The sequence below is a fragment of the Sprattus sprattus genome, assembly GCF_963457725.1.
Source record: "Sprattus sprattus genome assembly, chromosome: 19".
Taxonomy (NCBI): Eukaryota; Metazoa; Chordata; class Actinopteri; order Clupeiformes; family Clupeidae; genus Sprattus; species Sprattus sprattus.
This window is the reverse complement of record NC_137917.1, coordinates 746170-818258: the sequence shown is the minus strand read 5'-3', so window position 1 is coordinate 818258 and position 72089 is coordinate 746170. Positions and strand designations below refer to the sequence as shown.

Sequence of the window (72089 nt, the reverse complement as noted above, 5' to 3'; positions counted from 1 at the left end):
GGTCATTTCAGGAAATGTCTTAGACAAAATGTAGGATGGTTTCTACGCAACGTTTTATAAATGAGACCCCAGATCAGGTGCCAGTGTTCGGAAAATAATTGCGTTACTTTGCCTCATACGGAGCATATACTTGCATAAGTCACAGTTTTGACACTGAGGGCCTGATTTACTAACATTGCGACCGCAGCTTAATCGCACATTAACGCACGGTGTTTCCCCTCATTTTCCGTGATATTTATCAAACCAGATCCGCGCTGGCCAATCATTATTTAGCGCACCGTTAAAAGACGGGAGAATTCGCCTGCAAGTTGCTGCCACCATGGAGATTCGAGGAAGAAAAAACTAAGGTTCAGCGAAGAGGAGATAGATATATTGGTTCACGTTCGCTCAATCACTGAACCTGATTCAATGGGTGGTATTGTTTTTCTGCCCGCCATCACCTACAGCGAGATGTTTAAAAGAACACAATTATAAAAAATATGCTATTGGTGGCATTAATGCATAAACTGTCTATTATAACAATATAGATGTGAGATTAATACGTTCTACAAGGGACATGGGTTCACTACAATATATCCCCACTGAAACAAATACATTTACCAAGTAGCCAGGCCTCTCCAAAATCACCGTTGCTCAATCATGGATAGATGGCACTATTCCGGAAGATAAAACTGTCATGGACAGACCACTACCACGTAAGTAATGGTCATGTTGGCATCACATATGACCTGGACATTCATTGAATATGTGTGCTTTCTGTTTCGGTAAATGTGTTCGTGGATTGAAGGTGGGACTGTTTGCATGTGGTGCGATCAATGGCTCCAATTACGTTCGGAAAGTTTAATTTCAGCTATCGTAATGGAAAATGTATATTGACCAGTGCGCCGTAGCAATGCGTCGAGTACCTGGGTGAATATTTGGCTGAGTGGAGGCTGAGATATACCAACTGCAGATGCTATAACTGTTTGAAATTATCCGGAGGCCAATATTTGCAAATGTTGTCAGGAGTTTAACAACTGATGGAATGGAATGTGATCGCCGGGCGGAGGGTTCGATGTCGTCTCTGATCTGGTCCAGTAATTGAAGTATTGCTTACCCTAACCTGTACCGTCTAATGATTTGTGGTTCGCTTAATTGAAAAAGTTTTATACGAGTTGAAAAAATCTTTCTGTGCTCTGTCTCTGTCTTCTTTCTTCGCCTTGCTCTTATAACTGCTGCCATATCAACGTTTTCAGACTCAATGGAAATGCGCTTCCTGGTTAAGATGTGCTTTTATGAGGCGGAGAATTAGCCCGCAAATCAGAGACGTGCGCTCGCCAGGCAGTTTAAGTAAATACCACGCAATACATCATTGGGCGCACTTCCCTGTAAGCAAAATGACGTCCCCTAGACGTCCTGTAATGGTCTCTCTGAACGTTCTAAAAACGTAAATGTGTATGGTTCCCGTGACAACTTTAGGACGTTTTGCACGACGTTCCAAGACCGTCCCGAGGACGTTGCGGTGACAACTGGGAAACGTTTTCTATAGGTCATGGGGACGTTATGCAGGACGTTGCAAGCACCTCCCGAAGGCATTGTGGTTACGTCTGGGGAACGTGTTTCTATAGGTCCTGGGGACGTTCTGCAGGAAGTTGCAAGAACGTCCTGAGGGCATTGTGGTGACATCTGGGAAACGTGTTTAAGACGTCCTGGGTACGTTATTCAAGGATGCACCGCGGACGTAGCAGGCACGACCGTTTTTGCTGAGCTAAATGAAGAAAATAAAATAATAATAGATCGCGGAGCCGTCATTTTGCTTACAGGGCGCACACACACACAAGTTCATTTATTTTACACGTTTCATATGATATGCATAGACACATACACAGACACACACGATTACGGGCATGGGAATTGAACCGTAAACCTTCCTATTACTAAACGAGATCGCTACCTACTGTTCTAACACTGTCTGATTACGATTGTGTCACTTTAACAGGTTTATCACAGTGTGAGACAGCCAACAAACTTAGTCTTTTTTTCCGAGGGTTTGAGGAAAAGCATATTGTAGCAATCTCAGTCACTACGCATTGAGGGTTTTCCGTAATGATTACTTTTTAAATTAACATCCATGGCACATCACGGACGTGCGGGCAGGGAGGCAGAATAACTAGCCAAACTAAGAATGATGAAAAAAAATAAATATGAATGCTTCTTTACTGATCTGTGCTATAAATGTAATGTCTGCATGATTCCAATACAATGCATACATAGGAAGGTGACCAAGTGTCTAGCTTTAACATATTGAGCTTTCCATAGGCCTTCAAAGATGCTGCAACAGAACGAAGAGCTCACCGGTCAAATTGTCTGATTGGAATTTCTTTAAAAATCCCGTCTCGCAAGCAGAATCTGGATTTGACAACAATTCTAATATTTAGGCCTATAAAGCAAACGTGCACTGCCCTTATTATGTTTTAAAGGAACAGCCTAATCTGCCGTTAGAAAGTTATTTAACAACACGCATATGCTGCATTTTAAATAAAGCGCAAACCCTCGGTTTCAAACGAGGAGCGAACTGAGTGAGAAGGATCCAACATGGCCAAGCAGACTAGCCTTAAAAGCTTTTTTTCAGAGGCCAACTGAACTGAACAACAGTGATGAGGGTAAACCTTCTGACGAGGATGAACTTGTCCTGTAATACCTGCAGTGTTGCGCGTTTCCTTTTATTATAGGCCTACTGCGCGCCGAAGAGCCGCGAGCGGTATTGCAGACAGAGATTTTGAAAAATTATAGCACTCGCAGCATATTGAAAATTGGAGCTTTGAACTTAGTTCAAAATTTTGAATTATGAACAATGAACTGAGCAAGTTCATGTAGAAAGTGAACTTTCCAAACACTGAATACCTGACTCATTGAACAGAGCAATGACCATGTTGCGGCGCTCATTTTAACGCCACAGCAGGTTGCGCTTAAAGGCCACTTATTGACGCGCATCAGACATAAATGTTTTTGTTTCCCATTGTAAACTTAGGAAAATAAACATGTTGCATTCTAAACTACCTGATTATGTTATTATTTAAGCTATGCAGGCGGTCAGTTTTCTTCAATAGGCTAATTTAGAAGCAGAAATAGGTTAGATATTTGGCCGGCTTTTCATTAAAATGTCGGTCAAATGAAAAACATTTTTCTGGTTCAGAGAGGACCATCAGAGGACGTCAAGGGGACGTTTTGGAAGGACCAAATGCGAATGTCCCGCAGAGGACCACAGGTAAAGGTTACGGGGACGTTTTTAAAGGACTTCCTTGGGACTTATGCTGAGTGACCAAATTATAACGTTCCTTAATAGTCCGTTTTAAGGCTGATGCGAACGTCATGCAGAGGACCTGCAGGTAAAGGTTATGGGACGTTTTTAAAGGACTTCCTGGGGACATGTGCTGAGTGACCAAATTATAACGTTCCTTAATAGTCAGTTTTAAGGCTCATGCGAACGTCACGCAGAGGACCTGCAGGTAAAGGTTATGAGGACGTTTTTAAATGACGTCCTGGGTGCGTGTGCTGAGTGACCAAATTATAACGTTCCTTAATAGTCCGTTTTAAGGCTCATGCGAACGTCACGCAGAGGACCTGCAGGTAAAGGTTACGGGGACGTTTTTAAAGGACGTCCTGGGGACATGTGCTGATCAAATTATAACGTTCCTTAATAGTCCGTTTTAAGGCTCATGCGAACGTCGCGCAGAGGACCTGCAGGTAAAGGTTACGGGGACGTTTTTAAATGACGTCCTGGGGACGTGTGCTGAGTGACCAAATTATAACGTTCCTTAATAGTCAGTTTTAAGGCTCATGCGAACGTCACGCAGAGGACCTGCAGGTAAAGGTTACGGGGACGTTTTTAAATGACGTCCTGGGGAGGTGTGCTGACAGACCAAATTATAAGGTTCTCTAAAAGTCCGATTTAAGACTCATGCGAACGTCACAGAAGGACCAAACGTTGACTTGCTACGAACGTCAAAAACGTTCTGGTAACGTCCTCTAGCGAACGTTGTGGCGGGGACCAATTGGGGACGATTGGGGACCTTGCGAATGTCCTGTTAACGTCCTGGGGACGTTCCCTGTTTGCGGGGTTACCTTCTCTCCTCCCATTAAAATGCGCTTCACGCCCACGTTACCACCCACGTTTCCGTGCCATCCCACCTGTTTGCAAGTTCACACCCGCAAAGCGTTAATATGCGCCTCTACTCAAATGCGCCCCCTTAGTAAATACCGTTTTATGTTTACGACCGCTATTTTACGCCTGAAATGGGCGCAATCCTGTTAGTAAATCAGGCCCTGAATGACTAGCTTTGCTTATAACTCTGCTGATTCTCTGAAAACTAGGGGCATTGGAGTTATCTTAACACTTACAAAGCACTATTCTAGCATATTCTTGACTAAGAGTTCCATTGCACAGTTCCTTTTAAATCTGTGTATATCATCTCCATATGTCCCCAGCAGCTGGGTGAATCATGGAGTTTCAAAAAGAGGGCACAGTGCTGTGACTGTTAATAATTACTACAACTAAACGATTTTAATGATGCCTTGTGGTCTTGTTAGGCTTGTATTGTGAAAATAATAATACTAATGCACACCACTTTAGTCACAACAAACAAAGCACAGTATATGCACACATACATGTCTGCTTGTGTAGAATGAAAGAGCACAGACTCTGAGTGAGGGAAAGGAGAATGTTTGAGAGATTGGAAGGGTCGTATCCTTTTGTTTCATTGTCTGTTTCTGACACATAAATGTAACCTAAACACAGTTGTTATGCAATGCTAATCTGTTCCAAAACCCTCCTCATTGTTTAAGTAGGTCTTTGTTTCAAGTCAGATAAATGGCACTGTTGCTAGGATTCCACTGGCCCAGAAGTGGATTTACTGGTGAGTGCATTCCTGTCGAGATACACATTAGCGCCATCAGAAACGAGCGCTCCACAGTACAATGTTCTCTCTGTGGGAACCTGGACACAGTGGGTAAACAACAGTAGCAGCCCTCAGAAGATAATGCTAACACTTGGTGTCGCACTATTCTGGCAAAAGGAACAGGCATTATCTCTCTTAGAACACGCACCGGAATGGATATCTCTCTGACAGGCCGGGGTGGAGATAAAATTATCATATTTCATACTTGTGTCTTCCTCAATCTGGGAAGCAGGGAGCAGGTGGTACAACACCTAGGGGGATTGGAGCTTGACACACTACACTAAATCACTGTGCCTCATTTGTCAAAGTTTTTTGTCTGCTTGGAGTTCTGACTGTAACACATGCTAACGTGTACTCAAGTAAAATGGAGCAACTCTGGATAAACTTGTCCCAGGGCGTAGACATCTCTGTACAGAGGCAAATGAAAAATGGTTCATTCCAGCCATCATAAAAGAATGCCATTATAGTCACATTCAGCGTTTAGTTTCGTATTACAGATTAATTACACACATACACTTATGCACACATGACTTTAATTTCCTTGCAAAGACTGGCATGTCATTTCAGTTCACAGGAGATCTTATACAGCACTGCTTGTATTTTATGTGGAGGTGCTCCCTTTCCACGGGGCATTTTTCAAAATGTTTTGACAAATGGACACATAGGACTGCTTCATCGAGTCAGACTCATTTGTCTGCAGTTTTTAAAGCTGTGACAGTCTAAACATACTACCAGTTAAATGGCGATAGGCAACACAAAGGAATTGCTATGCCATGAAATATGAGCGTTCTCAGCGTACGCCCACTAGATTTCCATATAAACTCCAGCACAGTTTGACAACTGACATCCATCAGCTGTGCAAGAGTGCAGCACAGACCCAAAGCTGCAATTATTGTTCAGGCCAGTGCACAAAATAATTAGGGAGAAATATGTTATCCTCTGACATCATTTTACCTTATTCTCTTATTAACCACCATCCATCACCACCAGACAAGTTTGGCCTCTTTATATTTGATGAGCAGGAGCCCTGCGATCCGCCCTTCACAGCCAGCACAAGACTGGCAGGGCGGTCCGGAGCTGCCACACTCTGCCGCGGGCTGATGGCCGCATCCTCAGTGTTTCACTAGGAAATTACCTTGAGTGGATTAATTAGCTGGATTTGTCTGTGAAAGGGCCTGTGACATCTGGTCTTGTCTCGGTGCAAAGTGTTAATGAGGTCGGATCCAAGAGGTTCTGAGTGCCCAAGAGCGCTGGTGACAGGGGAGACAAAGACAAACCCGAGCAGCCGCCCACCCGCTCTGGGCTCAGAATAAGTCACGCGGACACATGGTTCAGCCCGTATGAAATATATGTGTTAGACAGCGGCCAAATGGAAAATAAAGATGAATGAAAGAGAGCCAGCTGGAATACAGAGAATACAATTCCTATGAAATGGGTGCAGAAGTCCCTGCTTAGTTTGTATCGATGCCATTATCTGCCATGTCATGAAAGATGCTCCAAATTTTGAAAGCTATGAGTTTTAATGAGCTGTACAGTTTAAATTGGATATGTAATGCTGTCAGTATCTTATCCAATGCCGAATAGACACTGGAAAATAAGAAATCTTCACTGTCATGTTCAATGGCATAGACGTAGGCTAAGCTTGTGCTACTGTACATTATACCCAGCTTACTCATTTCTACATTCTATTCCTCCAAAGTGTCAACCTTTCCTCTGTGCAAAACTTTGGAGGTTTGTGTCCACTTCTACGGTGGCAGTGTGTGGCTTGGCGGAGAGGGGGAGATGGAGACACACATGCACACTCACAACCAGAGACAAGCACAGGCCTGAGAGGAACGGCTGTAGGGCCTAGAGAGGAACTATACCGTAATCACCACGTCAGTTTAGAGATAAATAAATGCACATGGCAATGAGAGACTTCAGGGTGGATTTACTAAGAATAGACATCAAATGCAGATTATCAGATTTTTATGAGCTACACTGGGAGGGTTTTCAGCTAAATGATACACAATGCAGTAATACATTCATTCATTCGGTGCCCATATTTGCTGATAAAAGTATCGGCCTGTCTTCAATGAACTAGGTTACCCTGAGAAATTGCGACTTTTTTGGCAAACAGTCTGTCTGGTCGTGGTGACAATGTACACCATTTATCAGTGATGGATCAGAATGAAGACACACTATAGTTTTAGAGCAGAGCCACTAGTCAGTCTAATTAGCACTACATACAGTGCATCCTGATGCGCCACATGGACAGAACTGTAAATGCATGAGTGTGTAAATGAGCCTGAGCTTTGCTGACGGTAATGTACACTTTTGCACTGCTCAGGAAATTCACCATTCAGCTCATCAGTACGCACACTGTACACCACAAACAAACGGACAAGAAGGAAATCTACAGACTTCAAAAGACCTATTTGAATATCTGGAGCCCTCAGACTCATCGGCCCTCTGTTTCCATGCCGCACCTTCTGTATCGTATGCATAATGGATCTGAATGTACAGCAACATGTTTTCCTTCCTCTTTAATGTTAGCACGGGTTTGCACGCTCCCCATCTCTGTCACACTGCTCAGATGTCTCCCGCTGCTTCCTGTCGTCCTCTTCCAGGGTAATTATCATTAGGGATATTGTATTTACATATGGCTGGGCATTTCAGCGCATTTCTGAGGCACAGTGGAGTGCTTATGATCTTTTTATGCTAACTCCCCACAGGCTGCTACTCAATGAGAATGTGTCATTTCATTGTCCTGCAACAACAGGCTTACCAAATTAAGAGGAAGCCATGAAGAGGCAGGCGACCATGTGCAATGCTAAACTTAAATGGCGGCTCTTCCCACATTATCATGCCCCCAATTACACCCTGTGGAGAGCTGTGAGATCAGAGTTCCACCCAAACAATGCTGATCGAGTAAACCTACAGGACCACAAACAGACGGCAGGTTTCAAACAAGAGTGGAGAGCCTTTTTAACTGCTGCAGAAACATGTCACACATATCTTTGTGCGAGAGCGTTATTATTTGTGAGGGTATGGGAATGTGTGATGACAATATATCACATAGTGTGCTGAAAGTGTGTGTGTGTGTGTGTGTGTGTGTGTGTGTGTGTGTGTGTGTGTGTGTGTGTGTGTGTGTGTGTGTGTGTGTGTGTGTGTGTGTGTGTTTGCGCAGCGTGTGTATCTAGCAGTGTTAACGATATGCAATGGCACAGGGAGTGCACAGTCAAACGTTGGAGACAGCTTTGACAGCAGGCAGATGCACCATGGTATCTTAGGGGCACCGTGCCCAACGCCAGGCTCCTCACAGAGCTGTGCCCTCTGGGCTGCACTGGCCATCCTCTCCCTCCCCTCCGTGGGGCAGGGAGAAGAGAGAAGGGAGAAGGGAGAATGGAGAAGAGAGAAGGGAGAAGGGAGAAGGGAGAATAGAGAAGGAAGAAGAGAGAAGGGAAAAGAGAGAAGGGAGAGGGGAAAATGAAGAAAGGAGAAGGGACAAGAGAGAAGAGAGAAGGAAGAGGAGAGAAGGGAGAAAGGAGAAGAGAGATAGAGATGGGAGAAGAGAGAAGGGAGAGGGGAGAAGAGAGAAGGGAGAAGAGAGAAGGGAGAAATGAGAAGGGACAAGGGAGAAGAGAGAAGGAGAAGGGAGAAGAGAGAAGAGAGAAGGGAGAAAGGGAGAAGGGAGAAGAGAGAAGGGAGAAGGGAGAAGGGAGAAAGGAGAAAGGAGAAGGGAGAAGGCAGAAGGGAGAAGAGACTGGGTCCAGATGCCCTGTCAGGCTGCAGCCACTGGTTCTCAGGCTGTGGGTGCAGGAGAAGAGCACTGAGCACATTTCAGCATCATGCGGAGTGATATTTTTCTGTCATGTGCACGGAGCCCTTTAGTTATTAATGATAGACTATGAACCTGTTAATGGAGTAGGCTCACGTGAGGGCTTTGGCATTACCTGAATGACTAAAGGAGCTTAAAGCAGCATATTGGAGTTTTGGTCTGAAACCTGAACAAAATGCAAAAACCTTCCAAACCCACCAACGGCCCAGCTGGCACTGATAAAAGCTTGCTAACATGCTAACATGCTACATGGCATCTTTTCATATGCTGTGCCATGCTGTGAAAGCTTTTCTTACATATTCACAGGGCGTTTCACCCTGAACCTCTGTAATGTAGTTTCACTGCTTCTGAACAGGTATGCTACTAAAATATGTTAGGTTGATTGATTAAAGATTTTTTTATCTATAAATGTTTATAACCGTTTATTTTTTTCTGTCCTTTTTTGAAACTATGGAACACTATGATATATGACTTATCAAATACTCCCACCCTTTCTTTAGCCATGTCTTAGTTTTTGTAATGCTGTACTTTGTGGATTTACATTTTGTGCACACATATTTCATTATGCAAATGTACACTTGTCTCCATGTGAAGTTGTAGAGCATACATGGGCACTCAAGGTGTACCCATGCATACTCTTGTGTCTGTGTGTAGGTGTTTGTTGATTTGTGTGTCTGTGTGTAGGTGTTTGTTGACTTGTGTGTGTGTCTGTGTGGAGGTGTTAGTTGATTTGTGTGTGTGTCTGTGTGTAGGTGTTTGTTGATTTGTGTGTGTGTCTGTGTGTAGGTGTTTGTTGATTTGTGTGTGTGTCTGTGCGTCTGCCCCATGCACCTTGAGACGCCACCTTGTGACACACAGTCTTTCAGGAGAGCCTGGGCAGGCAGCTGAAGGCCTCTGGATCTGGAGTGCTGCCAGCTGAGATCCTCCGCTCCATCTGTTCTAGCTGCCACTGTGCTCTGTGCGCTGTGCTGCTTTGTGCTCTGTGCTCTGTGCTCTGTGCTCTGTGCTCTGTGCTCTCTGCTCTCTGCTCTGTGCACTGAGGGGCTGGTGCAGCGGGTAGAGAGAGGCCTGTGTCCTGCAGATTACAGGAGACTCGTAGGAGCACCCTCTCTCTATATATTTGTCCTCTCCCTCTCTCTCTCTCTCTTATTTACTCTTTCTCTCACTGATGTCTGGGCCTGCCTTGCCTCCCTCCATCTAAAGAAAAAATATCATGCCTAGGCCTCTAATTAGCTTTGCTGTGAAAACCTCAATCTCCCCCACACACCCCACCTCAAATGAGTGACCTTAATAAACAGATGAGTCTTGGTGCCTGCACACAGAGAGAGAGAGAGAGAGAGAGAGAGAGACACACACACACACACACACACACACACATGCATACACAAACACACACCCACAAGCCCGCTTTGAAAAAAAAGTTGCCTCAGCATTTTACGGGTAAATGTACTGATTAGTTTAGCCTAGTTACACATGAGCAGAAAACAAAAATGTTGCCAAGCTGCTGGAACCATTATTTTTCCCCGTCCTGGCAACAGCAACTTGGCAGAGAGCAAAGGTCTCCGTAAAGAGTTTTGGAGTCATCGTTTTGGAATGGTCAAAGGCCACAGTGGTTCCCCTCCAGAGCCTGCTTAGATGTGATCTTTGAAGGGTCACCATATTCAGTCTTATGTCAAGACACCACAATGCCTAATGATCCTGTGAGGAAAAAAATGGTTGTTGACAAGACTTGCACAATATCTTTATCAGACCATCCTGTTTGTGTATATTTATTTCTCTCTCTCTTCATTTCTTTCTCTCTCTCTGTGTGTGTGTTAGTGAAGGTTATGTGCATGTGTGTGTGTGTGTGTGTGTGTTGAAGCGTATGAATATTCAGGTATGCTAATGAACCAGTGTGATGGGATCTTAATTGAAACGGCACATTTACATTTCAGTGACTCCGTTCTACTAGCAGGCCGTCTCTCCTCCTCCTGGCTGCTACCTTTGTTCCACAAACCTGAGGAAAGAGTTCTAAGCCATGGACTAGGTGTCACTGTATCACATTAGCTCTGTCGAGGCAGGTAATTATTGCTTCGATGGTACTCCTGCCAATCATCTCCGGCTTTTGTGAGTCACTGATCATGGTGCATAACGTGTAATAATAATTTTATCACTATGGCTTTCATGCCCCCTCAGCTACGATGGATTTTATTGAAATATTATTGTGTAAACAACTCTCCCAATCAATTGTAAATAAACGCAAGCAAGCAGAGCTGGAACATGCCCTCCAGATAAGAGCTCCTGACTGGATGAGCACTGAGATGGAATTGGTCCATGTCCTCCTTACTGGGGACGTTTGGAAGGAGTGTGTGTGTATATATGTGTGTGCGTGTGTGTGTGTGTGTGTGTGTGTGTGTGTGTGTGTGTGTGTGTGTGTGTGTGTGTGTGTGTGTGTGTGTGTGTGTGTGTGTGTGTGTGTGTGTGTGTGTGTGTGAGAGAGAGAGTGTATCCAATATTCTGCAGCCCTTTGTGCCTGAGGTTTACTCTGTCAGTGTTCAGTGACATATACTGTTTGTGAGTGGGTGTGTGTGTGTGTGTGTGTGTGTGTGTGCGTGGGTGTGTGTCAGTGTTTGTGTTTTAGGGTGGGGGTGGAGGAGCCTTCAGATCATTATGCAGACGTGCCCACTTTCTGCTACCCAGAACTACGCAGCTGCTCCTCTCTTCTGTCTCCTTCCAAAGCTCTTCTCTCTTGCATCTCTCCATTTCCTGTCTTCCCTCCTCACTCCATCTCTCCTCTCCTCCCTGCGTCATCTCCTCCCTCCCTGCCTCCTCTGTGCCTTTGCTGTTGTCTTACATGAGGCCTCAGGCTCCAGCATATGCTCGTCCCTTTGTAAGAAATTAACGCAGTTGTCACCAATGATTATACAGCCCAGGAGCAATTTGTCACTGCAGTTTTCAGACACACTGTAAAATACCATAGAATGCTTTCAAAAAGACAGGAGAGGAAAGAATTCTCTGACTTGGAACACAGAAAATAAATTGAAATACAACAGTAGGGCTCCGCCTGTGTAAACAAATGTGGCATCTTAGTTGGATGGTTTTGAATTAAATGTGTAATATGTTGCTGTTCCCCTCTGCAACTCTGTGATACCTGTTTATGCAACATTACTTACACAGAGGAAGAGAGTTGGACACAGAGACACAGAGTTGGTAGTCTCTCCTGCTGCCTCTACAAACTTTACTATAAGTTCTGCTCCTCTTCTCTGCTTCTCCTCTACTCTTAAACATGTAGCGGTGATGGCGTAATTGGTGCTCAAGGAGTGTGTGTGTGTGTGTGTGTGATCAAGACCAATCAGTATTAGCCAAAGCTCTTTCACTACTGTATGAACACAGATAAAAATTGTTCCAGACATATCACAGCACTCAATGCCATTCATCCTTAAAAGGAACATGGGTCCCAAAATCAGTGTGCACTCCAAGCCTTAGAAAAAAACGAAATGGCTTAATCCCGCAGATATTGAAAGGATCAGAGGCATATTAATATTACATTCATATCACTCCCTCTACCACTGAGACTGGCAGAGCACCTCCTGGGTTTGCTTTCATTGTGACATAATTACTGGGTTTGATCTGGGCTTAGGTGCTATTTGAAGGACTTATTCATGTGGGTTTAGTTAAGGACTGTCTGCAGCTCCTATCCAGCTGTTTCCTCACTGCTCGGTTAGAACAAAGATTGCGCCAAGCTTTTCATATGCAGAGGGCTCTCACTTGATACACGTATTGTTTTGTAATTATATCCATTTTGCTTGATTGAATATTATTGTTTATAAAATAACCTGGTTGAAATTATGACACATGAGAAGTGTAATTTCGTTTTTTAAATCCAGCTAGAAAAGATGATTCCTGAGAAGGCACATCAGATACAGAAGTAGAGAGCACCGAGTAGACCAGTTTCTGTCATTTTCTTTCATGCACAATTTGTCAGACAAACAGAGAGAATGGAGGAGATAATTGGCTGCACTGATACATCTACCATCAGAAAGACTCTCTGTCAAATGTCCCTTTCCCTCTGCCCTGCATCCTTGACAATGAACACATAAATCAAGATCAAGGCCTGGGTTTAATCCTACTTAGGTATACATACTGTAGGTTAGGTTGAGAAGAGCGTGTTGTGTGGCAGCATCTGCTGAGTAAGTCAGCATCCACTAAACGGTCAGATAGAGCACGTATATCTGGCACAAAGTCCTCTCAGTGCAGTGGCTCAGTCCTTCAGTGACTTTGCAGACGCGCTGTGGACATGTGACGGAGTGGACACAGGGAGACCCACCTCTCTGTCGCTTTTGGCTGACTACAGACTCGGCGGAGTGGACGTCTGTGTTGGTCTTGGCGGTGTGCTGTTGTGCTCTGTTTGCTCCGAGTGCCTCTGGGCTTTTACAGCGTGCTGTTATTGTCACTTTGGTGCCTAAAAGTCAGCTCAAAGGCCACAGACTTTGCCTCTGCTCAGCACTGCATAATCTTCAATGACTTTGGTTTAAATATCCTTTTGAAAACCTTGACCATTATCACATGATTCAATTTCACAGTGCTGCAGACTGCTGACATCTATAATTGCCATGCTGGGGATAAGCCATGCATTTGCACTTGAACAGTGTGTTGACCCACGCACACAAACACACAAAAGAGTGGGGAAGAGAATGAGGGGGAAGAAAAAATGAAAAGAGGAAGAGAGAGAGAGCAGGGGAGCACTTCCAAAGTCACTTATGACTCAGAGCACTGCTCATTGGAGCTTATTATGTATAATGCTTATTGTGCCTGTTTCCATGTGTATATGTGCGTGTGTGTGTGTGTGTGTGTGTGTGTGTGTGTGTGTGTGTGTGAGTGTGAAGAGTGAGAGAGTTCTAAAACTGCAAATGCAGATAATGCAGCTCTCAGATAACGCAGCTCTCACCTTCTACCACTTCGCTCTGGTTCTGGTTTTTGCTGCACTGAGATCTAGGAATGGGCAACATCGCCATTCCAGGACGGAATCTTACTGGAGTGGTGACGGACGCCTGCACCAAAGAAAAAGAAAAACAGAATATGTCATTTGCGTGATCTGTTTTCTATCGGCCATTTGCATGTCACGTAAATTAACTTTGACGGAGTGGGCACCCTGATCCTAGTTTGTGTATTTTTCACAAACATATTGAGCCAACTGTTCAAATTTCTGCAAAATCATTAAGAATAATATAAAACCAGTCTGCACACCACCGTTAGTGTAGATTTGTCTTTTTTGGTGGTCAATGCTCCTACCTAATCCTAAAAACAACAGTAGTAGATGTGTAAAGATATGCAGTTACTGGTATGGGTTAAGATTCAGTGGGTTCATGGCTGAACAAATCATGCTGCAGACTGCACTGATACACAAGGCTTTTAGAAAATTCAAATCTCTTATGTTTTGCAAAAACAAAAGAAGATCCTTCATGCATTCGCTGGTCAACTCCTTCTAGAGTTTCTTCTGGAAATGCTGTGAAATGTTTTCATTCATATTCCAATTTCTGAGGAAGCATGATAATCACAAGGAAGATCTACTCCCACATGTGGAATTTCAATGCAATAATGCAGGTCAATTGTGTACGCAACTACTAAGTGCAGTTTTAGCTGGCCCCAAAACATCAAAAGGCAGAGGGAAAATGTTCTGTTAAGTTATTTTTTTATGGTGAGCTGCAGACAGATGAAGGCCTCCAGAATCCAGCCGCCATTCCTCTGAAACAGCAAGTGAACAACAATGAAACATCAAGATGAAAGAGTCTCAGCCCTCTCTCTGCTGCTGTCAAGGAATATATATATATTTTAAATTTCCTCCTGAAAAACTCTCGAGTTGCTGTGTGAAGAAGCTGGAAAGGGGCTGGCTAGCAGCAGGATGGCACTTAAAACTGCTTTAAAAGGAGCGTCTTTGATAACACCACCCATTTCAAGGGCAGCGTCTCCACTAATGATGTTCTTCAGACAGACGCAGATAGACGGGGACCTCCACAGCGTTAAATATGCATCAGGCGTCATTTACACACAAAAGATGATCTAGCCCCTGCTGCAGCGGGTCTGTTTGAGTCTGGGGTTGATGCCTGTCATGGAAGACGAAGAGCTCAAACACACACACACACACACACACACACACACTCACACACACACACACACACACACACACACACACACACAAACACACACACACACGCACACACACACACACACACACACATACACACACACACACACATGCTCACAGTACAAGCACTCACACATGCAGACACAATAATATGTGTGAGATGTGATGAGAGATATGATGTCTGGGACTCACTCCAGATCTCACTGTATGTAAGGCAATAAGATCAGCATGAGATTCTTCATTTCTTTATCAATGCAGAGAACTTTACACCCTTATAGGCGAGGAGGACATGGGACAGTGTCATTGGCTGCATTTGCCTCGGCCATGGGTGTATTGTAAACATTCATTTGCGAAGAAACTTAGGAGTACATGTTATGATGAGTTTTTCATGTGTCTCTGAAACATAGGAGTTCATGTGATGACGAGGTTTTCATGTGTCTCTGAAACGTAGGAGTTCATGTGATGACGAGGTTTTCATGTCTCTCTGAAACATAGGAGTTCATGTGATGACGAGGTTTTCATGTCTCTCTGAAACATAGGAGTTCATGTGATGACGAGGTTTTCATGTCTCTCTGAAACATAGGAGTTCATGTCATGATGAGGTTTTCATGTCTCTCTGAAACATAGGAGTACATGTTATGATGAGTTTTTCATGTGTCTCTGAAACATAGGAGTTCATGTGATGACGAGGTTTTCATGTGTCTCTGAAACATAGGAGTTCATGTGATGACGAGGTTTTCATGTCTCTCTGAAACATAGGAGTTCATGTCATGATGAGGTTTTCATGTCTCTCTGAAACATAGGAGGACATGTCATGTCATGATGAGGTTTTCATGTCTCTCTGAAACATAGGAGGACATGTCATGATGAGGTTTTCATGTCTCTCTGAAACATATGAGTTCATGTCATGATGAGGTTTTCATGTCTCTCTGAAACATAGGAGGACATGTCATGATGAGGTTTTCATGTCTCTCTGAAACATAGGAGGACATGTTATGATGAGTTTTTCATGTCTCTCTGAAACATAGGAGTTCATGTCATGATGAGGTTTTCATGTCTCTCTGAAACATAGGAGGACATGTCATGATGAGGTTTTCATGTCTCTCTGAAACATAGGAGGACATGTTATGATGAGGTTTTCATGTCTCTCTGAAACATAGGAGGACATGTTATGATGAGGTTTTCATGTCTCTCTGAAACATAGGAGTTCATGTCATGATGAGGTTTTCATGTCTCTCTGAAACATAGGAGGACATGTCATGATGAGGTTTTCATGTCTCTTTGAAACCTGTTTCAGTCCTCAGCCTGGGAGAGAGCTGCCCCAGTCCCCCTCAGCAGCAGTGAGGCCTGTGTGTGTCCTGACACAGGGCTCTGTCCACACTAGTGGAAGACAGCTGGACCTTGCTGACGCCTGTGCTTGTCCAGTCCAGTGGGTAGGACTGAGGACACACACACACACACACACACACACACTCATCAAACCAACTTCACTCTTTGAGACCAGGTTTTAAGGAAGAATGTTAAAGGTTCTGCCTTGAACCCTCAGAGTTTTTTTGCTTAAAAAGTAAGATAACACCTGAAACCAAAACACGAGTTAAGGAATGAAATGAAGACTATGGGAGGGTCAATCTTAGGGTGTCGGTGTATGTGAGTACATTTGGGAGTGTTCTAAAAGAGAAGGGGAAGGCGGAGAGCAGCAAGGCGGGTCAAGGCAATGAAAGAGAGAGAGAGAGAGAAGAGGAGGAGGAGGAGGAGGAGGAGGAGGAGGAGGGGCGAGAGCACAGAAGAGGGTCTGCTTTGTGTCTGACAGAGACTGACAAAGGTGTGAGAGTCAGACAGATCATTAGTGGGAGACATGGGAGGTAAGCTGAGGTTGAACCAGAGTGGGGAAAGCTTCCAGTGGAACAGAACGGGGCTGTTCAGAGTCACTATTCCATATTTACCCCTCCTTTCTTTCCCTCACTTCACTCCTCTGTTTTATCTGTCTTTCTTTGTGTTCTCTGCTGTATATACGCTCCCTGTCCTCCTCCCCTAAACTCCCAGTAGCCCTGGGTCTTGGCCAGCTGCCCCCCTCCCCCCCTCCCCTCTGCTTGCTCTGTGCTGGTGGGGGTTTGGGAAGAATAATACCCACTTGCGGCTCAACTGGCACTGTGGGGTTTCCTGGCACCCCAGCAAAGGCAGGCCATACTGTGGGCTTAACCAGGAGCCTGCAGTGTGATAGATATCCGTCCTGCTTCAGAATAATGCCGTTCGAATGGAGCCATTTGTTCAAGTGTTCAAATTCATGTGAAATGTCTGCTGTGTCTCTGGAATGATCTGGTTACAGTGGCATGCAAAGGTTTGGGCACCCCGGATAACATTTCTGTGACTGTAAATAGTGAAGAGAGTAGAGGATGAACTGATCTCCCAACGGCATAGAATTAAAGAGGAAATATTTGTGTTCAAAATGTAAGCAAGATCATTATATTAGTTTTGTTGTTTACACTGTAGGAGTGAAAAGGAGATGAGCACCATGCAAAAGTGTGGGCAACCAAAGAGATTTGTGCTACAGCTATGGCAGTTTCACAATCATCGTCAGGAAAGGCCAGGTGATGCAAATTTCAAAGCTTTATAAATAATCATTGCTTAAATCTCGTCCCAACAATCAGCAGCCATAGGCACCTCTGAGTGGCTGTGTAGCTCTGACAATGGAAATAATTGATGCCTACAAACCAGGAACAGGCAAAGCATCTGCAGGTAGCTGTTTCCTCAGTTTGTAATGTAATCAAGAAATGGCAGGAATGGTTGAGGTCAAGTTGAGGTCAGGAAGACCGAGAAAACTTTTTAGAGAGAACTGCTCGTAGGATTGTTAGAAAGGCAAATCAAAACGCCTGTTTGACTGTGAAAGACCCTTAGGAAGATTTGGCAGACTCGAGTCGTGGTGCACTGTTCTTCAGCGACACCTGCACAAATATGACCTTCATGGAAGAGTCCTCAGAAGTAAATCTTCCCTGCATCCTCTCTACAAAATACAGCATCAGAAGTTGGCACAGAAACATCTTAAGAAGGCTGATGTATTCTGGATGAAGTTAAAATAGAACTTTTTGGCTGCTATGACCAAAGGTATGTTTGGAGAACAAAGGGTGCAGAATTTTATGGAAAAAACCTCTCCAACTGTTAAGCACGAGGGGGGGCAATCATGCATTGGGCATGGGGGACATTTCACTGGTAGAGGGAAGAATGGATTGAATTAAATACTAGCACATTGTGGAAGCAAACATCACTCCATCTGTGAAAAAGCTGAAGGTGAAAAAAGGATAATGATCCTGAACACACCTCCAGAGGCACATTGGACTACCTCAAGAGGCACAATGGACCACCTCAAAATCCACAATGGACTACCTCAAGAGGCGCAAGCAGAAGGTTTCGCAATGGCCATCACAGTCCCTCAACCTAATCATTGGAAATCTGTGGCTACACCTCAAAAGAGCAGTGCTGTTTTTTGCCGTTTAGAAGTATGGGCGAAAATCCCCCAAACTAAAATTGAAAGACTCTCAACTCGCTACAAAATGCGTTTACAAGTTTTACTTGCCAAAGTGGATGTTACTAAATACTGCAGGGCTCCCAAACTTTTGCTTCGGGCCCTTGGCCTTTTTTGTTATTTTGAAACTGAAAGAAAGAAAGAAAGAAAGTAATCATGTTTAAAATATCAAATAAATGTTTTATCTTTAACTTTATGCCTTTTGGAGATCAGTTCATTTTTCTACTCACTTGACAACTTAACAGATTTTGACATGGAGTGCCCAAACTTTTGCATGTCACTGAATGCTTGAATGGAGTGAATTCCATACACCTATACTCACTCCTATTTCATACACCCATACTCACTCCTGTTTCATACACCCATACTCACTCCTGTTTCATACACCCATACTCACTCCTATTAGAAGCTGACTGTGGGAACATTTGATTATGGCTAATGGCCTCTAGAGATTGTGTTTTTAAAACCAGCTTTGGTTCATGACTTGTGAGCTCTGGGGAAACAGTGTATTGAATCCTCATAGCATTTCACTGTTTTGTAAGACAACCTCTGTTTAAGAGAAAGAGTAAGATATCCTTACTTTATTTTGGCGATGAGCAGTTTAAAAAAAAGAGAGAGAGTACCAGAGAGGGCCAAACGCAACACATGGCTGCACAAAGCCTCAATCATGTTGTATGCCAGAGGTGGCCATTGCTGCATGCAGATTGCCTGTTGCCTGATGAAGTCCTGTCTGTTCAGATTTACAATGAGATATGGAGCTTTTACAAGCAGACCCATTTCCATCCTATAAAAGGAGGCCCATTTCCAGTCCCATTTTCATCCTTATGTTAGAAGGCCTGGAGAATATAGTTCAGGGAGGCAGGACAGCTAACTCTATGGAGCAACCCACTGCATGCTGAGAGAGACCCAACACAAATAGCTCGCTGGATACCCAAACAAACAAAAACAAAACGGTAGTTTAAAACTTGAGCAGCATGAGTCTGAGAAACTTCAGCTCACGATGACACTTGGACAGCGCGAGCCTGCTCAGGAATGATTAGAGTGTTTGGCTGCTTCTGTCACAGCAGGCCCAAACATTTGTCACCAACAGACCAAAAACATTCAACTTCTCATTACATGGCGGCTCAATCTGGCTATTAACGGCAGGAGCAGCAGCAGCAGCACAGCATGACCAGCACATTTCTCCCGGCTCGTCATGACTCAGGGTTATTAACGTCCACCATCCCAACACTGAGCAAACCTCACACCATACGTCTCTACCCAACACTGAGCAAACCTCACACCACATGTCTCTACCCAACACTGAGCAAACCCCACACCACATGTCTCTACCCAACACTGAGCAAACCTCACACCACATGTCTCTACCCAACACTGAGCAAACCTCACACCACATGTCTCTACCCAACACTGAGCAAACCCCACACCACATGTCTCTACCCAACACTGAGCAAACCTCACACCACATGTCTCTACCCAACACTGAGCAAACCCCACACCACATGTCTCTACCCAACACTGAGCAAACCTCACACCACATGTCTCTACCCAACACTGAGCAAACCTCACACCACATGTCTCTACCCAACACTGAGCAAACCCCACACCACATGTCTCTACCCAACACTGAGCAAACCTCACACCATACGTCTCTACCCAACACTGAGCAAACCTCACACCACATGTCTCTACCCAACACTGAGCAAACCTCACACCACATGTCTCTACCCAACACTGAGCAAACCCCACACCACATGTCTCTACCCAACACTGAGCAAACCCCACACCACATGTCTCTACCCAACACTGAGCAAACCCCACACCACATGTCTCTACCCAACACTGAGCAAACCTCACACCATACGTCTCTACCCAACACTGAGCAAACCCCACACCACATGTCTCTACCCAACACTGAGCAAACCTCACACCATACGTCTCTACCCAACACTGAGCAAACCTCACACCACATGTCTCTACCCAACACTGAGCAAACCTCACACCACATGTCTCTACCCAACACTGAGCAAACCCCACACCATACATCTCTGCCCTCAGCTCAGGAGAGCAGAATGCTTTCTTCAGAGCACCCCCAGTGAAATCACACCTGTGTTTCTATACACTGGAGAAAGGGAAAGGGTGGATTTACTAAACTACGCTACATTGGAATTACGTGATGATGTTATTATGTTGAACTAACTAATTTGGACATATTATTCAATTTATACAACTGAGTAAGTTCACAACCGAGAGGGCAAATGATTTATGGGGTCTCTGGAGTTAAATGGATTCCCATCAGTCTTTGTAAGGCTGTGGAGATACTCACGCTGAGCTATTAGTGTTAGCACAATTTTTCATAAGTGTTTGTTAATGTTATTAATAAACTTTATTACAGGCTCAAGGCCCACATGGAAGATGCACAATACATATAATCAATAAATGACATAGAACTCAGAACTCAGAACTCAGAACTGTTTATTTGACAGCAACAATATAAGTACAATTTTATGGATGGAATAAATTAGATACATAAAATAAACAAAGAAATTAGAACAGTGTATAGAAAAGTATATGATGCTGTTGGGAGAATCCTATAAGGCTACATATTGTGCCGCTATCATAGGATACACCCAGAGTAGTTAATTGCTATTAAAATAAATTAATAATATTACAAATAAAAATAGCTTAGTTGCAAACATAGCAATGTTCTGTTGTACAGCTGGCAGAATATTTGGAAATGAGGTGGGCTTTTGAATACCGGGTTAATCCTTCAAGGCTATGTGTAGTGAGTTTGTCTGTCATGCATGTGTCTAAGTGTGTCAGTAAATATTGAATATGATGTCTGATACAATGTTTGTAGGCAGCAGTCCTGCAAAAAGGGGTGTAAAGTCTAAGATGGTGTCTTGTGTTATAGTTATGACAGGATGCATTTTGAGTGAACATGTTCAGGAAATAAGCAGGGAGGTTATTGTTTAAGAACTTGTGGTAGAATTTCAGGCACTGTATTATGTAGATATCATCTAATTTTAATTGATTTAACCGTATGAAAATTGGCTCAGTATGCTCATTATATTTGCTTTTGGTGATGATCCTCATAGCTCGTTTCTGTAGATGTACCAGACGTGCCGGATTGAGACCCCATAATAGTACACCGAAATGCAGATGCGGAACTATTAGAGCATTGTACATAGTTATTAAAGTGGAACCTGGTAAAACATTTTTCATACGGTTCATTAGGCCGAGTGTACGAGAAATTTTGTTAGCAGTTTTGTCGGTGTGATGTTTCCAGCTTAGTGTCTCGTGCAGAGTTAATCCCAGAAAATTGAAACTTTCTACCTGTTCCAGGGGTTCACCATTGATCTTTAGGTCGAGGGTTGTATTTGAGATATCTTTCTGTCTGAAATGGAAGAGCATAAACTTGTTTTTTTGGACATTCAGTGAGAGTCTGTTTATATTGATTCTGTGTATAAATATACATACATACATATAATCATAAATACATATAAATATACAAGGAAAGAAGGGCTAAAAAAGGCACTTATGCCAGTGTTCCCAGATCTTAGATGTGTACTTGCCAGGGTCTGTCATCAGATCAATCAGTTAGTTTATCTTTGATACCAATAGATCTTTGCAAACGTGCACAAATGGCCGATTCGATTCCCTATTAGTGCAGGTTGTCTGTAAGTCGCTTTGGATAAAAGCATTTGCTAAGTACCTGACCTTTACCTTTTAACCTCAACATTACAATTAAGTAAATTCATCGCATCATTTTCTTCAGTGTAGCTTTCCTAAAGTGTGTTCGTGACATCAGGGCTGCAGTGAATCTGCCGATGTAATGTCCCTGAGGATGTCTCTCGGATCACAACTGTGCTTCTCTGGTAGGATTAAAAACCCTCCACAGTTGGGAGGTTCCGCCCTGGCCGCTGCTGTCTCAGTGAACTGTGACACTGAGGTTGTATGATAAATCTTCCACACATTTTACACATTTCATTTATTAGTGAGTCACCACTGTTGCAAGTGTTTATAATCAATAATTAAGAAGAAACATTCAGAATAAAATACCTACGATCACATCATATACCCCAATTAGTTCTAATAAATAAACGTATCTCTTTGCAACAGGAGCAAGGCCCTGTTCCGTGAGCCCCAGCTGCCATCAGTCAAGCTACCATTCTGGCTCCAGATCCATTACCCCTCACCAGAGCTGGCCCTGATGGATCTGCTCGTCTCCGCTTCTCCCTGCTGTCCATCTATCTCAGGGCCCATGCTGTGCTCCAGATGAGGGATCTCCGGATCTGTGTCTCTGGGTGTCAGCCACAGCCCTTTGCTGAGCAGTGGGGCATTTGGGCTGGGTGCCACCTCCACCCCTGGGAACCAGAGGGGCTCCAGATGCAGCCCCCCCCCCCCCTCCCCACCTCACCTCGCCCACCAGCTCACCCACCCCTGCCAGAGAGAGGGCTGATATCACCAGTCAGGCTGAGGAGCAGCAGGGCTGACACGACCCCTTCACCCCCGTCAGTAGCACACACTCTAATGAGAGCTGGACTCTGTGGACAAACAGTGCACGTGTAGTCAATGTTTGAACCTCCCGAAAAACAAAGTGAACTTGAAAGATGCAGTCCGCAGTTCGGTTTTGGGTTGGTCGAAGGTTATTCATATTTGAGCTCAACAACCAATCAAACTAGACGTAACGCAAAGCGTTACAAAATATGACCACGGAACTGTTCAGTAGATTTTGGCACAGAATGAGTCATGGTTGTCAGTGTGTTTGTGTGTTTTTATGTGTTTTGTGTGTGTAAATTGGTTTGTGTTTCATTTTTATGTATTAAAGGAATTATTTGTGCATGCGTACATACTGTGTGTATATGTGTGCATACGAATGTCTACTGTGTATGTGTGTGTATCTGTTGCAGTTTTGATCATGCATTATGGTGCAGTTTTGACTATGTCAGCCAGAGATAGCTGCAATTACATCACCTCATGTTTGCTTTTTCATTTTTAAGTAGGTGGCGCTATACATAAAATGAGTGGTTATGGGATGGGTTGACATGGCCCCTTTAGACAAACATACAAAAAACATGTGGCCCTCCTAAGCCCTACAGTTCTCGGGATATTCGTAGAAAACTGTGTCAGCCCACCTACAGGCCAGTTGGTGTACAATCACATAAAAAGAAAAATTACTGTATGGCCCCCCATGGACAAAATTGCACGAAACTTGGCATGCATTCAGAGAGTCTCATAATGATCCACCACTTTCAATTTCGTGCACTTTCGACAATATATGTATATATATCGTTGACAGAAAATCGGCAAACAGAAAAAAAAAAAAAAAAACTCCGACTATATGCCAATTTTCTGTCAACGATTTCCGGGACACTGAAACACCGGGGTGCACGAAATTTGGTGGGCATGTAGACTTACTAGATTAGCGTGGAACCACTGATTTTCGTTTTGATCCGTTGCACCCCCGTTGGACTGGACCCCTTTTAAAGAGGGTGGGGCGATTCAGTTTTCTGTGAATAAGTCGAAAACCGTAGGGCTTAGGAGGACCACATTTTTTTTGTATGTTGGTCAACCATTTTTTGTAAGAGGCTTCGTCAACCATTCCACTATCACTTATTTCATGTATAGCGCCACCTAGTTACAAATGAAAAAGCAAAAATGGAGTGTTGTAAAACATTTTAATTGTAAGTTGACAAGGTCAGAACTGCACGAAATCGGAGGTGTGGGATCATTATGACACCTTCTGACTGCACGTTAAGTTTCGTGGAATTCCGTTCACGGGGGGGCATGCAATAAATTGATTTATATGATTATACACCAACTGGCCTGTAGGTGGCGCAACACAGTTTTCTTCAAATATCCCGAGAACCGTAGGGCCAAATTGTTCTTGTATGTTTGTGTCAAGGGGCCATGTCAACCCATACCATAACCAGTCATTACATGTATAGCGCCACCTAGTTAAAAATTAAAAAGCAAAAATGGGTGTTTTAATCGAATATATGTCAAAGTGCTCGAAAAGCCATCTTTGGTAGAGTTTTTGTCCATGGATGGAGCAAAATGGCTCTGTAGCGCCCCCTAGCACATTGCAAAAAACCCTGCGCATTGGGGTTATTTTGGCGTAGCTTGACGGAATTCGGTACACGTCTTCATCATGCTTGGATGCGCCACAAAGTCTCTTGACGCCATTATAGCAGGTCCACAGGAAGTCTGCCATTTTGAGTGGAAGATGCGTTTTGACGGCGTTTGCACACCTCGCATCTGATCGAACTCCTCCGACAGCTTTAATGGTAACGCCTTGAAATGTGGTCTGGCTACTCTTCAGCCATGGGCGACTAAAAGTTATATTGGATTTTCTCATTAGTCAGAAGGTGTGGGCGTGGCAGACCCTCAAACTTTGCCAACTTGTTAGTGCTTGCCACAAAACACAAAGTCTCTTATAACTGTTGCGTACATTGTTTGATCCAGAGACAATGTCTCCGGCCCGAACGCGTACATATGCCTGACTGATATCACCTATAGCGCCTCCTGTTCGTGGTTGGAAACTTCACTTTGTTTCCACACCTCGCATGTGATTGAACTCCTCCTACAGATTTAATGGTAATGCCTTTAAAAGTGGTCAGGTTACTCTTCAGCAATGGGGAATTAAAATTTATGAGAGCCTTTTACAAAGTTTGAAGGGTGTGGGCGTGGCAGACCCTCAAACTATGCACTCTTCACAACTCCAGTCAGTTATAACCTATGCATATATTGTCGAAAGTGCACGAAATTGAAAGTGGTGGATCATTATGAAACCCTCTGAATGCATGCCAAGTTTCGTGCAATTTTGTCCATGGGGGGCCATACAATAAATGTTTTTTTATGTGACTGTACACCAACTGGCCTGTAGGTGAGCTGACACAGTTTTCTACGAATATCCCTCATTTTATGTATAGCGCCACCTACTTAAAAATGAAAAAGCAAACATGAGGTGATGTAATTGCAGCTATCTCTGGCTGACATGGTCAAAACTGCACCATAATGCATGGTCAAAACTGCAACAGATACACACACATACACAGTAGACATTCGTATGCACACATACACACACAGTAGACGTATGTACGCATGCACAAATAATTCCTTTAATACATAAAAATGAAAAAAAAAAACAATTTACACACACAAAACACATAAAAACACACAAACACACTGACAACCATGACTCATTCTGTGCCAGTTCGGCGGTCATATTTTGTAACGCTTTGCGTTACGTCTAGTTACACCCCAGTCTTCCGTGCTCCTGAAGCACCGTGTTTATTGGTTGGGATTGTTTATGGCTTGGGCCAAGCCACTATGTTTGATTCCCAATTACAAAGCCTGGACAAACACCAGATTTTTTGTTGAGTGCAAACACAGAATTGACAGCTAGAGGACCGTGAGGAGCAATTTGCTGAATTTCACAAAAAGTGAATTGGATTAGAATCACAGACTGTGCCTTTAAACCTTGATTGACCTACAACTGCTGTGAATGAAGAGTCATCCATAAAAACACAGACACAGGAAAACTTCTACTTCAGAGGATGAAATCTCATTTTAGCTGTCACTGATATTCTCTTGACATTGCTGTGTTTTTTGGACTTCTTTCTTCAATGTCTCACATTTTAAGTACATTTCAAAAGTATACTTCTACAACTGTAGATATTGTCAAGATCCCGAGGCACTCTTTAATCTAGCCATTAGTTTGAAATTAAAGACATCATATTGTAGATAACTTTTGTTCCTCTGTACCCTTTCCAGACTGACAACAACATCGCATTCACAACAGAACCTTACTGATAGTAAGAAAAATACAATTACAGTAAGCTCAAAATGAGTGACTTCTCATATCACATGAATATGTCAGCAGCAGTGTCTCTTGCCTTTGGGAAGCCAGATATTTGAGAGTGCATCATGGAGGAGTATGTCCTCAGTCTCTGTCACACTACTGCAGGGACCATGGCAAACACAGTTCATTCCTATGTGTGCTGTGAAAACAAGCTGTTCTAATTGCTGTACCCTCTTGTGAAAACATCACATGAAACACTGTGCCTGAGACTGAGAACTGCAATGATTAAAAGATAAAGACTCAAAGACAACTGTTCCAGCTCAAACTGATTTAATTGAGGTGCCAACAAGCTAATCTTGGCCAAATGTCCTTCCTTTCAACCATTTCCATTCAAACAAAGGCGACTGCCAAGGATACACTTGAAAGTGTGTGAACCCTAACTCAAGTTATTTTTGTATCCCCTTTGACAAATCCAAAGATTCATAAGTGCAGACTGCTAATCATTATGGATTTCCTACAGTATCATCGTTTTCTTTCCACACACATTCAGCTCACATTGACACCGGCCTCTTGAACAACGCTAGATTCCCTTTCTATAGTTTTTATGAGCAAGACTGGTCAGGTGTTTCTATCTGTCAAATAAAGAAGTACAAATCCAAATGAAGACATTTTCTCTGAATGTAACCATTTATTAGATGACTAGCTAACTCACTTACACATTACAGCTTATTTGCATCTGCTCTAAACAGCAGTATGGAATACAATTTTGTTAATGCGTTAATTACAGGCATAATTACAGAGGCTCAATGCAGATATGTAGTCAACAACCATGGTATTATTTGCATTCTTATCTTAGAATGTATCGCATTGGTGGTGTTATCTATCTATAAATCCAGAAATCTCTGTGTGTCTGTCTGTCTGTCTGTCTGTCTGTCTGTCTGTCTGTCTGTCTGTCAGTCAGTCAGTCAGTCTAGGGCGTATCTCCCTGACGTTAGTTACGTTAGTTATGAGATTTCGCATGTAGCTTACGCATGTCAAAAATCCTTGATTTTGAAGATTTCTGAGTTCATAGTTTGCGACATATTTGTATTTTATCGTTTGCCGTAGGCACTATGGGTAGTGTAGTAATTCAGAGAAAGAGGGGCGGACCCGCGCAACGTGATTGATGTCATAGTCATAGAACAGTCGTCGTCATAGATGTTACCCCAGCTGATGCGTATGGGCCTGTCATGTAACCTACTCTCATTACCATGTTAAGTAGTATATTGTAGTTTGATGTATTTGTATAAGAGTTAGCTTTCTATTCAACGTTGCTGGTTAGCCTAGACTAGTGACCATGCGTTCATGCATCTACAGACGCAATGAGAGAGGTTTTCTGTTGTATTAGTGTCACGCATCACAATAATACTTCAGTGTAACCTGTACCTATGTGGAGTGCAAATATGTCTTGCTATTACACTACCCAACAGCTACACCTACATCTGCTAACACTACAGAATGCATAATTCCTACGGGCACTGCACTAGTTATACTAATTATATAAACACTTTTAGGAGTAAAAACTCTATAAATATGTTGGGATCTAAGTGATGACTCTCTTTTCTGAGTGGAATCATTGGCATCATTGGCTTGCACTAATATTGTAGGAGAACAGCTGACAAGCTGTCTAATAACAAGTATCTTTTTAAAAATTCATAAACATGAAAGCCTGTGGGAGCAGAGATTTAATAACAGGGTATATTTCCCAGGTGTGGCTCCCGCTTCCATTCATCAAACTGAAATGCACCTGAATTTCATCCTTTATTAACTTCTCCCAACTAGCCTCTCCTTATGCCTCCCCCCACCCCCTGCTCTTAATCTGACAGGGGAGGCCTGAGCAGTGCTCTGTGGTTGCTTAATTGTGGGTGATTTGGATGGTGGACGAGACCATCTCAAGCCTGTTCCAAACCTGCTTTTCCCAACGAGGCCACATATTGATGAGTCTACAGAGCGCGGTTCCTTTCTAATGTATGAATCAGCGGCGGCAGCTGGAACCTTGGGGCGAAACATTTGCGGAGCGTGTGGAAGTGAGGTATGCCTGATGTGCAGGCGCCCTGACACTCTTAACCACTCCAGACTCCACTGGGAGGAATTGAAGCAATTACAAAAGACGAAGTGTTCCGACTGGTTTTAGGACTTGGGGTGAAGCATGGGCCTCTCAGGTACCAGATGTGCTGACTCGGCTTCCCTCTGCTCCTTTCCTCTTTATTTGGTTCCTGGAGGCTCTTATATATCACATCTGCACAGTCAGCCAAAACAATATTTTGACCATACCAAACACACGGGATAAATCCACAAACCTTACTTTATAACCAACTCACTGGAAAAGAAGAATCTCAACACAGCTCTGTGTCCACCTGATTGCTTACATAAGGATGTGATGAACATGATTTTCACTGTGTGTGGGTCTTGAGTAAAGCAGGCCGGCACCAATGATGCGGATGGTCAACACTGCTTCAGCAAGTGCAGCAGACACCACTGGTCAAGCATACAGACAACAGCGTCACAGCTGAGAGAAGATATGTCAGTTGTTCTGCTTTTGTGTCAGCCTTCCATTCTGTGCTGTGGGAGAGAAAAGATCAGGCTGTTCTTTCAGTGACTTCATTATAATGCTGATACTTTGTCAACAAGTGGATCCGACTGTCAGTCAGTTTGTTCATTAACTTAGCTTCTGTACATGTCCACATTTGACAATGCTGAAACCATCCCTGTCGTGGCCACAAAGAGGTAGTTCCAATATGTCAGAGAAAAAAGGCACTTGTGACAGAGCCATTTGACTCCGGCTATCATGCATAGGAGATTCATTCTTGCTGCATAAGTTTTGTGTTATTTTTAAATGTCATAAACATAGATACACTACAATCCACGTGTCAAATGTGAAATGTACCATTGTTCTGGCTCTGCAAATGGATAGGTTCTCTGGGTTTTTAGGGTTGACATTTCCAGGGTTTCTAGGGTTGACATTTTGTGTCTTTCATAACATTCACCAATGGATGCCGAACAAAAGAACACACAACTGCTTTTATCCGAGAAATATTTAAAGTTAAATGGAGTATGCTATACAGGGGTTTCTATTACCCTTGAAAACGATGGCTGTCAATGTGAATGTTAAGCATTTAAGTTAACCTTGGCTGGCTAACTGAATGTGGTTAGCTGTACTGGTCCTGTGAGGTTATACAAGGCTTACAACACATGTGATCAGACAGGCTATGGGCCCTTACAAATGTGTCCCTGGGCTTGACCTTGAACATACCTGCTGTTTTAAATAAGGGTTCATGTATTGCTATAGGTGTAAGACATTACACTGAACAATGTTCCTGTCTTTTGTTGCTGAGAAGCTTTGCTATATACATAACAGCTATCCACCACCAAACACAAAATTCCATGTAACATTTTGCAGTTTTGTAATTATGTATCTCACTTGGGGTTATTTATCAGGCCAGGCCAGTAGGATGTTCATCTCCTAACATGTAGGGTTCTCATGATCTCTACAATATTATATTATATTGATATTATATTTCATTTTCAGTGAGGAGCTTTGAAGTCCACCCGTTCGATAAAGGAGGACTGCACCCACCTTACATGCAACGAAAAAGCCTATGTGCCACTGTCAATCAACATGTCCTATTTGAGTTCACCATGACCAGGTAATCCATTCACTTTAATGGTCTTCTCTATAACCCCCCCAAGTCTGACTCAGCACTAATAAGAGTGGGCATTAAGCATGGCACCAGGGCTGACAGCCATTAGTTCTAATAAGGGTTTATGAGAGGCGAGGGATGGAGGTCAGGCAGCAGGAGGAGCTGTGGGTGCCAGCTCTGCCAGCTCTGCCCGTTACAGCGCTGCGTTGGCGGGAACTCATTTGGAGAGGCACCCAGGCTCTCCTCCCGCCCGCCACTACCTCGCTCTCGCAGTAATCTATGGAATGTTTTCAGTCCCGTTGTAATGTAATCAGGCACTCAGCCAATAGGACAGAGACATCTTCTCAGCTTTCAGCTGTCTACAGGCCGACTGGAGAGCTGGAAATATCTGTAAGTAAGATACATGCAGGACATTAGATTTACATTACATTAAGTCATTCTAGCCGACACTCTTCTCCAAAGTGACTTGTGGTAAAGTGCAGGCATTCCTCCTCTCACTGCCTGTGCTTCCCGGGAAATGAAAGCTTGACCTTGGCATTGCACAAGCCTACTCCTGCATGAGTTAGAGGAGCATGACGGGCACATTCAAACCAGGACCAGCAAGCAACCCTCCATACAGATCCTCACAGCGCAGACCTATATGTGTGACAGTATCAGTTCCACTAAGCAGTTTTTATATTGAAACAGCAAAGGAATAAAATTAACGATTTTACTTCCTGCTGTGATCAATCTGTTTGTTCTTCAAATACTATTTTCAGCTAAGCTCAGGATAACATTTTCAGATAAATTTGATTTTTTTTTTGCCTTGATTAATGTGAACATCAGCACCCAAATGGGCCAAGCCACCCGACAGTCAATGTGCAGTGCATCATTAAAACTACTGACTTAAAATTCAAGTAGAGTAAATTCCATAGAACCTCATACACAGCCTTCTCTGAGGGAGACAGTGCTAAGGGACACTGTAAGGGGGACACTGATGCAGCACTGTATGAGATGGTGCTAAGGGACACTGTAAGGGGGACACTGATGCAGCACTGAATGAGATGGTGCTAAGGGACACTGTAAGGGGGACACTGATGCAGCACTGTATGAGATGGTGCTAAGGGACACTGTAAGGGGGACACTGATGCAGCACTGAATGAGATGGTGCTAAGGGACACTGTAAGGGGGACACTGATGCAGCACTGAATGAGATGGTGCTAAGGGACACTGTAAGGGGGACACTGATGCAGCACTGAATGAGATGGTGCTAAGGGACACTGTAAGGGGGACACTGATGCAGCACTGAATGAGATGGTGCTAAGGGACACTGTAAGGGGGACACTGATGCAGCACTGAATGAGATGGTGCTAAGGGACACTGTAAGGGGGACACTGATGCAGCACTGAATGAGATGGTGCTAAGGGACACTGTAAGGGGGACACTGATGCAGCACTGTATGAGATGGTGCTAAGGGACACTGTAAGGGGGACACTGATGCAGCACTGTATGAGATGGTGCTAAGGGACACTGTAAGGGGGACACTGATGCAGCACTGAATGAGATGGTGCTAAGGGACACTGTTAGGGGGACACTGATGCAGCACTGTATGAGATGGTGCTAAGGGACACTGTAAGGGGGACACTGATGCAGCACTGAATGAGATGGTGCTAAGGGACACTGTTAGGGGGACACTGATGCAGCACTGTATGAGATGGTGCTAAGGGACACTGTAAGGGGGACACTGATGCAGCACTGAATGAGATGGTGCTAAGGGACACTGTTAGGGGGACACTGATGCAGCACTGAATGAGATGGTGCTAAGGGACACTGTAAGGGGGACACTGATGCAGCACTGAATGAGATGGTGCTAAGGGACACTGTAAGGGGGACACTGATGCAGCACTGAATGAGATGGTGCTAAGGGACACTGTTAGGGGGACACTGATGCAGCACTGTATGAGATGGTGCTAAGGGACACTGTAAGGGGGACACTGATGCAGCACTGTATGAGATGGTGCTAAGGGACACTGTAAGGGGGACACTGATGCAGCACTGTATGAGATGGTGCTAAGGGACACTGTAAGGGGGGCACTGATGCAGCATTGTATGATATGTGCAGGGGGCGGGGCCTGGAGACCCAGTGATGTGCCCTTTTCATCTGAACAGGAAGGTTTTATGGGATGAAGAAGAGAGGGCCCTAAGAATAGGTGATATGAGAGAATGAGAAAGACCGTGAGGGGGGGATATCTATTCATCTCTATTTTTTACATTCAGACACACTCACACACACTCACACACACACACACTCACAGACACATAGATGCGCACGCACACACACACACACACACACACACACACACACACACACACACACACACACACACACACACACACACACACATACAGTAGATGCACACACACACACACACACACACACATAGATAGACACAGAGGAGGCCCTCTGCCTCCCTGCTGGGCCCACTGTCTCAGTGGGCCACAGATGCCAGGGAGGGGGTCTGTAATTCATGCAGAATTAAGCATGCACATAATTACTGAGGAACATGTCTTATTTATGGCTTTAGATATTGGAGCTCCCCTCTTTCCCCTTACAACAAAGAACAAAAGAAAGGCAGACACCTTTGACAGAGGGGATGACAATGTGACTGTCTCTCAACCCTACTTAGCCTGCAGCTTTAGTTGGGCTCAAAATCGCCGATGTGACAACCTATGAGCGAGAGGAGAAAGTATTGATCCCTCCACACTGCATTTTTTGCCTTCTTTCGCTGCTGTTAACCTTGTAAAAACACTCCTCTGAGGCCTGGAAATGAGTTGTCCAGATTCAATCTGGAGCCTGACAGGTTATGTTTAGTTATAAAAGACTTGGATGCAGACAGTCAGGACAAAGCATTGTTGCATTACAATGGCTTTACAGAGCCGGTGCCAGCCATAAAGATTAGTAGGTCTTCCTTGCTCAACATCTCCACCTTCTGGAGAAAAGTGGTACAGACCGAAAACTCACCCCTTATCAATGAGTAGACTCCGCAACAAAATTTGCTGTGCAAGAGTGTAAGATTAGGTTTCAGCTGTGATAACAGAAAGAAATCTTAGAGACACAATTCCCTTTATAATATCACCTATTCCCATCTTCCAACAATTATCTTATTATAAACGTACTGTACAAAGAAAGGAGTTTTATCATGATTTATAACCTCTAAAATAACCCAACATGATGTCTATATTATGTAAGTAGCGGATTTCTCTCCAGCTCATATTTCACTGTATGAATCCATATGCACATCCATATATAATGTCTATGCACTATATAATAATAATCACATAATGAGCATGTGTGTCTGGTCATATCAGCCTTGTAAGCATGTCCCAACACACACCAATGCTATTCATAAACAAAATCCATCAAATCAGGCAAGAAAGAGCAACACATTCTACCTAATTAGGCGATGGCACCATACTGCACTGCACATAACACTAGATCCTAGATTACAGTGGCATAGATATTTACAAATGTTTAATCTTATGTGAAGGCATATCTCTATTTCCCTCTGGTACTCCCTCTACTCTCTCTCTGTTGGTAGACGTGAGATGTGGGGGGTCCGAGGGGGGGGGGGGGGGGTTCTCAAGGGTTCGGATGATTCTGTCTCAATCATTTGTGCTCAGCTGTGCAGTTCCATCCTGGGTTGAACTATGCATCTTCATCACTCTCCTGCAGTGTGTGTGTGTGTGTATGTGCGTTGGCGCGCGCGTGTGTGTGTGCGTGCGTGTGTGTGTGTATGCGTGCGCACGCGTGCACAGGCCTTTCCTCCCTGCAGTTTCTGCAGCATCCCAGTCAGCATGTGCTCCCTTTTCCGCTGAATGGGGCACTTTCAGTAAGACAACTCTCACTCTCTCGGTAAGACAATATGCAGTCACTGGCAGGGCATATGCATTATGGATAGCAACCCAAAAACCAAAGGAAAGGCACAGAAAATTATCTGTATACACAAAAGCACTCCAGGTATGTGAGGATATGCCAGCCAAAATCACTATTTTTCATTATTTATGTTGAAATACAGAAAAAAAAAAAAGAACATTAAAAGAGATTTAGATTAGTTTGGTTCTGATGGCCTTCTATATGAGTAGGTGCACATACTGGCTCACAAACCCCCTAGGTCTGAGTTCAGACAAGCACAGGCTCAAACAGGCAGAGATGGGCAAAAATACATCAAAATGTGTTTTGAAACAAAATACTAAATACCCTTCAAATAAATGTATCAAAATAAAATACAAAATACTGTTGCCAGAAAATGTAACAAAATACTTTTTCAGAATTTTCAGTTTTCTCTCAATTTGGTATAGCAGAACATTCAGGTTTGGGCTATTCTGTGGCGTAATGTAGTTATCACGGGCCCAGGTGCAGGATATTATGACGGGCCCCAGTGTTGTAAGGCAGTGGTTCCCAAACATTTGAGTCTCGTAGCCTTTTTTTCATGTTTGTAACCGCCGCCACCACGCCCCTGCCCCCGCACACATATTCCGCCTATTACCTGTCAGTGTAATTTTTTCACTGAATATAGGTATACATCAGTATTTTTGGCAATGTGACTCAGCTATTCAGACTTTTTAGATTGACATAAATATGTCTATGTGCCTTGGCTACGGGGCTATATAATGTACACAAAGCTCTGGTGAACCCAGTAAAAAAGGAAGAACAGTCACAGAAAGTCAGTGTAAATAAGCAAAGCTATTAAAAGACAACAACTTGATTGATTTTGTATATATATATGTTTGCAGGCAGCAGCTGTGTGACTTTCATGTTTTCACAAAACAGGGCTCTCATTGCAATCTCTATGGCTTCCAGGAGGGCTATCCCCACCATGCTTTCGTCATACGTAATTGCGTATAAGGACATAATACGGCTTTGATCAAGTCACATTCCACTCCTTCATTTACTCCACTCTAAAGTATTTTGTTACAAATTACATTCAATTTTTGTATCGGCCCTATCAAATTCTAATTACAAAATACACAGTGTGCAGAAACAAAGAACTCACTCAGCTGAAATTCACAGGTACCAAATAAAGGCAAATGCCAATGACAAAGGGAGTAGTAAAATATGACATCTTGCTAAATGGAACCTGATCATGAAGTCTTCCTCAGAACTAAATAAAAGCATGGTGGCAGGCTAGTGAAAATGAGAGGGATAACTATTTTACTGAATTCCATACAAATGGAGCAGAATACCACAAAGACTGAAACAACCCATTTATCACAACTGTGAACTTCATCAGTATCTGGCTGTACCAGAACTTGCACAGAGAGCACATGGGCAGATAACACTAGGCAACTGCAGATAGTCACACCATTTGAATCTGAATAATTCCCCCCCCCAAAAAACTGTAAATCTAGCATGTGGATAATGTCTGTTATAAAATGTCCAAAAAGTAACACAGTTTGTAGTTTTGTGGGGGACATTTTATTCAGAAAAGCAATAATGGAAGTAATTTTGCAGAACAATGAGACAGCACACTATTATCAAGTCAGACTTCTACAGAACAATATCCAAATGCTTCAACAGAGGCACTACATATGAATGCACACATTGTCAGACTAAATAACATTTCCCCCCACAGAGCTGCATTAGATACTGTTTGAGAGGCTCCTGCATTTTCAGAGACAAAACATTAGTCTGCGCTCTCAGCATGCACTACAGGTGCAGCACCCAAAGAAATCTGATCACTGTTATGCTAGATGCTATCCTGGATGACTTGCCTTGTTATCAATCCCTGAAGAAGTCCAAACTGACAAATTAAGAATTTGTGATTCAAAGAATAAGAGAAGAAGAAAGAACTGAATGACAGGGTGAGTGCTCTATGTCAGCACGGAGTACAGATACTGACACAATGTATGCCTCATCTGCAATGTTAGATTATTTGGACAAAACATTGATGAAACAAATGAATACCATGTTACAGATCCAGATACTGAAGGTAGTACATGTCAGCAGGTGATATTTCTAGGACAGTGTAAAGCAGGGATTATAGAAGTCAAAGTGCTCACCTTGTGGTTTTTATAATGCAGTAGTAACATGTAAGAGTTCTCTTCAATTACATCGATCGCCTACAAATTCATAATAATGGTGAAATGAAATGGTGCATTCATCAGGCAATTAGGACACAGCACAGGAGGGGCAGTAGAGTTGTGATTCCTGTGTTGAGCCAATACAAAGCAGTCCTGTGCTTGTACACAAACTCTCCTGTGCCATAGCTGTCTACTGGAAGAGCAACAGAGTCCTTGACGGAACTGCAAAAGTGCTGACACCGGTGGCACTCCTGACACACCCATCCGTCTGCTGGCACCTCAACTGAGATAAACTAGCTTTTGGTCACTAATGATTCTGAGTAAATGTGGCACCCCTGTGATAAAAAGACCCTCTTTCTTTCTCTCCCTCACCTCCATTGCAGATTGAGTAATTTCAGCCCCACAACTTCATTAAAACACCAAGGACAACCTTTCAGCACAGCCACCCCCCTGTTCCAACCCACCCTCTCTCTCCTCACCAGCTTTATCAGGAAAGTCTGCCTGCTGACAAATAAGGCCCATACGGCAAGAAGTAGGCCTATTAAAAAAAAAGCCTTCAATTGCGGTCTATAGAATTAATCTCCTCCAGACCTTATTTCATTTGCAGGCTGGCAGACAAGTCAACAGCCAGTGTATCTCCATTGAGTTGGGAGAAAGAAGGAAGAAACAGACATATAACATCTGAGGTCACATTAACTTCTATTCCTGCCACTCTGATAAGAAGGCTCACCCATTTTATTTTCTTCTCTATTCTCTCTAAAAAAGAGAATTCATTATGGATTCAAAAATCATATTCCTCAAACTCTGTATGCCCGAAGCACTGAACACTTTGTTATGTGGATGCACTCAACATTCAATGAAAAGGTTATGACAGGCTAAGTCTGTAATGAAGGGGAATTGCTTAATGGATGGCTGAGGGTGACATGCTCAGGATTATTACTCGAAGAACCATTTCACCAGACCAAATATGTCCTGCCATCTTGCGTGTTGCTCAACCATGCCTTACTCTGACCCCACCCTGAAAAACCTGAGCCCTCTCAAGAGCCCATACAAGTTAGACGTAGGCTACTATATTCAATTTCATTCCAGTAAAGATTCACGAGAATGAGAATACCAGCCTCCATAACTTATTGCTCTACAAATGCTTATTTTATATTTCTGCAAGAACAAATTACAAACCTTCACTAAAAGAAACTGTCAGTGCCGTTTGGTGATGGTAATGAATGCCACGTTGCAACATGCAACAACAGGTTTTTTTCAAGGAAGTCCACAAACCAGTGTAAAGTTCCACGATAGTGTTATTTACGCAATGAAATTGCAAAAGAGGCCACGACAGGGGAAGCTTCCTGTGACTCCTATTGGTCAGACAACTGTCGTCAACTTTCGAAAAGCGGAACTTGATCATAAAGTGTGTTGTAGTTCGCATGATGTATCGGACAACAGTGAGAATGCTAGTGTCTCAGCAGCGTAGGCATAGCCTATTCGTGTTCCTGTTATAAACCCTGCTGTTGAAGCTACGTTTTTGACATTGCAACAAAGTTACTTTAAAGTTGTTTAGGCCTGCTTGGCGATTCCAAATGAACATTTATGACAATGGGTGACAGGGAAATAGTTGGTCCCATCACTCGTCAAAGACGGGCAACCTTCTCGATGACAAGACGTGGCTCTTTGAAAACCCCGAATGAATTTAACGGAGGATTAAATGCAAAAAGTGTCGGTAAAGGTAAAACGGACCGTAAGGGTCAGAAATCCCAAACTAATGGAAACCCAAACGAAACAAACAAACGGAAAAGTCATGGCGATAGACTAAGGTAAGAAACTCTTAGATCCTACTTTTAATAACTCATATTGCCAATCACTTCAGTTTAAGATCGAAGGACAAACGACGATTTATACGCAGCTGTCAATGTCATTGGTAACTGTGTGGGGTGTGTCTCAATCCGGTGTGACTGTGAAGTCAGTGTAGGTAGCTGGGAGACGCACCTACCTTTTTAATAGTGACTCATGTATTTAACTCTGTAGCCTACTACTTACAATACACAAAGAACATGACATATAGTTGTCCATAATCAGATTACTCTGTCGTTATTAGACGTTATGCAAGGTATCAACTTCAAAACACAGAGGGGTCGATTTAGCCTGCCATCCTAGTCCAAGATGTCCCATTTCTATCTTATTAAATAGCTTTCAAACATTGCATTTCTAACGGTATGTCATATATACTGGTCTTTTTTTTCATTGTTTGTCCTCAGTTGTCACAAGTTGCATGAGTCCCTGCTCAGCTCCTCTAGTGGATTCAGTAACTACAGAGGCATTCTCAATTGGTGTGTTGTCATGCTGGTGAGTGGTGAGGACTATGATCTTTTTTCACATATCCATTTCAGGCTTCAGACCGGCTCCTTGCCCAAGCTTACCCACTCCAGTGTATCTGCTTTCTACCAGTGTAAGGTGTCACACTAATTGGCACACATCTCTAGTGTGAGGTTATGAAATAATACAATTAAATCAGGATTCAAATGCTTCAATATGGGTGTGCTTTATGATAGGATATGTGGCTAGACTGTGGCCAGTTTGAGTTGGAGAGGTGCTACAGGTTGTGAATAACATAGTTGTCAGTGAGTGACTGTATGCACATGTAGCCTGCGTTGCATGTACAAGCACAGTCCCACATGGGACTCGAGGTCACAACCTCAGACATGGGAGGAGGGCGTTGTAGCAGGGAGGCTCAAACCCATGGGTGCTACTGTCTGTCACTAGCAGGATGTGGCAGGGTGTGAGGTTGACTCACTGCACAGCACTGTACCTGCTGGCTGCCCCTACACATTAGACTCGGATCTTTGATTAGCGGCAGAAAAAAGGGCACTCCATAGACAAATCACACTATTCACAAACAGATGATCAGTGTCACTGTTTTACACCTCCTTTGTTACAGTGTAACAAAGAATACATTTCCATAATTTGGTAATTCCTTGATTTTTTGGAACCCAAATAGGCAGTTAAATGCAAGACCCTATGTTGACGCAATCCAACATAAAGTCTGACTTTTTATCACTAGGAGGCGCACAATAAGCAAACATGTACGTATGATCATGAAATTTGGCAAAGCTAAATATCGGATTCTTGATTTCCAAAAGCATTTGTCTGTCACGGCCAATCAAAATCGATGGTGAAGCCAACACATAGGAAATACATTTGTGATAAAATTTAGTAGGAGAGCTGACAACCATGCCCTCGACATGGTGGCATTAAGTTGCCATGGTGACTGTGCCCTGTTGGACTGCTTGGCCCCCTCATCACTGCTTGCAGCTAAATTAATGAATGAATTCATATTATCCATGAACAACTAAAACTAGACTGATAAACCTACATGCGTGAAGGTATACTGTTCTATCTATACATCTATTCATACACAAGGCATCAGGTTTGAGGCTTGAGGACAATGGCTGCATTTTCCTAACTTAAATTGATGCTGGATTAACATGTGCACTGCCTTAGTAAGGAGCCTTGGTCCTGTCCATGTGCACTGAGGAAATGGACGACTAGTATCTCCCTCAGTGCTCTGAATTCCCTACAACTTCCTGTTTAAAGGCTCTTTCCTCCCCCCTTCACGGCACACCCCTACTATCTAGGACAGGGGTGGGCAAACTTTTTGACTCGCGGGCCACAATGGGTTCTAAAATTTGACAGAGGGGCCGGGCCAGGAACAGATAGATGGAGTGTTTGTGTGAACTAATCAGGGCCTCGTTTCCCGATAACGACGTATCTTAACGGCCTACGTGGATTTTCGCGACATCGTAGACTAAGTAACACTTTCTATTTACGTGCGTTTCCCAACCATCAACTTAAAGTCAGGTGCACGAGCGCAACGTGCACGAGTTCTTAAGTAGCTCTTAGGAGCTGTTTACGTCAGGTTAACCTGTTTACGTTAATTGCTGTGAAATTAGCTAGCCTATGCGTGCATCGAACGTGCAATGTGCACTGAATTCGGGGCGGGGATAGTAACGCCATCTCCAGCAGAGTATTTAAACTGTGTTCCCATTGTAAGGACATTTATTACGATCTGTCTGAGAGTGGGCTGTCAAAGCTAGCATCATCGAAGTCATACAGTACAGTAGGCTACATACATTCAATAAAATTAACCTACATTTGAGTCCAACTGCATGACCATTCTTACCCTACACTTACCCTTACAATAAAGAAGTGATCCTATTTCAACCATAACTTCATTTTAAATAATGTCTTTCTTTATGACATTTAGTTTATAGTTTAGACAGCAACGTTGACATCTACAGTATATTCAACTGCATCCACTACATAATCTCAAACTTTATTTGTTGGTAACTCTCCAAAAAGGCTACCATTAACACATTTCTTAATGAAAAGGAAACATGCATCACAATAATAGGTGTAACCTGTACCTATGTGGAGTGCAAATATGTCTTGCCATTACACTACCCAACAGCTCTACGTCTGCTAACACTACAGAATGCATAATTCCTACGGGCACTGCACTAGTTTTGTATAGCCTAATCTTTATTTTCAAATACTCAATATTCTTTATTTCTATTTTGATGGGAAAAGGCAGGTGAAACAATGACATTCTCATGATGTGCTATACACAGAAACATCGTTTGGATTTCTTCTATAATAGGCCGAACGACGCCCCTGGATAAGGTGTCGAGGGGGTTGAAGCGTACGTCATGCGTGACTGTATGAGCTATGAAACTAGCGATTTAAAAAAAGTTTCAATGAAGAACATGGTTGCAAATATATATGTATACAACTGTGTAGAGCACGAAACAACCATCTACAGTGCCACTTTAAAGTATGTGAACCCCTTGACCACTTAGGAGTTTTCTGTTGTTTTACCATGATTTTTCATTTTTTTAATCACCAATTTTCCATAGAAGGAATGTCAGGTTTATGTTTATCATTTGTATGTACTTTTTTTAGAGGGAATTGTTTGAGTAGCCAAAAGACTACATGAAACATGGAATTAGTCCATTTCAAAAGTAAGTGAACCCCCAGCTGAATTTGTAAAGTCAAGCAGGTAACAGATTCAGTGAAACTTATTTGGGTGCTTAATTAGTCAATTAAGCAAACCGATCATCTGAGACATCCTTAGGGAAAGGTTTGGGCAACACAGATTAAAAGAGGGAGGAAACCAACCAAACTACCGTAGTGCCAAGGTGTACCCACACAGATCAACAATGCCGAAAGGAAACGAGATATCCGAGAACATCAGGAAGAAGGTTCTGACAGCCCATCAGTCTTGGGAAAGCTATAAGACCATCTCCAAAAGATTCCAGCTCCATCCATCCATCCAAGACAAATAATTTAGAAATGGAGGGCATTCAACATGACCGCATCTCTGCCTAGAAGTGGACGCCCATCAAGACCATCACCAAGAAGCACCAGAAGAAGAATACATCAGGTAAAAGTCAACCCACACATCACCTCTAAAGAGTTTCAGACCTCTCTGGCAGCATCTGGGGTAAATGTACATGGGTCTACAATCAGACGAAAATTGAATAGACATGACATTCATGATCGGGTTGCTAGAAGGAAGCCTCTGCTCTCAAGAAAGAACAAAACTGCCCGTTTCAACTTTGCCCGAGAGCACTTGGATAAACCAAAGGCCTTCTGGAAGTCCCTTCTTTAAACAGATGAGTCCGAGATAGAATTATTTTGTCACGATCAAAACCAACAATTTTCGTCTGATTGTAGACCCATGTACATTTACCCCAGATGCTGCCAGAGAGGTCCGAAACTCTTTAGAGGTGATGTGTGGGTTGACTTTTACCTGATTTATTCTTCTTCTGGTGCTTCTTGGTGATGGTCTTGATGGGCGTCCACTTCTAGGCAGAGATGCGGTCATGTTGAACCCTCCATTTCAAAATTATTTGTCTTGGATGGATGGATGGAGCTGGAATCTTTTGGAGATGGTCTTATAGCTTTCCCAAGACTGATGGGCTGTCAGTACCTTCTTCCTGATGTTCTCGGATATCTCGTTTCCTCTCGGCATTGTTGATCTGTGTGGGTACACCTTGGCACTACAGTAGTTTGGTTGGTTTCCTCTCTCTTTTAATCTGTATGGCCCAAACCTTTCCCTAAGGATGTCTCAGATGATCGGTTTGCTCAATTGACTAATTATTCACCCAAATAAGTTTCACTGAATCTGTTACCTGCTTGACTTTATCAATTCAGCTGGGGGTTCACTTACTTTTGAAATGGACTAATTCGATGTTTCATGTAGTTTTTCAGCTTCTCAAACTATTTCCTCTAAACAAGTACATGCAAATGATAAACATAAACCTGACATTTCATCTATGGAAAATTGGTGATAAAAAAATAAAAAATCATGGTAAAACAACAGAAAACGCTTAAGTCCTCAAGGGGTTCACATACTTTCAAGTGGCACTGTAGCTAGAAAGCTACCATATAAGCCAATGGAGTGGTGGCATAAGCGCTAATTCTGCCATAAAACTACTTTTTGAAAGCTTCAGTTAAGACCTACATACTCTGCATTGGTCGCGTAGCACATTTCAGATCAAACCGAGTCATTATAAACATATAAAAAGTTGTGTAGATAGCTTTATTAATGTAAAATATTCCTCGCTTCAAGTAGCCATGTTTTTTTTTTAAATTCCCCTTTCTTCCGAACGACGGTCGAACGACGCCCCTGGTGGATTAAATCGCTAAGTGTGAAGTTACTACTGGTCCTGACCACACGTAGAATTCTTCTCAACGAAAGATACACTTAAGCTAAGTGCCGCGTCGGGAAACCCGTCTGCAACGTAGGATTCCTCTTACGAACGATTTCAAGTGCTTTTTAGGCTAAGTGCGCGTTCGGGAAACGAGGCCCAGTGGTGTAGTCCAGGGTATACGCAGGAGGAGGAGTATACCCACTTATTTTTCAGTCAGCATAGCGTATACCCACTTCTCAAAACAGAATGTTTATCCTGCGCTGTATGGGCTGCTTAAAAAAAATTAAGAGTAGCCTATACCCACTTCTCTAGGGACCACTACACCACTGGAACTAAATGACATGTAAAAATCATCACATGTAAGGATTTGGCCTTTAACAGGTAGCAAAGCATTTATTTGCAAGGCAATTTAACAAATTGCACGAACATGACCAATACAAAAACATGTCATAACGTGACTGATCAAACATCATGAAAACATCTGAGGCCTGCGACCAATTCCTACCTTACTTGAACTTCTTTATTATTTACATTAACAGGTTAGAGCAGCCACGCAGGCTCTGTGCGGCATAGAGCTGCAACAATAAGTCGACAAAATCGACAACGTGACGTCGATTGTGAAAAATTGTCGACGTGGATTTTTATAGTCGACGCGTCATTTAATTTAATCAAAAAAAAATGTTGTTTGTTTTTTTTGGGCCATTTGCTAGCCGAGCTACGGTCATTTCCATACGGCGTTGCAAGGCACTATAGGAATTGCAAAATATTGCTTCTTTACCTAATAATAATAATTGACCATCACTGAGGCAAATGGAACAGAATCTGCAAATAGCCTAGCATACGAATCAAACTACTGACAGAGAAGACAAATATAACACCTGCTTTCTATACTTTTATAGCAGTGAAATATAAACATTCAAATACATATATTATTCTACATGTGCACAATTTGAAAATATGCATGACAAAGATCAAGCACCATTTTCTTTACCCTCCGTTCTCCTCCGTTCTCCTACCTTCATGTGCTGCATAACAGAAATTGCCGACAGAAAAGCGAATTATTCTGAGATGGCTCATGTTACTATGGAAACAATAAACAAAGCTAGCTTTGGCCCACACATGCATTGCGAGATCATGGGCAAATGGGGGCATTACAGGAGAAAGGTCAAATTGAATGTAATAATATTTGGACAAGTTCGGTGGGCCGGATTAAAAAGCCCAACGGGCCGTAGTTTGCCCATGCCTGATCTAGGAGAATCTGTTAAGAAAGTGACATTGAAGGACACAGTAAAGGTGTCTTCAGTTGGAGGTTCAGTGGCTGTTTTGCTGTTGTCTTTCATCAGATGCTTGTTCATTTCGAACTGTTGAGCTAGTGAATGAGATCTGTGAGAACACTGGCTCTTTTTTTAATGAGATAAAATCCCATCCAGTCTCGGAGCAGAGAGAATGGGAGCAGCCATGCATGCACCAACACGCCACTTACAATCTTATCTCCCACTCTCTTCTCAACACACTCATCAGTATTTGTCCCCAGCACTCTTCTTGCCAGGTGAGTTGCTTCTCATTTGCAGCCTAGCGTCAGTAGGCTACAGGGGTGTCCATCCAGGCAAACCCAGAGCTTAGACTATAGGGCCTGCATACAGAGGGAAGCTCAGAATAGGTATTCTTTCAGGCATGTTGACTGAGGAACATTGAGAGTGCTAGAACTGGTGAAATGAGGAGCACAGCAGAGCAACGCAATTCAGAGATGTTGCAATGTGGATGTGTTTTGATATAGTTTGTAGGACTGCCATTGCCTTGGGGTATTCTGTACTTTCACAATGGGCATGTAATGACCACAACCCGTTTCAAGCTACTATTGTTTGTATTGAATGATGAGCAACAGCGATTTATGTTCATGACCCAAATGGGAAAAAAATATTGGATTCATTTCAGGCAGATATGGAGGCTCATGTAGCTCATATATTCACTATTGAGCTCTCACCTCAGGCTTCAGGCTATTTAGGGAAACCTGTGACAGTTTCCACTGCCTGTTACAGTCATACTCCACATGCTTATGGAATGAAGTGCAGCTTCATTTTTTGATGTGGTATTAATGTATTAATATTGTATTTGATGAAGTCATAAGGTATTAATATTGTATTTGATGTGGTCATAATGTCTTTTCAGGATCTGGCAAAGGAATGATAAAACTGTTCAATGCATATACTTACACATACAGTACATAGCTCACACTAGGGGCTAACACATACATAGCTCACACAAGGGGCTAACACATACAAACACACACTAGGGGCTTTGAAGAAAAGGGCAGTGGAGGAGAAAGACAGAGTTTGGTAAAAAAAAAAAAACAGCCTATTCCGCTTAGATGGGTTGTCTTAAACTCCACTGATATATTAGTGGTGTGGACTTTGGATAGAGGCATGGTGACATGTACTTCTCTGACAAGAAAAAAATGTCATGTACCCTTTATTTGAAGAGTGGAGCATTATGCCTTAGCCTACATGTTTCTGTAGTAGCCAGGAAGCAGGAGCACACCTGCGATGTGGATGAATGCAACTGAAAGTTAACACATATCCTGGCAGGCTTTATATATTTTTATTAATGTTATTTTGAAAAGTTTAAACCCTTTCGAAGGCTCAACTATCTGGGAAAAGATAGTCCAGTTTGTATGACTTCGATTGAATGCCCAGTCATCCATGATGTAAATACACAATACCGACTTTTCTTTTATGTCAAATATATTTCCAAAGCTTCTATTGACATGACATTTTTGCCAGATGTTGGTAACAACAACAAGTAATCCAAACATACAAAGAAACCATAACAAATAAGTTCAGACATTAAGTTATGTTTAATAATGTGAAATGACACAGGGAAAAAGTATTGAACACTGATATTCATTTAATACTTTGTGCAAAAGCTTCAAGACCACTCCTGTATGGAGATACTTGTCGTATGCATTACTCAGGTGTGATTTTGGCCCATTCTTCAACACAAACAGTCTTCAAATCTTGAAGGTTCCCTGGGCCTCTTCTATGAACTCTGATCTTCAGTTCTTTCCATTGATTTTCAATTGGATTCAAGTCAGGTGATTGGCTTGGCCATTCTAGCAGCTTTATTTGCAATCATTGCAATGCAACGTGATATCATATAAAAGGTTAATTGAGCTTTTTTAATTATCAACTTAATTGAAATACTTAAATTAATACTGGTACCGAAGTCTTTTTGTAGACAGCTAAACAGGCTGATTATTTGATTGCTCTAGGGCTAATAGGATCCTATTTTGCGGCCTCTGATATCAGAAGGTGTCACTTGCTAAAAGGACTGCACTGCACTGCACAGATAACAGTTTTCCCATAAAAAATGTGGATATCAAAGAAGAACTGGGTGCCTGAAACAGCATAGAAACAAATGTCTTATCAAACAATGACTGACAAAGAACTGAAGAATAGGGGGTTGTAAATACACAAGACTTAACGAGAAAACCAGAGGTGAAAGTAATGATTCAATGATCAGGAACAAAGAAACCAGGAAGTGACAAGGGGTCACAATGGGGACACACTGAGGACAAATTCAAGGATGCATCTTTGTTAGGACGGGTTCTTCCAAGTCGGGTCCTTCAGAGGCTAAACAAGACCTATCATTTGAAGAACAATGGAACAGTCTAGGGAGTGTGCAGATGTGGGTAATTGAAAAGGTCCCACCACGCTGAAGTTTCGCGCTGCTGTTTTAAAACTCTATGATACATGCAGATAGGATGGTGAGTGCTTTAAAAACGCAGAGGGTACTCCAACTGCATCCTTGACTCTGCCCTTGATAGAATTTGAAGGATCCTAGACTTGGCAACAGCCCTTCAGGGATTCTATACCGTAGCATCCTTAAAAAGGCAGCCATCAAGGATCCTTCCTTGACTCTGAGAAACATCTATGGAATCACATGGTTAACCAAGGAAGTAAACAAAGATGCAAGAATATTAAAAAAATAAAAGAAACAGACAGTAAAAAGTGCAGAACATGACAGTCAAGCACATCCTCTAACAGTCAGGTCCAGCTGCACTGTTCCTGTGGATTTGGAGATGATAAAAGAAAAAATCCCTAGACAAACTTTCAAGCCCTGAGTCTCAACAGTGAATGAGAGCCCCACTACATCCTACTCCAGCACTGGGTCTGGCCTGGAACTAGCAGGCCGGGGCCTAGCTGACTGGAGACCAACATGGAGGGATGGTTGGTCCACAAACTTGCTGGCTGGGACCAGTTGGTCAGTCGTTCTGTAAAAAAACGCATGATAAAAGAACTGGACCTAAGCGCACAACATTTAACACAGTTTTCCATCAAAGTGAAGTCTTAACTTATAACATGGATTTGCAGTAAGAACAGGATATGTGCGGTGAAACACAAAGAAAGACTGACAAAGAACTAAAGAAAACCAGGGGCTTAAATTCACAATATTTATTCAGAACATGAAACAGGTGAAACTAATGATTCAGTAATCAGGAACAAAGAAACCAGGAAGCTGCACATAGGAAAGGAAAAGTGACAAAAGGAAACACTTGGTTAACCAAGAAAGTAAACAACAAACAGACTGTGAAAAGTGCAGAACGTGACAAGAAGGTAACCCCCAAGGGTTCTTCATGGCCTAAAGGTTCTCTGACGAATGATAAAGAGTTTTATAAAATATGAGGGACACTTTTCTGTCTGAAATTGCCAAGCTAGTACCAAAATGGTTCCAGCAGATTTCAACAAAGGAAGCGTTATTAGAGGGTTCTAAGTAGACCCTTTCTTGAAATGAATAAAAGAAGAGCCATTTCCAAAAGGGCCATGTTGAGGAGCTCTAGTGTAGGCTGTCTTTCCTCAGAAAAGTGGGCCATTAGAACACAACATCCTAATCACAGTGACTTTCAAAATCCCTCCTTGGCTTTTGGCTTTGATTTATTTCTTTGGTTTTAGAGAAAACAGCAGGACATCCCGTTCTCTCCGCTCCACTAAACAAAGCAGTGGAATCACTCTCTCTTCAGAAAGGCTCCACAACAGCACTATCTGCAGCTCTTGAATGTTTAGAGCTTTTACTGCTTTAATAAAATGCAATGCCATTCCCTTTAGCTGAGCGCTCTGAAATTAAGAAGAGTAATTATTTTATGTCCTATGAGGGCTGGGAAAGGGAGGGTATTAGGATCTAAATAGAAAAACACTCAGCAACAGCTCTCGGGTTTGAATACCAGCGCGGGCTGGAGCTCTGCCAGCTCCGCTGTCTCCTTCAAAGCTGGGGAGAATACACTTTCAACTCCAAGATGGTGCTAATCCAGGCTTTTGAGACCAGATCATTTTGTCATCCCAATAGTTTTTTTCACACCCTGTAAACTTTACCATATCTCCTCCTGGAGAGCCTGCCTCTTCCAAAAGCACTATAATGAGATGGCCCAATCCAGAAAGGACCTAACCATGAGTTGGTGTGGGAGAAGTCCTGGAAACTATTGCAGGCTTGCACCCAGTTCACGTGCATTGTCTGAGAGACCTTTTCAAGAGCACAAAAGCTATTTGGTTGTAAGCGGCATAGCTAATGAAAGCATTGTTTGAACTCTGTGGAATTTAATATGTGTGAAATGTTAAGATATAACTAATTAGAGAGGTTCACTAGACATTGTATTAGAATTTTCTCATTTGTTGTAAACTCAGGAGTTTGACAGCGAGCACAGTGAACTCCCTTAGTTCCACAGGAAATTAGGTTTGTGAGTAGTATGGGTCTCCAATAGATTTACTGCAGAATTAAGCAATTAAAAAAGAAATTCTGGAAAAAATGCCTCTTTTATGTTTTTTTTTGTTGCAAAGAGCCAAGAGGCCTTTGAAAAAAAGACAGATTTGCAACTTTGTGTCACTTTTAAAAGATTTTATGTCAGCTAAAGTTACCTCCTTGTGGGCTACTAATTTATTATGTTTTCCATAAGAGATGGGTTGCCCCGTCAAATTCAGTTTCTTTCTTTGTAACTGTTGTGATACGACCCTTCCAAACAGTCACTGTATAAATTGCACTTAAGTAGACTGGATCATTAATACAGTCTGTTCAGGCATAGATAAGACTTAAGGGTGTTTACTTTAAGATGGTTTCTGTATTGTGCTTAACCTCACCTGACAGAATCTTTCTCTGTTCTTTGTTTGCATGGTAGGTATTGAGCAATGCACGCCTCTTCCTGGAGAACCTCCTGAAGTAAGTGTAACATAAGGTGCCTCCAGCCCCCACAGGGGACTATCACTCTTAAGCCCCATTTACATGAAGCCTAGATTCACTGAATAGGTTTCATTTTTCACACGAATCGAATCTTTTCATTTCATAAAGACGGAGCCTGGAAACGAGAGATTTGCGTAAAAACGGAGCCACCAGATTGTGGTGAACGGGCTGTAGTACATACCCCACGCCTGTGGGTGGCGCTTTAGCGCTGCTACATACAACTGAAAAAAACGTGAAAAACGTAGAAGAAAAGACTAAACAGCACACGGTTAAACACATTACACAAGACATTCAAGCTCCAATTAGCAACATTACATTATGGTCGTTCATAAAATCAGCGGTCAGACTAAAGGTTATGCGAAAATGAATTATATTTTCTATTGATAATAAAGAGTTTGGAACAGTACAACATGACATGGCTGTCATCCCATTTCCCATGAGGCTTTGCTCCGACCATTCTACATTAATGTATGAAGAAAAAAGCGAATTAAATCGCTGGCCAATTTTTATTTGTGGTCATGAAAGTTATGTAACGTCTGAATAAAAAGAATTAGATCAAGATAGGAGGCTAAACAAAAATCAGTAGGCTGGATTAATGGGAGTGAATTCGAGACCCACCACGAGTGAGATGTAAACGGAGAACAAGTGATATATATATTGGTTGGCGACTGTGAAGTGATCGTTGCGGATACCGTGTGCGGATAGAGAGTGCTCGTCTAAATGATAGGGCTATCTTTGCGGACAAAGACAAACTAGACTTCGTCTAAGAGGCTGTTTGTCTTCGTCCGTGCAGTTTGTCTTCGTCCGTGCTGTTCAGAATACAGATAGCCTTATCATGTAGACGAGCACTCTCTATTCGCACTCTCTATCCGCATCGATCCAAATCGGGGGTAGAAAGTGAGTAGATTTGAATCGGTACGGGGGCTGGTGTTCGTCTGCACGGATTCACGCAACCTGATGACGTCATTGCCCCACATGATTGTTTCGTGATCTCCAACCACTATATATATCACTTGTTCTCCCTCAAAATCTCACTCGTGGTGGGCCTCGAATTCACTCTCATTAACCAAGCCTACTGATTTTTGATTAGCCTCCTATCTTGATCTAATTCTTTTTATTCAGACCTAACATAACTTTCATGACCACAAATATAAATTGGCCAGCGATTTAATTTGCTTTTTTATTCATACATTTTTGTAAAATGGTCGGAGCAAAGCCTCATGGGAAATGGGATGACAGACATGTCATGTTGTACTGTTCCAAACTCTTTATTATCAATAGAAAATAGAATTCATTTTCGCATATCCTTTAGTCTGACCACTGATTTTATTAACCACCATAATGTAATGTTGCTAATTGGAGCTTGAATGTCTTGTGTAATGTGTTTACCGTGTGCTGTTTAGTCTCTTCTTCTAGGTTTTTTTCAGTTGTGTAAATAAAGCGCTAAAGCGCCACCCACAGGCGTGGGGTATGTACTACAGCCCGTTCAACACAATCTGGTGGCTCCATTTTTACGCAAATCTCTCGTTACCAGGCTCTGTCTTTACAAAATTAAAAGATTTGATAGGTGTGAAAAATGAAATAGATTCAGTGAATCTAGGCTCTGTGTAAAGGGGGCCTGAATTGGGCTTTAACAGACTCAAGGCAACACTCGTCGGTTGCAAGATTAATGCTTGGACAAGAGAAAAACTAGTGCAGCAGTGAGACAATGTCACTCTGATGATGACTTCACTTAGACACACGCAGTAGAACTTCTTGGCTGTCAGAAGAGTCAAGTATACTGGCCTGTTTTAATGGAAAAGAACATTTAGCAGGTTAAACACTTGCAAGATTTTCTGTGAGGACAGACAATACAGAGCCATTTTTGACAGTTAAATATCAACACCAAAATCTCTTGTATCAAAGAAGAGCCTGCAGGCTCATTCACGTATCACGTATAGCATGTTTGTTTGGAGACAGCAGAGAACATGGCATACAGCAGCTTTAACTGAGTAGTGTGGACCATCAGCCCCATGCTGGGCACGCCATATGCTGTCATGTTGTCACGCACAATATGGCAGGCATGGGGCTGCCGTCCAGATGCCAGCTTCTAGAGCAGCTCATCAGTGGTGTGACGGTGGCCAGACGGGCCGGTGGCACACGTCGCAGGAAGGCAAACGATCCCATGTGAACAAGATTGCTGTTATTGTAAACAGTGTGTCTGAGCTGTTTCGTCTCCCTGCTTTAAAGGTATGGAATCTTGGTGGACCCCATCCAAATTGTGTCCCTGTTCCTGAAGGACCCGAATAGTTGGCCTGCAGCATGCCTGGTCCTTGGTATGTAAACTCTGGCTTCTTTTGTCTGTGATATTTCAGTGGCGCAGACTGAGGCAGAGGGTAGGTTAGACCGCAAGTTGAAGCTCCTTCAGGTTGTAGTGTTACAGCATCTACTCCCTGGTATGAAGACATTATGAGTTTAGATATAGTCTTAGTATTGTGTTAAAGTTATAGCAGTTTGAAAGTTCTGCAAGAACACCACAGCTGACCACAGACACAGGCACAGACACAGACACACACACAGACACATGCACAGACACAGGCACAGGCACACACACAGACACAGACACAGGCACACACACAGTCACACAGGCACAGACACAGGCACAGACACAGGTACAGGCACACAGGCAAAGGCACAGACACAGGCACAGGCACAGGCACAGACACAGGCACAGGCACAGGCACAGGCACAGGCACAGGCACAGGCACAGGCACAGGCACAGGCACAGGCACAGGCACAGGCACAGGCACAGGCACAGGCACAGGCACAGGCACAGACACACACACACACACAAAGACAGACACACACACATAAACCCACACACACCACACACACAGCCACGCAGGCACAGACACACAGACATAAAGACACAGACACAGGCACATAGCAAGTTGAAGGGCGGCCCTGCAGTAGGACACCAGGGCATTAGCTTAGCTTTAGTGGTGCATCTCTGTCCTTAGGAACACCCACCTGCCCTACTTTCAGCCGAACAGTCAACACCAGAGAGAACCCCCTCTGTAAATGTCTGTGTGTCTGTGTGTGTTTGAGAGGGAAGGGGGGGGGGGGGGGGGGCAAGTCACATGATCTCAATTCCACAGCATTAAGACATCCACATCCACCTGATACAACACTGTGCATTTACAGTATAGAAGAAGTAACAATAAGAAAGTAAGATAGAGCTTTTTTTTGCTCTGTGATTTTTTTTTCTTTCTGTTTCTGCCTACTTTGCACTGGTAGCAGGTGTTGCATGTGTTTGAGTGTGAATATGCTTGTTTGTGTTTACATGGGTGGATGACTTTGTCTGTGTGTGTGTGTGTGTGTGTGTGTGTGTGTGTGTGTGTTTGCTGTTGCATGGTCAAGTGTGCGTCATGCCAATGTGTGTGTTCAGTGTACATAGACTGTGTGTTCCGTCTGGCCTTCTGCCCTTGCCCAGGGTTCAGAGTGCGGTCAGCGGGATGACCCTTTCATGCTCCTCTGCCCTGCAAAAGCTGTCTCACTTAATTGAGCAGCTTGCCCCTCTTCTTACACCTAATTTGAAACGGTTTCAACATATTACTGATATATTGTATCCAGCCTGTTTATGAGGGGTGGGAATCTCTTGGCACCTCACGATTCGATTCCGATTCAGAGGTCAACAATTCGATTCTAAAACATTATTTTTTTTTTTACACACTTCCATTTTATGTTGAAATGCAAGCTGCATCGATTATTGCATTGCTCATAGAAAGTCAAAATTGTGACAAGAAAAAGCTTTTTCTCTAATAAAGCAAATAGAGAAGGTAATTCATCTGTTGATTTTCTTTAATTATCAAACACAAAGTAGAAAGTGATTTTAGACTCTGAGTTGCAAACTCAAATGATTTAATTGTCGAAATACATCGATAATCGTTTTATCGGTTTCGAATTGATAACCGATAATCAATCAATAATTGCATTTCAACATAAAATGGATGTGTAAAAAAATTTAAATTACAAAATCGATTACAAACTTTTCTGAATCGAGACAGAATCGATTTAGAGAGAATCGAGAAAAATCGATTAATCAATTTTCCCCCCACCCCTACTGTTTATAGTTTTGTTTATTCATCATTTATTTATTTTTTCAATGTAGCCACCTGCATTATACACACTGTAGTGCAATTGTAAAATCTACCCTAACAAATATGTTGACCTCAATGGTCAGTGCAACTGTTCTCATAACTGAAAATATCTGCCCCCTTCCCCTCCCCACAGTCTGCCATGTGTTTGTCATCATGGCCCTGTATGTGGAACGACAGCTGGCAAAGGTGAGTGTGGGTAACTGACCTCAGCACGACAGTCAAAAAAAAAATATCTGTGTTGTTCCATTGCCAAAACAGGGAACACAAAGTCGTGAATGTTACTGTGGTTCTCCACCCGGGCCTCCATTCTGTATACTGTGGTGTGTAGTTTCAGACATAAAAAGAAAGCGAATAGCCCTCATCATTTACTGGGAGTCTCTGGAAATGAGCTGGTGTCATCTGTTCTCCCCCCAGGGCTCCATCAGCGAGCAGTTTGGGATGTTTATTCATTTCCTCAACCTGTCAATCATCCTGTGTTTTCCCATGGCAACGGTTCTGTGCTTGCCCTCCATTACTCCAGGTGAGCCTTCCTCCCATCCCACAGAGCCGGCCGCTACCGCTTACAGTACAGTAATTATCCCCATGGCTTCCTATTTCTATATCAACAGCACATAACTGGACACCTCTTAAGGTGATCAGTCTCCACTTTTAAACAGAAATAATGATATGGAAACATATGTTCTGTTTCTGTTGACTTGTGTTGTATCCACTGAAACTTCTGTGACAGTATCACAAAAGTCAGGCGGCACATTGTTGTTGTATGTTTATGTACTTATGTCTAAAGAAGCACTCTATATTAATCCACTTAAAAGTAGCATGGGTAATTGAACATGTAGAGAGTATGATTCTTTAGCAAATGTCTATTTAAATAGCCACGGGTAAACAGTTGACATTTTCCCCCAAGTATGTGGATTCCAAACAACCCACCATTATTACTCTGTGTAATACTGCATACTGCTGTTGTGAACATGCAGAACTCCACACAGGTCCAAAAGCATCCTGTGGGCAGTCTACACATTTCAAATATAGATGCCAATCAGTGACAGGAGCAGAGGGAGAAACAAGAGCAGCACAGTCAAGTAGGAAGTGATATTGTGTGCGGTCAGCAGCAGCAACAGGGCCAGGACACTGTTTGCATCATGAAAGGTCGTGGGTCACATCAGGAGGCTGCTGTCACCTGTCAGTCCCTCTGACATCCACATGTCGGAGCACCTCCAGCCTAGCGGCCATGGCAACTCAGCTCCCCTGAAAGTGGGCCTTGGGCATGTTTCCCCAGTAGACCACCCTGCGGACGCAGATGCACAGTACTCTGATTATATGAGAAGTACTCAATTTGTAATTTCTTAAGGGCCTTGCTGTTTAAGCAGTCCCTACAGGATTTTGCAATTTTTCAAAAAATATCATTTTTTTATATATATTTATTTTTGTAATTTTTAGTTTTTTGGGGGGGATTTTGTGATAGCGACATTTGCGAGAAATAGTGCGATTTTTGTTTCTAATTAACCCAAATTAAACTCCACATATAGGCTACTCAATCAGATTAATGAGAACAAAATCACAGACATCACACATGAGTATTTTAGTATTTAAATATTTCTTTGTAATATTATTTTAATATTTGTAGTTTTTGTGTGTTCTTATGTCTTCATTTCATGCAATGGAGACATAAGAAGCCTCATGTTAAACGTCATCTGATTTCACACATTTTGACAACTTTCTCTTTCTTATGTGGTGATTTCATCCATACTTGAATGTTACTGAAATTTAGTTGAAATAAAATGTCGTGCCTTGGTCCTTGGTTTGCACTTTTGAATTTAGGAACGGCCTTTTATTTTGAAATGCCGCCCCCAGACAGTTGCACGCAGCATGCCTTAAGTTTAATGTCACGTTTGAACACTATTTACAATTTGCCAACTGAATACAAGGCAAAATAACAATTTAGTTAATTTAACTTTTAATGAGATAACACCACTTCATGAGATACCACCGCTTCCCTGATGTCATCAATCCACACACCTGACTCTAAATTGACCAAACGGATATGAAGCAGTGGCAGTGTGGAGAGAGACTGCGTAATCTTATACCACCATCAGGAGGCCAGAAGAATCAGAAATAAGGTGCAATTTTAACAATAAGGCTTATTTTCTGCAGTTTTATGCACAACTTGTGCAGTAAATAAGAAAATAAGCAGTGTCACAAAATAAATGTGGTAAATTGCTGATTTTACATCAAATTAATAAATGGCAGAATGGCAAAAAGCTGGAGGGACTGTTAAAGGCTTTTGATGTCCATGTGCCAGCCTATAGGAGCAGGAGCATGAGCAGCTGGCTTTGTGCTTGTTTCCAGCCCGCTCTGAAGCTTTGTCAGGTGTGGGCTCTGAGTGCTGTCTCAGCAGCCCCGCTCAAAGCCCTGGGTGTCGCTCTCCCTTTGTTTCAGCTCGGCTCCTCTCAGCCACACCTGCTGTTGGCCTCTACTAGCCTAGCCTAGCCGCACTGCCACTGATGGGGCCTCGCGGCTGCACGTGTTTCACTCCCACTCACAGACGCATACCATATTTACACACACGCACGCATTCACGCTCGCTCACACCATGAGCTCAGCCCACATATCCTAAAGGAAGGAAAGAGAAGCGGCCACCGTCACCGCCACCGCGGTGGAGCCTCCTTTACATCCTCTCCCCCCGCTTTACCTTTCTCTCGGCGCGCCTGTTCCTCCTCATCTGTCGGCGCGGCGGGAGGGGACGGAGACAGACCATCTGCTGCTTGTAGCTCACGCAGAGTCCCCCCGCGCACACAGCAAGGTCAGGGGAGCACTGCCACCAACACGGCCTGGCACCGGTGCCCGCCAGCGTCTCTCTCCCACTCCTGCTGTAGCCGTGCCATCCTCCAGGGCGCAAGCATGGGCTAGTTCCACCCAGCATATGGCAGCTATTGATAAAGCAGTGGTGGTCCATCAAATAGAGGAGCCATCATGCCAGACCCAGGCACGTGATGGAGGGATGAGATGGAGAGATGGTGTGGCTTTGGCTCGGAGCTCTGTGCAGCACAGTAGTGCTAAATTTCACTTAAACAAGTGAAAGGATACATGACATCCAACTGTTTGATTGAAGTCTAAGTTGTGACCTATCATAGCACTGGCATTTTTTTGGGACTAGGTAACTTGGGAAGCCAAGTGAATGTTTGTTAAAAGCATAGTTGTTGCATCATCATTGGTTACATGCTGACTTTTTCTAACTACAGAAAAACAAACTAGTTACAGTTGTTGAAATACATAAATATGTTGTCATTACTGTGATCAGTACATAAATATGTTGTCATTACTGTGATCAGCACATAAATATGTTGTCATTACTGTGATCAGTACATAAATATGTTGTCATTACTGTGATCAGTACATAAATATGTTGTCATTATTGTGATCAGCACATAAATATGTTGTCATTATTGTGATCAGTACATAAATATGTTGTCAAGTCTGTGATCTCTGAACCTTTGTTTTGTCTTGTGTGTAGTGGGTGGAGCCTTCTCCCTGGGAGTGTACACCATCCTCTTCCTGAAACTGTACTCCTACAAAGATGTGAACAAGTGGTGTCGGGAGCGGAGGCAGACCGAAGCACGCAGTTTGTCCAGATCTCTCTCGTGTGAGTAATGCCCCACATCTCGACTTTCTCCTCATCAGTGCTGGTGTACTGAAGGCTACCGCCAGCTACCTGGACTACACTGTCATCTCTCTCTCTCTCTCTCTCTCTCTCTCTCTCTCTCTCTCTCTCTCTCTCTCTCTCCCTCGTTGTTTACTATCGATTCACCCATGGCCTCAGAATCTGGTTGGATGAAATGAAGCTGGCCGTTGTGCTCCTCCTTGACAGAACTGTTTGAAGCCTGTGTGTCTGCAGGAGCTCCAATGATAGTTTGCATTGTAACACATGGGGATCTCTGAGAGTCTCTGTGAAGTTACACCTGTGACCTAGTTGCTGAGTGCCCTTGATGGACATCTCCTCTGAGCTATTTTTACTGTAAACATTCACATGCTTTATGGAAGACCCCGTTTTCTAAAGGCCTTACTGCGCTGCCTCCTGCTGCTGTAATGAGGAACTACCAGCACCAGTGCTGCAACACTGCCCTGAGTGGGTGAAGGGCTGGCTCTGCTGTAGTCATGTTGCCAGTATGGTTACGTATGGTTATATTGAGTGAAATAGTTAATTATATCTGCTTCCTCACAGGTCCATCCACACCAACAGCCTCTGACTCTACCCAGACTCACATCTCTTATCCCGGCAATCTCTCTCTGCAAGGTGAGCAGGGCCACATACACACACACAGACACAGACACACACACACACACATACACACACACATACTCACACACACACACACACACACAGAGACACACAGACACACACATACACACACACTGAGACACACACATACTCACGCGCTCACACCATATCAGCACTATGACACAGTCAGACTCTCCTATGTTCCTCTTCTCATTTCAGACCTGTATTATTTTGTGTTTGCCCCCACACTCTGCTACGAGCTCAACTTCCCTCGTTGTCCACGGATACGCATGGGCTTCCTGCTGCGGAGGCTGTTTGAGATGGTGAGTCTTCTCTCCTGGACACCAGGGTCACATGATGAAGATCAGAAGTTCATGTTCATGATATACAGCGCTACCCAGGGCTAAAATATTTTAGTCTTCCTTTTCCTTCTTCTTCTCACATTTTCTATTATAGCTGCTACTTGCACAGCTGTTGGTTGGCTTGATACAACAGGTATGTTTTAACAATTCTGTTGTTGAGACCAGTGTAAATGCACATTGTAAAGCTTTATGTAATTAAGTAATAATCTATTTAAAAATCTGTTTTCCAGTGGATGGTCCCAGTTATCCAAAGTTCAATGAAACCACTGCAGGTAGTGTGCTTCAAAGAATTCTGTAATTTATCAGTTGAAGGAAAACTGTCACAATGCTGTACTGAACTTTACCTCACTGACTTTGTAGGAAATGGATTTTTCTAGAATGGTGGAACGCCTCCTGAGACTGGCGGTAAGTGGGCTGGTATTTACTGTAATGTTAAGTTAATGTTAATGTTGAATTGATGGTTTGCTTCTGAGTTTCAGAATAGGACGAAGCTTGTTCTATATGTTTCAGAAATCTTTTCACTCTATTATTATATTTGCAACAAGTCTTATTTTTAGATTATAGATGGAAAAATCATTTAAAGTGATGAGCAATAGTATTCTGTTAATTCTATGCAGAGACTTAACTTAAAATGATGAGCAATATTATTCTGTTAATTCTATGCAGAGTCTTCACTTAAAATGATGAGCAATATTATTCTATGCAGAGGTAGGCTTATGATCTTTGGAGCATAACAAGCCACGAAGTAAACTATAGATGCTGAGTGTGTGTTTTTGGAAGAGAGAAGAGCCAATTTGAATCATTCTCCTTTCATCCAGTACCCCTCATTTCAGTGGTTTATTTTCAACTCTTTGCCACAAAACACTGATCAGACCCAGGCCTGGATAATAACAGTATGATGCCCTTGGGTGACCAAAGGCAGTTCAATATCAACTACAATAGTGTGCAAGTCGTCTGGAAGTCCCTATGGATGAATGAATTATTCTATAAATGTTGCATTAATGGTTAATTCTGTCCCTGTTTGCATCGTTTCCAGTAAATATATCTAGATGATGTTACCTTGTATCCTTTCCCACCAGATTCCCAACCACTTGATCTGGCTGATCTTTTTCTACTGGTTTTTCCATTCCTCTATGAACTTCATGGCAGAGGTGCTGAAGTTTGGTGACAGAGAATTCTACAGAGACTGGTGGTAGGTGGTCTGACTTATTAAGTAAAAGTGGCTGAATATCTCTAGTCATTTAACTCAAATAGTTTAGAGTTCCTTGACATTTCAACCTGCTAATTAAGTTGTCTGCTCTGGTGTCCACCGTTTTGTCCATCTTTCTATAATTCAGGACCTCATTTACATTTACAGGAACTCTGAGACGGTAACATATTTCTGGCAGAATTGGAATATTCCTGTCCATAAATGGTGTCTTCGGTGAGTTTGACCATGAGCATGTAAATAAAACAGAAATAATATTATCCTCCTCAATTGTAAGAAGCTTTCATAGAGGCTGTACTAGAGTATATTGAAAGCTCTTTGAGTTGAGATGGGACGTGCACTGCTGAAGTTCAGTAATGGCCTTATCCCATTTTACTTGTATGATTTATAAATCCATGTTTGGGTCAACACTGCACACAAATATTCAAATGGTTTTCTTGAATGTGAATGTACACCGCAGTGGGATTGCTGTGTGTGTGTGTGTGAGTCACCTCAACTTCTTTCTCCTCAGGCACTTCTATAAACCTCTGCTGAGGAGAGGGGCCAGTAAATGGGCCAGCCAGTCTGCAGTCTTCTTCCTCTCAGCATTCTTTCATGAGGTGAGGTGTGGAAATATATGAGTGACCCAGACCTCAGCAATCACCTAATAGAATGGTGTGGCAGCTGCTCCGGAGCTAATTGCCCTTGTCACGGCCTCAGGAGGCTTTACCATCCATTAGAACAATGTACATGTGTAGTTGTGCTCTTCTATGCTTGCGGAAAGGAATTCTTCTTATTTCTAAACGCCAGCTCCAGCTTGAGGGAATGATCAGGAAGGCTGCCTACCCTGTGGGGTGACCCCCAGCCTGAGCAGTAAGGGACAGCAGTTCATCTCTCCCAGCACCAGTGGCCTGTTTCTGTGTTCAGGAATATATACTGTATCAGTGCTGGCAAGCTTAAGTGTCTGTATAGCACTTGGCTCAACTCCAGCACGCTTCAGCTGTGGTGAAGGTCAGCACTGAAGGATGGCAAGGATGAGCGGAGCAGAAGCAGGAACAGTATCAGGGCTCCTGCCTGACGAGATAAGAGCAGGTTCCTAGAGGAAGCTCCGTCCAGCCGGCAAGTTGCTAGTGAGATATCGGCCCCTTGGACAACCCGGTTTTTTTCTCCGGGAGCTCACCTTCAGAGGACATTGCGAGGCCAGGCAGTGTCTCTTGAGAGCAGAAACTAAAATTCCTTTGAAATTCAGCTCACACCTGGTCACGTGGTTCCACATCCATAAACACACATGAGAACACACACAGCCACAATCCACAACTCTCCCAGTGTCTAGGACTGTGAAACAGATAAACACCGTGCAAACAGAGAAATAAAGTAGTCTTCAGTTAATGACCTATACTGGACACTGAGATACCAGTATTTCATTTTCTAGTGTCTGATGACTCATCATTCCATATAGAGAGAGTACATATGGAACAGAGTACATACTAACCCCACCTGTATAGAGATAGTACATACTAACCCCACCTGTATAGAGAGAGTACATATGGAACAGAGTACATACTAACTGACCTCGCCCTACTGTCAGGCCTCCAGCTATCCAGTTCCCATCTCTGCTGTAAGTCTGTTTTCTGGACTTGAGTGTCTGTTTTTGTGCCTTTGCTTCCCAGTACCTGGTGAGTGTGCCTCTGAGGATGTTCAGACTGTGGGCGTTCATGGGCATGATGGCGCAGGTGAGGGACCGTAGTCTATTTTGTGCAGTGACCTGAGATGTGTGTGTCTGTCACTTTCATTGCTGTCTGTCAGTATGTTCACAGAGTTCCATCTGAGATGTGTGTGTCTGTCATTTTCATTGCTGTCTGTCAGTGTGTTCACAGACTTCCATTTGTTTCAGCTTCCACTGGCTTTTTTTGTGAGTCGGTATCTGAGAGGTAACTATGGGAACGCAGCAGTCTGGATGTCACTCATCATTGGTCAGCCCATTGCCGTCCTCATGTATGTCCATGATTACTATGTCCTTCATTATGCAGAGCGACCATAAACCACAGGACTTTAAGGTCCACTCTGCCATCTCCTGACAGTCTTAATCATGCAGACTAGCTTTTTCAGTGGTTTACATTCATTCTGACTCTTATCTCATATGCTCCAGAAAGTGTTTTTTATTACTAAAAGCCTTGTGTAAAGCCAGTTCAGGATTATATCATTTTGTGTGTAAAATATGTTTGGTATGTTACACACATTCTGTAAACATTGAATGTTTTTACTGTGCTGTAGAATACTGTAAGCTTGAACTGTGAGATTTTTTAAATCTAATTTAAATAATGATTTTAATGTTTTAAAATAAAGTTATTTGAAAAACCGCTTGGCTTTGTTTGTGGAAATTAAACCTGCTCATTTATTTGAATTATTTACCTTATGAGACAAGAGTGTCATCTAGTGGAGGATTCTTACCACAGCGCATCACTGTATGAAAATGTACAATTATTTCCTGGTGTGGAAGCATTCATCAACTATAATTATATTCTGCTGTGGGAGTTGGAGGCATTCTAATCTCATGCTGTGTTATTTTTGCAAATCAGGCTGCTCTTTGCAATTCGTTCTCTGATTATGCGAAGTGCCAACATTTCCCAATCAGCATGTGGAATGATTAATGGCCTGTGTGATAACACCTTAAGCAGTGGTAGTTAGTAATATATAAACGTCTTGTCATACACCCCCTGCTAGAGCTTCTGAAAAATCTTGGTGTTCTGATGGTATTTTCACAGAGGTGCAGCCTGTTTAATATTTTGCTAGACCCACTAAAGTATATGAGGTGTCAGAGTAAAGAGACATTTGCCATGATGGTAGACGTACATAGATTGTATTTACTAGTCTTTAGTAGACCCAAGAGGAACATGTGATGACACGTTGAACTAGGGTAAACAGAACAGGTCTGGTCGTGATGATGCCTTTCCAGAAGCCCAAAGCCAAGTATGCGTTTGAATGTATATGCCTTAATGTCAGCATGACACTGTAAAGTCGACTGTACATGCTTCTACTTCTTGAACCTCTCCTGGGGCGATTGTTTCTGTAGGTATGATTAGTGTCCATAGAAAAAAGTCCTGGTCATATCTGTAAAATGTACGCCTGTAGACCAATCAACTGACTGCAAAGGAAATAATAAATGAATCAGCCTTCTATAGTCTTCCCCAATAGCGGATGTACTCGATTATACTAGTTATAAAGGTGCTATATGCACAGTGGGAGTCTTTGATGAGGTCATTGTTGTTAAGTGTTCATAAGAACCTACTTCACAAATAGCTAAGGTTTAAAATAAAAGTCAGAGGACACAAAGTAAAATTCTCTAACAAGCACAGTATATCAGCATGAGATTTAGAGATTATTCTTGGTATCTCTTAATAGTAAAACGTTGCATCTAATGTTGATATTCTTCAGATGGATTCTGTTTACTTTGAACAGTTTATTCCGTTTTCTCACCGGAGGGCACTAAGACTATGAGTCTTAGGAGAGAGTGGATGTGGAAGTGTTGAATCCCGTGTTCAGGTGAAATTCCTATTGTGGAACATACTCCTTACCGTGTTCCATCCCCAAGCTCTCCTCCTAATCCCACAACCGCTTTTCCAGAGACCTTGTGCAAACATCCTAAAACACTTTCTCTTCTGATTCTATCCCTTCCTACTTAGTGCTGCGTGTGTACATGTGGAGAGGACTTTGGCTAGTGTGTGTAGAGAGTTTTTAGGTGGAAGAGGATGAGCGATGGAGTGACTGCAGTCCGTTGCCTGTCTCCTCCACAGTACGATCCAGTGCAGTGCTCAGGGGGGGATGAGTTCCTCAAAGAATGGTTCTGGAGATGACAGTGCGGTGGCTTTTACTGCTGTCCACTGACACTAAGCAGGGGCCTGCCTCAAACTCTCATGTTTCGCTCTATTCCGGAGAAAGATTTTCCATGACATTGTTGGAGCAGAAGAGGTCAAAAGGCTGTCCCCTTGACCCGTCTCCTGGTTCCCTCTGCTGGGCCTGTTCCTGTTCAGGCTTCTTCATATGGATCATCAACATTAACGAATTTGGCTTATTACCCAGGAGCCAGACATCTGACCTGAGTCTGATTTACCCACAGTGTTTTGCAGATAAGTTCTCAAATGCAGATAAAAAAAATGGTTTGAAAGCAGATCTTGAGAGCTGCCTTTTTGATGTTTTGGCTGTGGCATTGTTAGCACTTCACTTTCGCAAGCTATGCACTTCAATGTGACTTCCTCCTTGGCTATCCTATGCGTTTATCTCCCATACCACTCAGTCACCGCTGGTTCATTGTTTTTAAGGGAAAGGTGACCAGAGGATAACTAGTCCATCATGCCATAGAGGGATATTCGAAATGACATCAGAGTTCTCCTGCAGAGGACGACTGGCTGAGCAGGCCATGTTTAAAACAGCTTGACAAGCTGAAATGATGCAAAACAGAATGTGAGGTGGAAGCCAACTGTATGTGAGTCTCATGCACAATGAAATATTTTCATGTTCATCAGAAACTGCGACATTAACTGTGTAAATGAACCTCACCCACAAAGCAACTCGAAGTGGCCTAAATTGGTTTACTTGTGAGGGTGATGAACCAAGATTCACTAGTGCCAATCTGTGTGCAAAGAAATGAACAATGCCTGTGAGTCGACATGCTTCCTGTTCCTTGTTTGTGTCCCCAACAAAAACCAGATGGCTTGTTTTTACATTTCATATTGTCACTTTTTCAATAATCCTTTTGTAGGAAATAATTGTAACTAAATGCTGCACTTTTGTATCCTATACATTTCAACTTCCTTTTTGAAGGGATGTGTGGACATAGTTTGAGATAGGAGGTGTACTTACTGTTGCTCTCATGGAGTGGGTAAATGATCTGAGGATCTGATGATGACTGTGTAAGGGTATATGGGTGTATGGGTCATGTGTTCTGGGTGTGGAGAGACCTGAGGGCAGACGGGCCAGTGAGATTGAACACAGCGCTCTGTGCTTTGTCACCAGGACACACTGTTTAAGGTGGGCTGAAGCCAACTGTCACAGCCTCCACTGAGTATTTAACAACCACAATTAAAGCCTGATCTAATCCTTCCTGTTCCACAGCAAACAATGTCTGACGGTAATTGGCCACGTGTCTGACTGATCACGGTCTGAGTCAAGACACCCATTCCTGCCTCTCCATGGCAGGTTTGACAGCACACCTGCTGTCTTCATGAGGAAATAATACATCAGAAGTATGCAGTTTGTTTTATTCCAGTAAGTTTTTAATACCTGTATTAGAACTACTGTTTGCAAAGCTGTTCCAGGATTGAAAATGAAATGGAAATGTAAACATATCATTTGTACTTTCTGATCATTTTGTTTTGTGGCCTCCTCTTAAATTAACAATATCAACTATACCAAAATGTACAGAATAGAAGAATACTTCACAGAGTTCACTTTGAAATACATTGTGAAAAAAAATTGTACTGAGAGGAGTCATGTATAACAAAAAAAAATCTAGTATTTGCCTAGGCAGCTTCCAGTCTGGACGTCCCTCTCTGTGGTGTCACGTTTTAATATAAACTTCCTCCCAGAGGGGGACAGTGGGGGAGAGAGCAGTAATTCTGCACTGGAACCGTTCACACGCATACACACCCACACACACCCACACACACCACACACCACACCACACACACACACACACACACACACACACACACACACACACACACACACACACACACACACACACACACACACACACACACACACACACACACACACACACACACACACACACACACACACACACACACACATACACTCCCATGGACAGGGTGCCTCCTCCATTCTGCTTGAGAAGAGCATCAGAGTATGTTACAGAAGCAAAGAAAAGGGGCACAGAGAGCCATTTAAGAAGTGTGGGACTTCAAAAAGAGGAAGATATATCAAAAGCCTTTGGGCTGGACACCGGCCCTCTCCTTTAGTTTGATCTACAAGAGTAGGAGCCTCACCCTCTCTTCATGCACAGGTAAGTCAAGACATTTCACCACATCGGCAGTGTGTCACATCAAAATGAAAATAGCACTATCTGAAAATGAATTGTACCACTTTTTTTCTATGCATACAGATTATAATTCATGTAAAAGGAGATCAGTCAATGCATTAGACAGTAATGTAGTCTACATGCAGATGGCTACATACAGTATATTAATTTATTCACAGAATTGAAGAGAAATAAGCCTTTTGTAAGGAAATGGAAAAACAGCAAGAAGTTCTATTTCAGTTTATGAAACATGATGCTACATTTGTTCAGTATTAAATGGCAAAAACATTGTCATCAATACGTGGCAAAGTGATATTGTTTGACATTATAGATTCTAATAACTAATTTGAGAGTTTGTGGCCAATAGGGTTTCAAATGACTGTTGCTGCCACCTTCTAACATAATTGGCCAGCTTCTTCAGACATACAACTTAAACTAGCCTAAACTGTATTTAGTATTTTACATAACCACTTAGGGCCTGATTTACTAACAGGATTGCGCCCATTTTCTGGCGTAAAATAGCGGTCGTAACGAAAAACGGTATTTACTAAGCTGGCGCAGCGCATATTAACGCTTTGAGGGTGTGTACCTGCAAACAGGTGGGATGGTTCGGAAACGTGGGTGGTAACGTAGGCGTGTAGCGCTATTTAATGGGAGGAGTGCGCCTAATGATGAACTGCGTGGTATTTACTAAACTGCCCGGCGAGCGCACATCTCTGATTTGCAGGCTAATTCTCCGCCTCATAAAAGCACGTCTTAACCAAGCGCATTTCCACTGAGTCTGAAAACGTTGATATGGCAGCAGCAAGGCAAAGACATAGACAGAGACAGCGAACAGAAATATTTGTTTCAACTCGTATAATTCATATATATTCATATATATGAAATTAAACTTTCCGAACGTAATTGGAGAAATTGATCGCACCCACATGCAAACAGTCCCACCTTCAATCCGCGAACACGTTTACCGAAACAGAAAGCACACATATTCAATGAATGTCCAGGTCATATGTGATGCCAACATGACCATTACTTACGTGGAAGTGGTCTGTCCATGACAGTTTTATCTTTCGGAATAGTGCCATTTATCCATGATTGAGCAACGGTGATTTTGGAGAGGCCTGTCTACTTGGTAAATGTATTTGTTTCAGTGGGGATATATTGTAGTGAACCCATGTCCCTTGTAGAACGTATTAATCTCGCCATGTACACATATATATTGTTATAATAGACAGTTTATGCATTAATGCCACCAATAGCATATTATTTATAATCGTGTTCTTTTAAACATCTCGCTGTAGATGATGGCGGGCAAAACAACAATATAACCCATTGAATCAGGTTCAGTGATTGAGCGAACGTGAAATATATCTATCTCGCTATCTATTCGCTAACTATTCGCTGAACCTTAGTTTTTTCTTCCTCGAATCTCCATGGTGGCAGTAACTTGCTGGAAAGTTTGCCCAGCGCGTATCTGGCTTGATAAATATCACGGAAAATGCGGGGAATCACCGTGCGTTAATGTGCGCCTGGCAAAGATGCGTTCGCAAATCAATCTTAGTAAATCAGGCTCTTTAAAGGGCGGAGTAAGCACAGTTTGCCCAGCGCAGATCTGGCTTGATAAATACCAAGTAAAATGCGCAAAAACACCGTGCGTTAATTTGCGAACGCAGATTAAGAAGCGCTCGCATATTAGTAAATCAGGCCCTTAGTGACTAGTTCTAAACTAGCCTACACCCTATTTAGACTTTTACATAACCACTTAGTGACTAGTTCTAAACTAGCCTAAACCCTATTTAGTCATTTACATAACCCCTTAGTGACTAGTTTTAACATTTGCTCTGTGGCATCAACTGTGGCTCATCAGTGGGTCACACATCCTGCCTCCATTAATATCTGCCCTGAGATTCACTGATGGGTATTTATTTGCATAGCATTACTCATGCTCCTCTGCTCCCAGGCAGGGTGGAAGAGGGTACTAACTCTCGCTGGCTCCCAGACTCTGACATCCTCTAGCTCACTGAAGGAGTGGCAGCTGAAATAGAGTCAAGACGGTTGACTTGAGCTCTCCTAAGAAGGTCTACTGTGCCTGGACATGACTATCATCTTTCTAAGGACCTGGCTGATACTACTGATCTAAAAGCCTATTTGTTTTAATGGAGTATAAACTGGCTTCATTTACATGCACATAGTTTCTATTTTCAAAGACACTATGATAAAAACAAGGAAAGGGTAGAATTGTAATATAAATCAGAATGCCAGTGCTTTTGAGATGTCACTCTCTACGGCTGCTGAAAAGACAGAAGTTTACATGACTAGAGGATCTGGATCATACACCTATAGAATGACAATATAGTGTATAGATATATATATGTATATCCTGCAAATGCCTGAGGCTTTCTCCTATGTCAGGGATGAGGCTCTGCCTTACTGTTTGCACACATAAGTAAGCAGTACCTCAATGTGTTGAAGCTTTAAGCTTTGGTCTGGATATTATTGTTAGGCCACAGGGATTCCTTTTGACTAGGACAGAGAGACAGTCCAGGAGGATATGATGCAATGTTAAGACAGAGTTATGGTACAGAGGGAATTGTCAACTGTTGTCCAGCTGTTTGTTGATGCCTATAATGGTAGGAACTGTAAAGGTATGATAAGCAGACTGTACCATGGCATCACATCACTCAAAAAGGACTCCAAAGAGTATGTGAAGCAACAGTGGGAAAAAGAACTGGACATTGAAATAACAGAGGACATGTGGATGAACGCTTGGAAAACACAGTCCTCTACTACTAACTCTTTTGGTTGGAGAGACTTTTGCTGGAAAAATTTGATTCGATTTTTTAAAACCCCTAAACAAAAAGGTAAACAAACAGACACTCAGTTAGGGTGCTGGAGGGAATGTGGAGAAAGCATGGTAGACCACGCCCATGTATTCTGGCTGTGCCCCTCAATCCGAATCTACTGGAAGGATGTGACAGAAGTCATTGATAAGGTTTTGGGTTTTAGTGTGGATGTAACATTCATTTATCTTTACTTGTGCCATTTCCCTGAGGGATTGTCCAAAGACGATGAGTATCTTTTAAAAATTATGTTGGCAGCTGGGAAAAAGGCGATCACAAAATATTGGCTTCAGAAAGACGCTCCTACTGTGGGCACGTTTGTTGGTATTGTGAAACATTTACACGTCCTTGAACAGATGACATATTCCATACGGCTCCAAAAAGAGATTGGAGTAAAGAGATGGGGAAAATGGCCCATTTACATAAATGACCTAGTTCTAACAATGTAAATTAACTAGCCATTCCTGACTGATTATAACTTGTACACATTATCTCTACGACCTCATGTTTTGCTTTGTTTTTTGTTTGTTTTTTTATTTTCTGTTTTCTCCCTTTGTAGTATTTTCTTCCCTTGTTTAACCCTTAAAGAAGCTCTATAGCACTGTGCTGTCCATGTTGTATGCCCTCTGGATTCTTCCTGTGGGTTGGCAGGAATGTTCTGTAGGTCAGCTTACAGTGCTGTGTTCATAAATAAAAAGTTTTTAAAAAGACAGAGTTATGGTAGACATGGAAAGGACCGGAGGTTAAATGACTTATTACAAAACAAAATGTTCTCCAGCACTGTAATCTCCTAAGTCATTTGTCTTGCACATCAAAGGAGGACAGAATGACATCACATCCCTGTTGCTTGTAGATGGAATTTTGTGACTGCGCATATTATTCATTGTTCTCCTTTAGATGTTATTATGTGACTGTGCATATTATTCATTGTTCTTCTTTAGATCTAGTTATGTGGCAGCGCATATTATTCATTGTTCTTCTCTAGATGTAATTATGTGACTGCGCATTTTTTCATTGTTCTTCTTGAGATGTTATTATGTGACTGTGCATATTATTCATTGTTCTTCATACGTGTTATTTTTCCAGTCTTTTTTGGCACCTTTTCAACTGCCACATATCGATTTGACTGCAGCAATAACCAGTCAGTCCTAATGCTTTGTAGTGTACTTGTACTCAACTAACTGATGTGTAGGCTGGTTTTGTTTTAATTGTCAGCATTGTAGAGGTATGCTTAGGATGTGCATTGTGTGTGTGGTCGTGAATGGGGAATGCATATGGTATGTCGAGGATGTGCATTTGAAAGGCTGCAAGTTTCTGCCATTGTAAATATTGGACCAACTGCATGCTTAAAACAACTGCATTTTCGATTGAGTGTAAAAAGGACTTCATTCCATGTTCTTTTATTTAAGTTCACACTCACTTTGCAAAATGATTGTGGAGGGGTCAGAGAGGGCCACAGTGACATTCCACACTGATAGGACATTACCTCCGCCAGTGAGAGTGGGGACTAACCCATACGCAAGTTTAGTAACAGAAAACTGATGAATGGTTTAATTACCTACGTATATGCAGCTAACACTTCTGTCTACATCGCTCAGAGCTTAGAAGTCTCGGCCACAAACTAACTTTCTTTTCATTTTTATCTTGGACAAATCTCAGCACCACTAAAAAACTAATATGATATTCTCAATGCTCTGAGATTATTGTTGCTGAGTTTGTTTTATATAATAGCATACAGTATGTTATTGCTCGTTTGTTCTAAATAATAGCATATGTAGGCATGTCAAACTACCTCAAAGCTCCCTGACAGGCCTCAGACTCCATAGGGTTTAGACACTTTGTGGCACCCTTAAAATGTAAGCTACCGTGGCTACCGTCACTTAATCGAATACCACAGGGTATGTCATTCTACCACCAAAGCACCACTAATGAAAAGAGTCTTGATTGTCATCTCTAACTGTGGCGAGAAGGCAAAGACAACAGACGATCTGCCGGGGAATGAGTACAAGGTTCTCCCTAGATCTCCATAAGGTGCATTGCACACAATGAATGGAAAGCATTAATCCATTTTGAAGATTCACTGATTTATATTTGAATGGCAGAGTATGTGTGTTGACTGCCTTTGTGTGCCAGAATGTTAGTGAATCATTGGTGTTAGGGAATCGCTACCCTGCGCCTTGTTAGATGATATTTTTTGCTCATCCAACAGCTGGCAGTCAAACCTGTCTTTTGCGGGTGAAGTTTTAGCATCCACATAATTGAATACTTAGGTTACGGTATGCAACCGCTGCCTGCTGCTGAGGCACAAACATTGTTGTGGAAATGCATCTCAAGTTTTATCATGTTGCTTTGCCTACCAAATTGAGCTGAATTAGCCTGGACAGAAACCCAAAAACTGCTATGAAAAGACACTGAAAAGTGCTCTGTTCTGGAGAGGTATACCTAATATACCTAATACCTCTCCAGAACAGAGCACCTTTCAGTGTCTTTTCCCCCACTGATTTAGACATGCAACTGAGGTAACTTTTTTTGTAAAAGAAAGGTTTGACTGCCAGCTGTTGGATGAGCAAAAAATATCATCTAACAAGGCGCAGGGTAGCGATTCCCTAACACCAATGATTCACGAACAACTCACAGTAAAGAGAAACTGCTCATACCTTAACTACTGTACCTGTGCAACAGTCATGAGAATCTCAGCTCTAAACACAACTCTCCCCTCTGATAACCAGCCCTTCCAACAAGCTAATCTCATTATGTTTCCGCCTCTCTATGACCTTATCCGGTGATGTCATCACTCTGATCATCCACTGGAGTTTTCATTTCATGGCATAGAATTTTCCCAGTGTCAGTATCACATGGTATTTATTTTTGGATTCATATATTTATATTGGATTTATTTTCAATCTAATGGAAAAGCGTCCTTCCCCATGTTGAGGACTTTTTTGAGAGCATCTCTGGATCAGTGCATCAGTGTTTTTACATTTACCTCCTTACATTTTCCAAGTTTTTATTTTTACTTGTGGTATACAAATAGCAAACGGCAAAATAGTAGAAATAGTAAAAAAAAAAAACCTCATATATAAAATGACAAATGATGTTTTCTACTGAATCCTTATATGTGTTTGTTTTTGATCAGACAGAGAGCCAGTGGCAGTGGAATGGAGTTGTCCTCTACTATAAACATCTCAACAACCCTCTGTCCCATGCTCACCACTAATGTTTCCAGAGTCACCAGAGAACCCTACCTGAACCGCCTCGCCCACCTAGATGAAGGACTCTACGATGACTTCTACAGCCTATGGATTGCACTGGTGGTCATCAACACCCTTATTTTCATGGTGGGAATTGTCCTCAACAGCCTTGCCCTTTATATCTTCTGTTTTCGCACCAAGCCCAAGACCACCTCTGTCATCTACACCATCAACCTGGCAATCACTGACCTCCTGGTCAACCTATCTTTACCCACACGCATTATCCTCTACTACAGTGGTGGTAAATGTCTCAACTGTTCCTATGTGCACATCTTCAGTTACTTTGTCAATATGTACTGCAGTATCCTCTTCCTCACTAGCATCTGTGTGGACCGATACCTGGCCATAGTGCAGGTGGAGGCCTCGCGGAAGTGGCGTAGCCCCAATGTGGCCAAGGTGGCGTGTGTCTGCATCTGGCTGTTTGCTGTGGTTGTCACATACTCTTTCCTGACCTGCTGTCTGACGCGTCTCTTTGCCCTAACCGTGTTTGAGTTCTTCCTGCCGCTGGTGATCATTGTGGTGTTCACCGTGCGAATTGTGTGCGCTCTGGCCAACCCCGGCCTAATGCAGCAGAGCCGTGAGCGCAGGCGACGGGCAGTGCAGCTGCTGACAACTGTACTCGTCATCTTCACCATCTGTTTCACTCCCTTCCATGTACGACAGGTCTTGGTCTACTTTCACCCTGAATTGCCACATCATGTGGTAGCCTACCACATCACCGTAACCCTCAGCAGCCTCAACAGCTGCCTGGACCCTGTGGTCTACTGCTTTGTTACCAACAACTTCCAGTCCACAATGAGGGGATTCTTCCATAAGGCAGAGGCTGAGCGGAGCAGTGGGGACATTGTCAGCATGCAGAAGAGCTCCAAAGGTTCAGGCATAGTGACTGGGATTGCTCACAGCATGATGCTGATGAACCTGGCTACACCTCAGCAAGAGCAGGTCCCAGCATAGTTATTATTGTTTATCAGCGTATAAACCTGTACATTGGAGAAAGAATCTGCTGTTGAAAATAAGTTTTGGACGTTTGAAGACAGTCGGAACTCATGCAGTGATTTGTGAGCCATTTTATATATTTTTTGTTATGAGTTTTGATAATTGAATGCATGTGCAGAGAT

The 72089-nt window shown here is 42.7% G+C and overlaps 2 protein-coding genes across 2 annotated transcripts; both read left to right on the top strand.

Annotated features, from left to right (window-relative positions):
• Nucleotides 1-37535: 37535 nt before the first annotated feature.
• dgat1b (diacylglycerol O-acyltransferase 1b) lies at nucleotides 37536-61124 on the top strand (the record flags this gene model as incomplete). The annotated part of the gene is made up of 17 exons (XM_080857462.1): nucleotides 37536-37759; nucleotides 38201-38288; nucleotides 48819-48859; nucleotides 51110-51195; nucleotides 53153-53205; nucleotides 53434-53539; nucleotides 56531-56659; nucleotides 57239-57310; nucleotides 57515-57618; nucleotides 57752-57790; nucleotides 57888-57929; nucleotides 58018-58062; nucleotides 58737-58849; nucleotides 59015-59080; nucleotides 59376-59463; nucleotides 60514-60576; nucleotides 60738-61124. 17 exons carry the CDS (start codon nucleotides 37536-37538, stop codon nucleotides 60882-60884), a joined length of 1506 nt encoding a protein of 501 aa, XP_080713588.1. The 3' UTR covers nucleotides 60885-61124.
• Nucleotides 61125-70878: 9754 nt separating this feature from the next.
• On the top strand, nucleotides 70879-71925 carry gpr20 (G protein-coupled receptor 20; the record flags this gene model as incomplete). The annotated part of the gene is made up of 1 exon (XM_080858602.1): nucleotides 70879-71925. The coding sequence occupies one exon, from the start codon at nucleotides 70879-70881 to the stop codon at nucleotides 71923-71925; it is 1047 nt and encodes a 348-aa protein (XP_080714728.1).
• Nucleotides 71926-72089: the final 164 nt, after the last annotated feature.